Below are 72,089 nucleotides of genomic sequence, written 5' to 3'. Positions count from 1 at the left end.
GAAAGTATGATCTATGATCAAGACAAAAAAGATAAAGTAGAAGCAGAGTCAGAGATGACGCAGATTATGGAATAAGAAGACAAAGACTTTAAAATATCAATCATCAATATGTTCATGAGAGAAAGAAAAAAGAAAATTTTATGAAAGGATGGAGATAGTCAACAAAATAGGAATCTATTAAAAGACTATTAAAAATGGGACTCTTGGGAGGAGGGTATAGCTCAGTGGTAGACTGCATGCTTAGCATGCACAAGGTCCTGGGATCAATCCCCAGTATCTCCATCAAAAGTAAATAAGTGAACCTAATTACCTCCCCCCACAAAAAGATAAAAAAAAAAAAAAAAAAAGAAGAAAAATGGGACTCTAAATTTCTAGAACTGAAAAAATAAGATATTTGAATTAATTTCAATATTAGGCTGGACACATAAAAAGAACTAGTAAGCTTAAAAAGAAAAAAGTCAATAGAAAATACTCAACTGACCCACAGAGAGAAAAGAGTAAAGAGAACAAGCAATAGAGACATATGGGATAAAGCAAAAACATCTCACAAGGTTGAGGAGAGAGGAGAGAGATTAGGGTAGAAGTTTAACAAAGATAAACAACAAAATTTTTCCAAAATTTGTGGAAAACATCAACCCAGCAAACCCCAAACATTATAAATGCAAATAAAATCACGGTTAGACACCACAGAGTCAAACTGTTAGAAACTAAAAGCAAAAAGAAATTCTTAAAAGCAGCCAAAAAATACACATTACCTTTGAAGGAGCAACAATAAGACTAATGGCCGATTTTTTAAAGGAAATTACGGCAGTCAGAAAAGGAATGACATATTTGTAGAATAGAAAAAATAAAAAATGCCAACCTAGATTTGTACCAGAAAAACTGTCCTTTAAAATGGGAGGCAAAATAAAGGTATCTGTAGGCAAACAACAGCTAAGAAAATGTGCCTCTAGCAGATCAGCAATATAAGAAATATTAAAGGAATTATCTCAAGCTAAAGAAAAATTATCCCAGATGATAGCAAAGAACTGCAAAAATGAAGAATTAGTGTTCTTTAAAAAATAGCACATATATGTAAGATATAGATACACAGAGATAAATAGAAAAAGATTTTTTTTAATTATGTCTATGTGGTTTAAAATACATGTTGAAGTAAAATATGAAAAAATATGAAAAAAAGGGCAGAAGGAAGCAAATGAAGTTTAACTGTCAGGTTTTGCATTGTTTGGGAAGTGGTAAAACTATTAATTTAAGATACACTAATAAATCAAATGGGTTTACTGAAATCTCTATGATGACTAAAAAATACACAGTTACAGAGTAATGTACAACTGAAAAGTTAATCAGTAAAAATAAAATTTATAGAAGTTGACAAATCAAAAAATGCAGGAAAGGAGGAACTTTTAAAAATACAAAGAACAGACAGGATAGAAAAGAGCTAGTGAGATGACAGATTCCTACCCAATTATGCTAGTAATTACATTAAATGTAAACAGAATAAACATACCAATTAAAACACAAAAACTGTCAAATTGGATCAAATAATCATGACCCAATAATATGCTACTTTCAAAAGATATACTTTAAACATAAGCATACACATAGGTTGAAATAAAAGGAAAAAATAAACCATAGAAATACTGATGAAAAGAGCAATTACATTATAAAAATTCAAAAGCAGACTTCAGAGTAAGAAATACTGCTAGAGATAGAGAAGGACATTTTATTATGACATAATGGTTCAACTACCAATTATAATAATCCTAAATTTTATATACCTAATAAGAGCTCCAGAATACATAAAGGAAAAGTTAAAAGAACTGAAAGGAAAAATCTATGGTCATAGTTGATAATTTTAAGATTCCTCTATCATAACTAATAAAAACAAACAAACAAAAAATCATTAAAAGATTTGAACACGATTAAACAATAACATTCTTTTCTAGTACACATGAAATGTACCAATCTAACACAAACTCCTTCAGAGAATAAAAGAGAGACAGGAGACTTCCCACTAGTTTTTATGAGGCCAGCAAAAGTTGACACCAAAACCTGACAAAAAATTTACAGGAAGGAAAATTATAGGTTAATATCGCTCATGAATAGAAGTAAAAAATCCTAAATAAAATATTTAAAAATTTAATCCAATAATATAACACTTTCTGACAAAGTGGAATTTATCCTAGGAGTGTTTAAGACTAGTTTATCAGTGAAATCAGTGTAATTTACCACATTACAGAATTAAGGACACAAACCATATGATTTATCTCAGTAAAAGCAGAAAAACCATTTGACAAAATTTAACCATTAATAATTAATTTATATTTAAATTGAATATAAATATATTTAAATAAAATTTAGCAATTAATAATTTAGAGAACTAGGAACAGACGGGAAACTTCTTTAATATGATCAAGGGTACCTACAGAAACCTATAGCTAACATAATAATTAATGATGAAATATTGGACATTTTCCCCCCTAAGTTCCAGAATAGAACTATCACTATTTCTACTAAACATTGTTCTGGAAGTCTTGATCACTGCAGTAAGGAAAAACAAAAAAACAGTATAAAGACTAGAAAAGAGTAAGAAATTATTACCATTACCCTCAGGTGAAATGCTTTTAAACATAGGAAATACAAAAAAAATCTACAAACAACTAAATATTAAGAATAATTCAGCAAGGTTGCTGTTCATAAGATCAAAATACAAAAATCTATGGCATTTCTATGAATTAACATGAAATAATTATAAAATTAAATTTAAATAAACAATACCATTTACAACAGAATTTTTAAAACATTAAATGTATAACCATAAACCTAACAGAAGATGTGCAAGACATCTACATTGAACACTGCTGAATGAATTTACAGGTCCAAGTAAGTAGATAGATAATCCATATTCATAGAATGGAAGGCTGTGTATTGTAACATGCCAATTCTCTTCAAGTTGATCTTCAGCTTCAATGCAATCCCAGCCATAGTACTAACAGATTACTCTATTGTAATCTGATTCTTAAATGCATATGACAATACAAGTGATGGAGTATCATGCCCCCAAAGAACAACAAAAAAAAAAACGATTATATTGATCTCTACCTCATGTCATTCATACAGATTAATTTTAAATGTATCACAACTTCAAGTAAAAGGGAAAGCAATAAAGCTTCAAAAGTTTTGGAGTATATTTTAATGATCCTGTAACAGGCAAAGACTTCTTAAACAAGACACCAAAAAAAACACTAAATATAAAGAGAAAATTTAATAAGCAACTTAATCAATATTAAGAATTTTTATTTATTAAAAGACACAATTAAGAGAGTGAAAAGACTAACCACAGACTGGGAGAAGATATTTGCCATACATATACCCAGAGTTCCCATGTTCAGAATTACAAAGAATTCCTACAAATCCATTAGACAAAGGCAGTCCTATTAAAAAAAATATTTTTTTATTTAATATATTAAAAGGTGCTTGACATCATTACTTATCTGGGAAATATAAATTAGAAGCCAATACACACTGACCAGAATGGCCAAAATTAAAAAGACAATACCAAATTTTGACAAGAATGTAGAGCAACTGAAATCTTCCTTCACTGATGGTGGGGACAGAAAATAGCACAACCTTTTGAGGAAACAACCCAGAAATTCTACACCTAGAAAGGAGACAATATATTAATCAAAAGACTCATATGAAAATATTCATGACAGTTTTATTAACAATAGTCAAAATCTAGAAAAATTCAAATATCCATCAACAGAAAAATAATAATTCAATTCGTTCAATGAAATATCACATATTAATAGAAACAATGAATAATTGCTATACACAACAACATGGATAATATTAGACATAATGATGAGTAACAGAAGTCATTAAATTTATATAAAGTTCAAGAACAGGCAAAATTAATCCGTGATAATAAAAATCAGAATAGTGATTATCTGGGGTAGCAGGGAAAGTAGATATTGACTAGTAAAAGGCATGAAGGAAGATTCTAGCATCCTGGAAATGTTCCACATCTTGATACAGGTGGTACTTACAAGGATCTATACATATGAAAAATTCATCATGCTGTATAATTAACATTTGTACATTTTAGTTTATATACATTACCTCAAATTGTAAAACTGCTACAGTAGGTAATTCAAATGGGGCATTTGGGACAAATCTTACTGCAAAGGAAACACCAATTTTTTTAAAGACCCAAGACTAGGAGTAAACTAGCCTGGATTTTAGCTCCAACTCTATCATTCAGATGTACAACCTTAAATAAGTCATTTAACTGGGTCTTAAGTTTCCTTATGTACTAGAGTGGGTTAGTACAGATAATCCTGGAAGTTCTTTCTATATCCAAAAACCTGAGTCTTTGAGATAAGCTGTTTAATTAAAAAAATCAAATTCTCAAATTTCAAACTACAGCCTAAATGTAGCAAGACCAAATTAGCTCTTCTAATTCTAATTGAAGAAGGTTAAAATAAGACAACTACATGCTGCTGTTTATCCTGAATTCCCTAGACCTATATTTAAGTTCATCTACTTTAGCCAAGACATTCTGGTACCACCCCACCCCTTCAACAGCCAAGAAACCTGACAGCCAGATTACCTTTCCTTGCTTTTCTAAGGATTGGTTATTCATTCTTCCAGGCCCCACTCAAACACCACCTCCTTTAAAATACCATTCCTCCTACAGCCACTCAGTCAAAATTAATTGTTCCTTCCTCTGTGCACCCACAGTATGTTGCCTGTACTTCTATTATAGCTCTTATTTCATTCTATAATACAGTTACTCGCTTTCATGCTTGCAAGTGGACCCATTCCAGAGAAAGGATATACTCACTCAGCCAGTCAGATCACCCAAATCAACCCTGGAAATCAATGAATAACAGCACAGTTAAGATCACCTTCATATCTGATTCTATGTTAATGGTGGTAAAGCTAAATAACAGATACTAAATGCTGCTGTCCCCAACTCAAAGCAATAAGAGATTACAATAAACATTCAAATACTGAAATAATTCCAGTCCTTACTTCAGCCTACTCTCCAGCAGAACAATGAAATAGCCAAAGGCAGATAGCTGAAGAAAAAAGTAAATTAGACCTGTAGTGGAGAAAAAAAGTATTTATTAAAGTAATTAGCAGATAATTTTACATCAGTAAATGGACAGTTAGGGAGGAGGCAAGCAAACTACTTGGGGGTTATGTATTCAGCATCCCTTTTCTGTTAACTGACACTGCTCCTATCCACATGATTGGTACAACAAAACCTCTACCCTGTGATCACAGACTGGTCCAGGACAAAGTTCTTCCTCACACATTTTAGAAACACAACTTCGAAAATAAAGTCAGTCCTTCTCTGAATAGATAAAATGGGAAGAGCTACACAATACAGAAGCAGTTGATGGTACTATTTTTTCTATTATAACAAAAGCAGATCTGTGGTGAAGAGAAAATGAAGCTTAATTTACAGAGTGAAACAAAGATGAAAAAGAGTCCCGAGGACACTTGCAACCAAAACAAACCTGTGACAGACTGTGACTCTGATGACCCCCAATTAATCATGCTTTCAAAGTATTCCTATTCTCTTCCCACAGTGTCTGTGGGCTGGGACTGTGAGTATTTTGACCAACAGAATAATGTTGGAAGTAAGACTGTGCCAGTTTTCAGGCCCATCCCTCAACTGTCTTCACAGCTCTGTTTCCTCCCTCTCACAATACATGCTCTTGGAATACTTACTGGAACTAGTCATCACACCATGAAGCTAATGAATCACCCATGTGGAGAAACCCACATGCAGGAGGACTAAGACCCTGGACAATAGTCCTAATTGGGACTTCCAGATGACTGCTGCTATACCAGAACCCCAACCAATGTCACATAAGGCAGAACTACTGAGTTAATTCGTAGAAATGTGAGAAACATTAAATTGTAGTTCTAAGCCACTAAGTTTCATGGAGGTTTATAATGCAAATTTTAATTAACATAAAAGTTTATTTCACATGTAAGTAACTTAGAATTATACTTTCCTAACACAGACCATATCTTTGAGACCAGACTGGCAAACTATGACCCTTGGGCCAACTCTGGCCAATCTCTTTCCATAAATAAAGTTTTACTGGAACACAGTCATGCTCATTTTATTTACATATTGTCTACAGCTGCTTTTATGCTATAAGGGCAGAGCTGAGTAGCTGTGACAGAAATCATATAGCCCACAAAGCCTAAAATATTTACTATCTGACCCTTCACAGAAAGTTTGGTAAACCCTGTCAGGCAGTACTTGGCAATATAAAATAAATATTATTTTAATATATAAATGACTTAAAATGTTAACCTACTTTACATCCAACTCCTCATACTTAAAGGAGGACACTATAAATATTTAGTAGTTTTAGCCTAACACAATGCAGAGCACATCACATGGCACATTCCTGCGAAAGGCTGAATGTTTGTATCTGCTCCAAAATTCTTACCACCCCAGTGTGATGGTATTTGGAGGTGGGGCCTTTGGGAGGTGATTTGGTCATGAGGACAGCACCTTCATGAATGGGATTAGAACCCCTATAAAAGAGACCCAGAGAGTTCCCTCCTCATTTCTGCATTATAAGGAGACAGAAGACAGCCAGGAAGTAGGCCCTCACTGGACACTGAATCTGCTGGTACCTTGACCTTGAAGTTCCTAGCCTCCATAATTATGAAAAGTATCTGTTGCTTATAAGCCACCTAGTCTATGGTACTTTGTTACAGCAGCCCAATGAACTAAGACGGTACTGAACTGGACTGCACTGTCTGTTAACAAGTCAGGCTATGGTCAGACTAAATATTCGAAGCAACAGGAAAACAGAGTAATAAAATCAGATCCACAACTATCTAGCTGTTTGAAAGTTCCTACTATGGGGCTGGTAGAGTCTCTATCTCAAGCATAATCAATAATTTTTTTTAACTGATAATGCTTCACAGACCTATCTGCAGGAAAAAAAAAATCAGAAAATCCAAGTCCAGTATTGACCTAAATCAATGACTCTCAAACTTTTCCTGCCCAAAATCATCTTTGGCAATGCTTTAAATTCTATAGATTTTCTTTAGGTATCTGATATTTCATAAAGTATCTCTCCTCTTTTATACATAATATTCATTTGCCTTATGCCTCAAGTCATTATTTCTTCAACCCAAACACAACAAGGTTTAAGTCTTGGCTCACTGTCCCCGAGATTTACTGTTTTCCTCATCTATCAATTAAAAAATCTCTCTTCTAAAAAATAAAAAACAAAAACCTCTCTTCTACAAATCAACAATTATCTACATAGTTTCATTTTGCTATCACTTTACCAGCCTGTATTACTGCACCATTTGTATAACATTTAAAACTTTCCCACTTTCTTAACTATAGTACAGTACTCCATAAGTATAATATCTACATATATGTATATAGAGGGAGTTTTCTCCACAGACCTTAACAAGTCCTAGAGAATATCAGAAGCAGTTTCACATACATACTTTACTTTAAACCCATATCTCAAAAACCTCAAATTCTTGTTGTTAGTTACCACACTACAAATAGCATCTTCTGACTCTAACAACCCAAAATTAAGGCAGAAATTAAGAGTTTAGATCAAGCAGAACCCCTTATAGTACTTAGCTTTAATGATGCTCCTAAAATAAGATAAAATAAAACAGTAGAAAAACACCATGAAGTCATGATTGGGTTAGACACCTAAAAGCTGTATTGGTTGCTTTCTGTTACCATGTTTATAAAGGTAATTAGATTCAAATTTATTGAAATATATAACATTTTATGAGTATTTATTATGTGGGGAGACTCCCTAAACGTTTATATTTATTATTTCATTTATCACAACCAGCCTCTAAGGCAGGCACTGGATTATTCCCCATTTTACAGATGAGAAAATTAAAGTTTAAAGTTAAGTAACTTTAAAAACTTCACTTAACTCAGGTATAAAACCAGGTAGTCTAATCTAGAGTCCACCTACTATTCTGAGTATCTGTGTGAACCTAAACCATAATATTGTTCATTGAAGGTATATGTCATATTTTTACAATAGCTTCATTCTAAATACATAATAGCGAAATAAACAAAACATTTGGGGGGAATAATAATTTTTGCTTTCCAGATGTCTGGAAATACCATATGTCTGGTATATCACTACAATTTAAATTTTAAAAGAAAAAGGTTAATTCCTCAATACCTCTATATCACTATTATTCTTCTAAGCTTGATTGTGCAAAACAGTTATTACACTCACATATATGTAATTTTCATTCTTAATCTTAAGCATTTTGCAATTCGAACTCTGTGCAGCATGATATTGAATGAAGTAAAATAGCAGAAGTAACAGACATTATTTCCATTTATACTTGGTATGAATGTCTTTTTCTAGCAGTTTTTCCTGTTTGAAGCTAGGAAGGCATTTATTTCATTCAGATCAATAATTTTGCTGTCTGTAACAGGTTATAGATAATGTGAATACAAGCAATGAGAGAATAATAAACATGAGGTATGTTCCTGAGATTGAGATTAATAAGATTTTAGAGCTGAGAGAGATTTTAGAAAGCATCTATTCATCTTTACATTTTACAGATAATGATACCAAACGCCCACTGGAAAAACCCAAAATAGAACTTGAGCCAATGTTCTTTCCCCATATAGTAGTAACAGAATCAAGACTGGTCTTTGCTATCACAGATTTTCTGAATAAGATAATACATTCTGCCAATCTTATAATGTGAAAAAAGAAAAAAACACGAGAGGTGATAAATAAGTGGGGAAAATACATTATACACATACACACATTTTAAAGGCAAATCCAGAAACAAAGGATTCTCATAGTAGAGATAACTGTCAGAAACCACTATTTCTACAGCAAAAAGCTAAAAGAATGTAAGGGTTTTATATAGACTTCCAAAAGATCATTTGCAGGAAAAAGACCACTATCTTCCAAAGGGATGTTGAACAAAATTCTGATGTGTCTTGAAAAAGTATTCCATTCTCAAAAGATTTTGGAAACACTGAAGTTCAACAGGCTCCACAATTCTAATATTACTCACATCTTTATTATGTTAATATGCTTTAGTACACTGTGACTCTCCAAAGGGAGGGATATATTATATAGCACTTTCCAAATTTATTTGACTACATAAAAACCTCTTCATACCACATCTATTATAACATCCCCCAGAGAAGTGCTACTAGAACAAAACTAGGAAACACTGGGAGGGATGTTTTGTTAAAAAAAAATAAAGAGAGAGAGAGAGAGACTAAAGACTCATAGCTGATCATAAATTTAAAATAAAGCAACATAAAAGAGCTAATGTAAAAACTAGTAAAATCTTACCCTCTTATTATATGCATACTACTGTTCTAAAATGTCTTTAGATAACCATTCTTATGTAGTGTACAAAAAAGGGCAAGTCAGTCATTGCGAGTGCTCCTCATATATAAAGTACCATTGTTGATAATAGATGGCTCTGAGTTTAGCCCACTACCTCTCACATCTTAACTTTTTCCAGATCCAATTAGAACTACCTGCCAGAGGACCATTTTCATGGAAGAAGCACAAGAAAGAGGAAATGGAACAGATAAACTATACTCTAAGGCAGAAAAAAAAGCAAAAAGGTATCAAGACTTCAGGAATTTTCTAGCAAAAGACTTGTCTGCCCAGCACATTTTTCCCCTTCTAGTAGCATAAATTCCTCTTCTTTTGAAGGCTTCCCTATCCCCTCTCCACGTGATTCTGGTGAAGCCACCGATTTAGTGTCACAATCCCAAAACAGACATGTGATACAGAGCTGGTCAATCACAGTCCTCACTCTCCTAGTCACAATGATTGGCCCAAAGTAGACCTATGAGCCAAGCCAGGTGAAGGAGTACCCCGGAATTTTATCTACAAAATGGTCATGAGAAGGAAAACCTTCCCTCTGGACTTACTAGTTGGGAAAGGGAAAACCTGATTGTCTATTACTATAATCTCCTAACCTGCCTCTCCCTCCAGCTCTGGCTACATGAAGGAAGTCAGCCTGCAACATACTTAAAAAACAAAGCATTGAAATGGTGAATAAGAGTTCTTGATTATATTAATTCCCTGGTCACACTGCTTGAGTCTCTAAAGTCAGTTTCTCCTCTATGCTCTGTTTCTGTGTAAATGAATAAATTCCCCTTTTCACTTAAGCTAATTTTGAGCTGGGTATCTGCTGTTTGCAATTTTAAAAAGGTCCTAATACACACATATAACTCAAGAAAGAGATCTATCTCAAAAGAACTTGTAAAGATTAAAAAGACAATACCAAATGAAGGTGAGAATATTCATTACAATTAGATCACCCTTTTTGGAAAAACTGTGTAATTTCTAAGAAAGTTTTTAAACAGAAACTACTGACCTAAAAATTCTACTTATAGTAATTAATCTTCCATTTTAAAAGACTCACAAATATGCAATAATAAATATACAATGTTATCATCCACATTTATCACAGTGAAAAATTAGAATCCTCTATGTCCATCAATTGGGGACTGATTAAATAAAGTATAACCTATGATAACAGAGTCATTAAAAAGAAAGATGTATATATACGAACTAGTTGTAAAACGCCAAGAAGTATAATGTAGTGGTTAAGAGCTTATGCTCTAGGAATAGGATACATGGGTTCAAATCACAGCTTGGCCTTTTACCAGCTTGGTCTCTCACTGCAGTAATCTGAACAAATTACTTGATTTCTCTGCTATAATTTCTTCAACTGTAAAATGGTGATATTATTATCAGGATTAAATGAATTAACAGGCTTTAGGACAGGCTCTAGAAAAGTATTTCATACTTGGTAAGCTCTCAGTAAACTATGTATTACTATTTTTACTAATATGAAAAGATGTCCAAGATATGCTAAAGAGAGAGGAAGGTACAGAATATGTATGACCAAAGAACACACTCAAATATCTACCAGGCGAGACAGATACCATAAACAGGTTAAATGAGAATTGCGGTAAACTGGAGAATACATGCCCTATCTCAAGGGAACAGCTACTCTAACCAACTAGTGTCCTATAAGAAAGAGGTTGCAGTGTTGTTGAATCTTTAAAAGCTAAAAATATGGGTTTATATAAATATATATCTTTTTTAATGTTAGAAACATACTTTTTTGTAAAAACACAGTATGGGCCTAATGAAATATGTGTACTGGTCAGTTATGACCCATGATCTGTAACTCACTGCCTCAAAAAGGCACCTATAGTATATTAGAAACTAGAAGTCGGGAGAAGGCAAGTGTATAAAGTCACAACTGAAAAGCAAACACAATAGTTATGCAAAATGTTAGCTATAATTACTTAAACCTGAATGAATAAAATAATTATGTTCAGTATCTTCTATCTTAGAAAGCAGGAAATGTGTAATGGTTTAAAAACTTGTGTTAAAAATGGCTTGACGTGAAAACAGTCTTGATGTTAAACTGTCTATGTCAAAAATAAAATATAGAGGCATGTTACTCCTTGAAATGCAACATAAATGAAGCATGATTTGACTAAATAGTGTGTTCAAGTTAAGACGGACACACAATAAAGACTGTCTTACTACTGTATCCCTTAGTTTAGCACAGAGCTTGGCACATAGTATATACTGAATGTTGAAACATTATTTCCTTTGTTCTTCCTATTAACTGTATAAAGTAAGCATAATTACCCTTATCCAGAGCTAAGGAAACAGGTAAAATGTATAATATATAAAATATATAATTTTTCATTTTTTAAGATGACATTTTAAAAAATTTCTTTAACACTACTCTAAAATAATCCTCATCATAGATTAGGCCTATCAACTAAGTATACAAATCAATTATATTAGAAAATATATAAGAAAATACATATAAGAAAAATATAAAGAATTTATACAATACACATTAAACTTGACAGTATAAAATGTTTCCAATACACATTATTGATATAATCCTGTTATCAGTAATAAATATACAAAAAAATACTAAGCTCCACTCATCTATACTGACCTGTCTTCATTTAGTAATAATAGTGAAGTTCTAGTTTATCTTAATGTTTCTGGGTAGTTACTTCCTAAACTACTATATAAATGTCACACCATCCAATTTTTTTTAAAACATCTTCTATCCAAATAGTTCATTAATAAGTGCAATGACAAAAGGGCACAGAAGTTAAAAACACGATCATCTGTTTCAAGAACTTAAAAATTACTGTGAATAAGATGTTTATACATGAAGCTATTAGCAAACCGTGCCAAAGTAACATATGAAGAGGAAAAGTAAAGCTTAAACAATACAGGTTTGAATTGTGTGGGCCCACTCACACCAGGATTTTTTTCAATAAGTACTATAATACTACACAGTCCAAGGTTGGTTAAATCCATGTATAAGGAACCTTGGATGGGGAGAGTCATGGCTATGAGGGGCAACTAAAAAGTCAAATGTGGGTTTTGGACTTGGGGCGGGGTGCGGAGGTCAGCATCCCTAATCCTCAACTCAGGTGTTCAAGAGTCAACTATATACTCTTAAGTTAGACATACGGTAAACATTTTCACATACGTTATTTCAGTCACTTAATACAACTCTGAGGAGTAAGTATTGCTATACTCATTTTGGAGCAGGAAATTAAAATTCAGAAGGGTTAAATGACTTCCCAGAATAAAGGGATTTCAGGGTCTGAAATCCAAGTCTGTTTGACTCCAAAGTCCTTTTCTTTTTTTTTTTTTTTACCCCCATTAAACTACATCTTGCAGATTCCCACATGTACACGATTACAGGGTATAGCAAAATCTATAAACACTGTAAGAAAACAAAGATAAACATCATCGTAGAGAATAATTCCTAGAAAAGGTTTGCTTGAGGAAGTGAGATTTGAGCTGAGTCTGGAATTCAGTCTGAAACTACTGCTGGCAAAAAGAGGGTCAATACTACAAAAATTTCTAAATAAAAAAAAAATCCAAATATTTTTCCTTCAGTTTAAAATGACTGGACCTAATAGCTCTTTTCTTCCATCTCTTATTCTCCTGCATTTTTAATGTATAATCTTCCCCTCCCCTATAATGATTCCCATTATTAAGACAAAAATTAAGCCTGATATCTCATATTTCTCTTTCCAGCTATCAAGATGCTAGCTTCCTTCATGTTAGTGGTGAGAAAAGCTGAAAGAGAGAGACAGAGTGTTAAATAATATTGCTGAAAGTTACAGAACTTTACTGGCCAGACTACTACTAGAAAATACTTCTTCTAGTGTTCTTCCTGTAACCCAGTGTTTTTTTTTTTTTTTTTTCCACCAAAGTACCAATAACAGAAAAGAATGCTGAGGTCTGGGGTTACATAATGGGGTCACTTGAAATTTCTTTGAAGTTTGATTTAATCTTAAAAGCTCATTTGAAATTCTACATTCGGTGCCTAATTTATTCATGCTTATTTTAATATTAAAGTACTTTAAATGATATACTCTCAAGTAAAATTGATAGTTAAGTATTATGTTTGTTCCCACAGCTTAGATTCTAAGGCTTAGTATCCTTAGAGTATCCCTTGACACAGTGTCATGTAACCAAATTCAAAAAGCAGGGCATGAATTGTATAATGCCCCTTTCATCACATCTCATTTCCTTGCTACTTTATTTTTCAAATTAGGACATTTTTAAAAAGCATAGTAAATTTAATTCCACACTTTCAAAATACATTATTGGCAAAACTACTGTAAAACTTGTTGGAGTTGTTTCTTTTATTTACAATATTTTCAAGAAGTTCTACTTACTTTGTTGAAACTAAACACATCTTCACTTATAACTCATTAAACAACGTGAATAGAATTTCTACATGACAATACTTCATTGGACGTTTGCTTTGGGGAGAGGTCGCTCAAAAATTAAGTAAGATGCATGCCGTTTGTATTATCAACAGATCCAATTACTTCTAAGCAGATTAAACAGTCTTGGTATTTATCTTCTCTGGACAGATATGAAGGAAGAAATCCCTTGTAGTTTCATTACTTTCTTTTTAGGACTTTTTTTTATTTTTTATTTTTTAACATTCCAAATTTCAAATACTTTTAGTTCTTCAATCCTGTTTACAGGTGCAAAGTACAGATTTTTATCTATTTTACTCACTGTTTCAAAAAAGCACCGTATTCACTCACCTTAACCAGGAATTTGTCATCATTTAAGAGTGAAAACAGACTCATTCATCATTCCTCCCCAATAACATATTGTTGATTCTCCACCACACACTTCAGTTAAAGTCAAATAGTCATGTGTCTTTAATGTAATTAAAATTCTTGATGTGTAACAATATGTACTACTAATTTATAAAATCTTTGGCCAGTGGTCATAGTATTAAATATATTCATCAAAAGGTAATGTAATCATTTCCTACTTTAATCTCTAATACATTGCTTCCCACCAAAAATTTGTAAGAAAGACCTGGTTTGAAAAATATTTGGTTTGTTTTTAATATAGATCAATACTGGCATATTTTCAGTACACACAATTCCATTTCGCAGAATATAGGCTTTGTTAGGAACAATGATTTGCCTACTTAATGACAACATTTATTTTCAAAACAGATACATTTATATATCTTTATCAATAAATGGGCTTTTCAGAAAATAATATTGACACTCATAATGTTCAAGAATAAGCTTGCGGAATGAAATAAAATTATTGAACAATACCAGAGTCATACAATTATCATCTTCTTGGCTTAGAATTTTTTTTAAATATTTTGAGTGGCTTTATTTATGACTAAAATTCTCCCTACATGTAACTAATATTTTTGGTTTCTAGTTCACAATTAGTCTTTTGTCTAATCTCTGTTATCTAGTTTTACACATGTCTAACATCTATTACTAATTACAAATCTACAACTCAGTACAATAAAATGTATATTACTAGAGCAAAAACATGATTTTAAAATGCCCTTTCCTGAAACTTTGCATCTTTTCCTCACCTATGTCACTGCTAATGAAAATTTAGGAAACGGATTATCATCTTTAGCTAAGTGCTTTGGTATACCAAACACTAGCAGTGGCTAGCTAATATGATATTAAATAGCCAGTGGAACATGATCTATTTCATTCTATATTATATACATATATATTTACTATTTTCCTAATGTTTCCATGGAGCTTTTATAGTGGCAGAATGAGTGTGCTCCCTTGATAAACAGCTCCTTTAGAAATAGATAAAAGTATTTGAAAAGTGACACATTTGAAATTTAGTGAGACCGCTATGTAATTGTTAAGACTGACTGTAAGTATAATTACTACTGAAGTTGTAAAAACTAAAAATTCCTACATCTGTCCCACATCTCGCTTCTAGTTTCAAAGCAGCAAATACTTGTTTATTTGCCATCACGTTGTCTTTCATTTGTTATAAATAGCAATAGAAGCAAAGATCATTAGAAACAGATATATTAAAAACCAAATCTTAAGTCACCAAAGACCATATAACTTTCATTTCTAACAAATCAACATAAAATATTTACTAATATACACTTTTTAGAAATGGACAATAATCTTCAACATAAAATGTTTCCATGTTAATGTTCCCACTTTCCTTATAAACAATTACTAACATAATTAAAATATCCAGTTTACATTATCATTATGATTATTATTCTGAATTTCAAGTTCTAAATGATTCAAGATAGTCCTACAAAAAAGAAATGCCCTTGCTAAATATTTTCCCACCATTATTTTTGCAAAATTCTAACCGTTAATTCATGTGATGAAAAGTTTCAATAGACTGTGAACATTTGCCAAATTAACAACTGAAACGAAGATTACAAAAACATCTAGAAGATGAGAAGTTTCAAAGTAGTATAAATATTATCTTTCAACAGATAATCAAAATTGTCACAAAAAAGTCAATTAAAGACTTTAGAAATGACAACACAATTCACAAAAATAATCACACTGTAAAATATGTGCAAAGGTACATAATATTTTCCACTAACCTCTGTAAAATAGATTTAGACAAAACACTTAAAATCACTATTATGAGGCATGGAGAAAATATTTTATAAAAAAAAGCCCTCTACCCTTAAGAGCCACACATTATAACTCACAAAATCTCAGCTTTAAGTATGGCCTCTGAATTCAGTTTTCTTAAGTATGAAATCATAGTACTTAAGTTCAGTATATAATAATTTTACATAGTAAAAGTACAGTACTTGGAAGTTCTACAAGAAAAAACTGTGCAACATAGCTTCATTTTTGTAGGTTTCTTTATGTGTGCAAAATTACATGGCACGTTAAGACCATAGATACTAAGCTGTTTGTAGTAAAATCCACTATTCGCAAACTGAGGGCTGGTAAGCTTTCCTTTGATTTTTCTCCATATTTACAGGCTCCATAACAGTACACAATACTTATATCAACAACAATAGTTATTTCTGACTTCAAATATTCATTTTATCACCAAATCCTATTGCCCTCCATTACCACTTCTCCCAAATCTACAATTTTTGTTCCTTCAGCTGCATGCTTACTCCTAACCCTAGACTTTTCCCCTTAAACTATTGTACTTCATTCTCATGAGATAGTTTCTGTAGATTATCCTTAATTCCACTGCCAAAGTTAACTTCTCTCCCTGTCTCTCACAGGCATTCTGCCTGTGCCATCTACCTATCCTACCTGGGCATCCCAGGGCATTTACATTACATTTTTGTTCTGCTCAATAGCATCATCCTCACCAACAAACTCATTTCTAAGGTTGCTACTGATTTTCAACTCCCCCTAAAAAATGCCAGTTTTGCCTTACCTCTGGTAAATGTACCAAATTCTCCCTTCACATTTCCTAATTCATCTTAATATGGAATACCTTTTACATTTAGCTCTCAATCACACGAGTAATTTATTTAGATAATTTTAGTACGAAAATTACACACACTGTTTCTTTAGTTGCTTGTATATGTTATCCCAATAGGACTGCAGAGATACAGATAAAGCATTCTGTACAACAGCCATTTACAGTGTCACTTGACCCATGTACGATGATTCACTAAACAAAACTATTAGAGAAAGCTTAAATAAACAAATAGAGTTTTTTAATCTCTATGGTTTAACTTCAAACATCTATGACCTTTGATTTTCATAGACAACGAACATATCTTAGTTTCTATTAAGCTTCACTCTCACTACTCTATTAATGTTCAAAACATGGCTAGAATTTAAAGTGCAAGATGAGGGTTGATATAGGGTATACACTTTTACACCCCGCAATTAGATTCTATGAAAATCAGCAATGTCAACTCCAAGACTTCTGAAATACAACTGAAGGCTTCAGCACCATAAGAAGAGAACAATGTATCTTCTAATTTGGGGCGGGGGAGGAGGGAATCCCTTCCCTGCGACTGATTTAGAGTAGTTTACTGCAGGTGCTTTCAATTAGGAAAATTCAGTAAATCACTATTAACATCTGTAAAAAAAAAAAATACCAGAGAAAGGCAACCCGTTTATTTAAAAGAGAGGAAGAGGTGCCAATGATAGCTCCTTTCCATAAAACTCAACAGCCAAATTAAGCTTTGCATCCTGTATCTATTATCAGAGATTTTTTTTCTACCTAAATAAAAAGCAAGTCTCATTCAATTTAGTCCCTTCTCGAGCACTGTCTCAACCTGTAAGAATTTGACAAGGGGGAAAAAATCGTGTGTGTGTGTGTGTGTGTGTGTGTGTGTGTGTGTGTGTGTGTCGGGGGGGGGTGTGGAGGATTCCCGTCTACATTGCTTCCTTTCCCGAAATCACATCAGTAAGTCTTGGGTTTTCTTCACTCCCAACTAAGCCCTCAGGTTTCAAATATAGTTCTTTTACCCCCACCTCCCATTCAATTACATATAAACCTTGCCAACTACACAACCGCGGCAGAAACCTCTACAAATCGGCTGGCTATTCATCTCAGAAGTCGTGCCCTGCAGCAACTGCCTAGCCAAACTGAGGGATATTACCCAAATACAACGCAACGGAATCAGACATGCAGAGCACACACGGCTTCCGCGAGGGAGGGAAACGCGACCCGGGAAAAGTGAGCCCCTCAGAAGCCTGGGGACCATTGGGGGATGGGGGGAGCGGAGGAACCCGAGAGATGGACTTCTTCCTCTCAAGTAAAACGTGATGGATCCCTGGCCGCAGGCTACAGCCGGTCCTTGAAAGGAAACGAAGAGGTGGGCAGAGGGCCCTTCGCTCAGGAAAGCGGAATGCAGACACTTTCCGAAGTCCGGGTGCAAGCAGATCCCCCACCTCCCGCGGGAGACGAGGGGGGCCCCATGGGTGGCAGAGGGGATGCCCGGCTCGCGAGGGGCAGCGGGACGCGGAGCAGAGTTTCTTTCGCCTAACGAACACCCGCGTAGTGTCAGGCGGGTGCCCCGCGAAAGCACCGCGAGAGCGGCGCGGGGCCGCCCGGGTGGTGGGGAAGGGACAGAAGGGAGGGGGTGGAAATGGGATTCCCCCCTCTCTGGGACAAGCAGTAGTGGAGGAAGCGCGCGGGCCAGCGGAGAATCGCGTGCTTGAGACTGCGGAGCCGGGATCCCGCCGCCCGCACCAGCAGCAAGGAGCCCCGCAGAGCCCGCCGCACCGGCTCCTCTGTCCCCAGGGGCCAGGGACTTCGGCTGCGAAAGCACTGAGGCCTGATATCCCACAGGACCGGCCCCAGCTCCCGGGGGGCCCCGCGGGAACACCCCAACCTCCAGCAGTTCTCTTCGGTTGTAAAACGTGCCCCCATCCGTCCCCCTCCTCAGCCTTCCCTCCTCCCCAGGCCACAGAGAAGGGTAACCACAGGCGAGAAGCCTGAGGCAAGTCAGGGACAGTGGCTGCGGCGGTCCTGGACCTCGTCCCCCGGTTACCTGTGAGGACTCCGACACGGATTTGATGATCGTGGTTAGTGAGGATCATTCCCTCGGTCGCCATGTTTCCCAGCGCAGTCACCGCACTGACAGGAGCCGGGAGAAGCCGGAGCCCGGAGCGCGCAGGCCGGGAGCGCGCTCGCCTCGGAGAGCGCGAGGCGAGCGGGGAAAGGGGGGTTGGGGGGTGGCGGCCGAGCGCTCCGCGGCCTGCGTGAGGGAGAGGCCGGGCCCGGAGTGCGCGAGTCCGCGGGAGGGGGCGGAGTCGGGGCGCGCGACTCGAGTCCGGGTCGGAGGCAGCGAGGTGCGGGATGGGGACGCGGTGGCCGCTCTGGGATAGCGCGCGGAGGCGTCCAGGCTAGGCCGAAGAGACCCCCAGCCGCTCTGCGGAGCGTGAGACCCAGGACGACTAGATGGCAGGAGACTGAGGGGAAGGGAGAGAACACGCTCCGGAGGTTGCGGGGGCGGACTCGGGGACAGGGGCGGAGCTACACAGCGAGTCGTGGAACTCGTGGAGAGTGAGGGGAGGAGTAAGAGCTCGGCTGCGGAGTACTGGGAGCGGGAAGGAGCCGGCCCAGCCCGAGCTGGGCTGGGGAACGCTCCTGGGCGCGTGAGTAGCGCTGGATTGGCTGGGAGAACGCGGAGCGGGTGCGCGCGAGACACGAACGCAGCCTCTACCGAGCCCCAGACATAAGCAATCCCCTGCCGAGCCCAGCGCCTCGTCGTTTGTCAGCGGTTCTGGCCGGCTTTCTGGGCCGCGGAGCCGCTCTCCGGAGGGGACAGGGGAAAGCGCCAGGAAACCTGGAGGTGCCTTAGAAAGCTGCGTGGGTGGCAGAAGCGCGGCTACTGTGACAGCCTGCGGTGGGCGAAGGAGGAGGAACCCTGTCCTGCTCATCTTCCCGCCTGCTTCCTAAGTCGCCTTGCCGGAGGATTTCCCAGCTCCAAGCCTGTACCCACAGGAGGATGCTCACAGGCGAAGCTTAGGAGCCTGCGGCAGAGCACCCTGAGTGAAGATAGCCGACTTCTTTTCCTCCCGGTGTTCCGTGGTTTTGTAGTCTGAGCTTCATCGCTGAGGTCTCTGCTTCCAGATGAAAAGCACCAGTCTTAGAGAATGAGAAAAATGTGTTCCTCCCACCCGAACCACAATCACAAACCTGGAAATAGAACCCTGGTGGTGGCAATTTCAGTATTTCTGGGATATGAGATTACCATGAAAATAGCTTTAGTTGCCAGTTATTTTCATGTTTCTTTCGTTAAATGTGTTATTAATCACCCGTGGCTGTTTCACATCGGTTTCTTAGTTTGCTTCTATCTAGCCCTTTCATCGTCTGAATTAAAAAAATTATTTACACATGTATATTTTTTCTTCTCAGCTGTGGTAAAGCTGGGAAGCATAAAAATGAAAAAGTTTTCAAAATGTGTAATCATCAACGTTTGTAGACAATTAAAATCTCAGTTTGAAGATTATGAGTTTTATTTTTCCAACTAGGACGTGAACTTATCCTTTAATTGAAGATTCACATTGTTATGTATTTCATTTTAAATAATGAGAGTACAAAGGAAATGATGGATGGAATGGAGATGGGATTAAATGAATTAGTAAATTATCTTGTGAGTATGTGTATTGCTAGTATTTTCGACGGTGGATTTAAAATTGAAGCCAGATCATGAACCCACTTCCTATAGTAAACTGTCACCATACAGCCTGGGAGACAATGGTTTCTTAACTAGTTTCAAATAAGAGATATATACGTGAAAGTATGTCCAAGGGAAGAGTTTCCTTTATCTCAAAAGATGAAGAGCAAGTAGTTGGTTACATTATTACTTTTCTAACCTGTCTTTAGTCTCTCCAGCACCCTCAAATTAGAAATGATTAAAAAATATCTTGAATTTTTAGAGATTTAAATTCTAAACCTGCCCACTAACAGGTTCTGTAACCTTAAACAAGTTTAGGGCTTTTTCTTCATCCTTTAACTAACATGGAAGACAAGCACCCTTTCAATTTGGAATATTCTGTAATTATTCATGGAAAGAAACTGGCACTTTTATTTCACAAATAACAGAAAACAAGGGGCTTTCTGTATCTCTAAAAGTAATAATGATGAAATTCAGCAAAATTTAATTGGGAAGGGTGAATATAAATTGAGCCTTCAAAAGCATATGGAGGTTTGTTTGCTAAAACTACTGAAATTGCTGGAAAAAATCAATTTTAATAGACGTGAACTGGACAATTGTAACACTTGTCTTTCAGCAGTTTTCAAGTGTACTCATCTCTGCTGAATTTAGGAAGCTGTAACAAAATTTATACCAAAAAAGCCCAGTGACCTTGCTATCTAGTGTGACCTTTTACTGCTGATTATGAATGAATATTGCAGAATGTACATGCTTCTTAACCCCTGTTACTATTTGACATTTCTTCAGAATTCATCCTGGAATCAAGTGTTACAGCAAAGCAAAGTTCTGGAAAGTAGAGAGTAGAATTTCCAAACATTGATAAATGTCTCAGGAACATATTGGGGGAGGTGGGAGAAAGTGAAAAAGTTGAGAGTTTGTATATAAAGAATTAGAAGTGCCCAGGAATTTATCCTCTCCATTCCTAAGATTTTTAATCATGAAATTTACAAGTGTTTACATTAACTGAGAATTAACATAAAAGATAGGTAAACATTTGGCTTACATAATGACTTTCATTATGAAGATAAAACTTTATATTATCAATAGAAATGAATTACTAAATGAAGGAAGGTTGAATTTTTCCAGGAATGGAGTATTTACATTTAGCCCTCCCAGTATTTTAGTTTTCCTGTGGTTGGTCACAATTTTAATGTAAATAAGGCAAAAGCTTACCGGCTTTTCTGGGGTCAGACTCCCCTCATTAGCACTAGGGGTGACCAAGAAGGAACTATTCTTCCTCTAAGGCTTCTATTCTTGCCTCTTTCCTGATTGGCTAATGACCACAACTGAAACTCAGTAGGTTGAAAATAGGTGCAAGCAATATTTTGAATATACTTAATGCCACTGAATTATATACTTTAAAATGGTAAATCTTGTTACGTGTATTTGGCACAATATTTTTTAAAAAGCGCAAGGTGAAGCTCTGGTTGATTTTAACCTATTTTCCCCCAAGGAAGCATGAAACAGTTAAGACGAACTTTTGACTGGCTGAATTAAGCAGTGCATTCGTTCCTAGGGCTGCCATAACTAAGTACAAACTGGGTGGCTTAAAACAAAAGAAATTTATTCTCTCACAGTTCTGGAGGCCAGAAGTCTACTAAAATTAAGGTGTCAACAAAGCCATGTTCCCTCCGAAGGCTCTAGGGAGGAATTCTTTGCCTCCCTACCTTCTGTTTGCTGCCAGCAATCCTTGGATTTCCTTAGAAAATAGTTGCATCTCTTTTTTCTGTTGTCTTCACATGGCTTTCCCTGTGTGTATTTTCTTATAAGGATACCAGTCATTACATTTAGAGCCCATCTTAATCCTGTCTGACCTCACCTTAACTAATCACATCTGCAAAGACCCTATTTCCAAATAGGTCACATTCTAAGGTTCTAGGTGGATGTAAAATTTGAGGGGACACTATCCAACCCGCTACAGGCAGTGACTGATTACTGTGCATATCCATGAAAACATATCAGTTAGAAATTCAGCCTATTAGAAAAGAATATTCAAAGGTTTCTTTACAAGCTGGGATTTTAGACAACTATATTTTTAGAGAAAATACAGTTCTGTAGAATAGAGAATACTGGGGAAATTTTTAATATTTGACCCAAGTAGCCTAACGCTTTTCCCCCAGAAGTAGTTTTCCAAATTAGAATTTTCTGAAGTCTAATAAGATCAATTTATTCTTTCCTACTAATGAAATTGACATTTTGATTTTAGTTCTGGTGCCCATGTTTGTTATTTTTTAGTGAAGTGAAGCCGAGCCACCTCAATTGCTCATGGAGTTTGATGACACTTTCTTAAGAACAACTAGGACAATATTTTCCAATGTCTGCCATTTTTATTAAAATAAATTTGAACTTTTCCTTGGGCTTTTGGTATTATATTTCTGCTGCCCTGACTGCTGCTTGAATTTTGTGCCATGGTCCTTTGTATCTTTCCCACTCTTCCTCTCTTCCTCTGAGGTCCCCAACTGGAAATCCAGATGTAGGGATGCTTTTGTTTGCAAGTGACTGATCTTAGTTTAAGCCAAAAGAAATTCATTGGCTCATGCAGGTGGGAAGTTCAGATGTGTATTGGCTTCTCTAGCCTATAACTGAGATCAGTAGTTTTCTAGTCCATCTGGGAACACCTGGAAACTTCAAAACCCTTTCAGAGGTCTACAAGGTCAAAAGTATTTTCCTACTAATACTAAGCCATTATTTGTCTTTTTACTTTCATTTTCTCATTATGTATGGTAGAATTTTCCAGAAGCTTCATAATGTGTAGTGATACCATCACTCTTATAGCTAATGGACTGTGTGTATATTTTTATATTTTAAAATTTTTAATATAATAAATATCAATAGGTATAACCTACTTAAACAAAAGCTCTTTGGAGCCCTCAATAATTTTTAAGAGTGTAAAGGTATCCTTGGGAACCACAGGTTTAGGTGAAGTCCCCGTGCCAAAGCACTAAGGCAAAGGGAGCAGCATTTTCTAAGTGGATAGCCCTCGGTCCTGTACTCACCCAGAGGATCAGGATCAATTGCACCCCTACCGAATGGACTAAGATCAAGTGAGGATGGATCTGGGTACCACTTGTAAGGCTAGTGCCTGGATAGTTAATACTTAATTTCAGCTCTTACAGACTCCTATCTCTTTCCACCATTACTATAAACTTTATTTTTTCCTGAGAGTGCTAAATTAGACGTTTGATACCACCCACATTATTTCATGTTAATATTCAGAAGATAAAGAAGCTCTTCTTGGTGTGTGCTGACAATTTACAAATATCCAAGGTCACCACTTATTTATATGGCTCCTAATCTTATAAAGGAAACAAGGGACAAAAAAGTGATTTCTAAAGAAAGCACTGATTTTCCTCCCTTAATTCAAAGAAAGGGTAGATGAAAATAGAAAAGGACAGTATTTGCTGGAAGAAGAAGGAACTATTAGATAAGGAAACAGAGAATGAGATTTGTTAAATGGAAATATAACATTAATTGAATGCCCAGAAGCTATCTGATTTCTTGAAAGGGCTCTGTCTACAAGGTCTTTAATATACCAAGTCAAGAAAAGATAGTCCCAAACTTAGTCACTGACATGGATTGAGTTTAAGTGGACTTTTTAAAAAATCAAAAACATCATGCTATTCTTAAATTATTATTAATTGGTTTCCATTATTCTAATAATATTCCATTATATTTAATTGGTAGTAATCAAAGACCAGCTACCCTAGAAAAATATTTTTGTTTCTACAAAAGAAACAAAAAATTATTTTGTTAACTTAAGTAAACTCATTTTCTTCTAGGTTGAGTAATAATTGGAAGAAATACGGTTAATAGGAGTGTTTATCTGGCATTTTAGCTTAAAATGAACCTTAAATAAAGGTTTGAAATGTTAGGAAGAATAAATGAATTTGTGAAGGAAGCAGAGATGATGGATTTTTCAGTCATCCTGAAAAATCTCACTTTACCATGTAATAATTACATTTTATATTTATCTGCCAATGAATCTCCTGCTGTGGGATTGATTGGGTACAGAGCAAGTATCCTTTTCCAACACAGACCTTGTTCCTGTCCCATTTCCTAATATTTGGTGACTAAATACAGAACATATGAAGCAATAGGGATTTTGAATTGCTAGCAATGCAGGCTCCTCCCAAGGTACCAGAGGGACAGTTAGAAACTTGCCTTGGCATGTAACAGCTTGCAGAAGCTTCTGCCTATAAAAGGAGACACCACTGAAGGTGGCAATAATTCACACAAACAATAATAAAGCTAGATTTTTCTGCCTGGAACTAAAAGCATAAGGCAAAATGTTGCCTACTGTCACTTGCCCCCTTTGATGGTTCCAATTTTAGACTAAAGATGAAAGTAGCAGACTGTTGTTTTGGCCTTATTTCATTTAGAAATATGACAAACATTACTAATCACTTTGTGGTCATTGCAAAAAGGCAACTTTAGGGGAGGGGGAATGTTAGTAAATATTCCCTGAGTAGCTAGAATGTCAAGGTAAAATAAATGACATAAGCCACAAAAAATAGCACTACCCAAGATTATGGTTATTAAACGTATTGCTGATGGGATAGAGTTTTCCTTAATTGAACTTAAAATTGAAAACCATCTCCCAGGTATATCCCAAGAGTATCAAGGGTTTTAGTCTCAGAGAAACATAATTGGAATATTACGAGTAAAAATAAAACCTTAATATAATGATGTTTCAGTTCCACCAGTACTTTCTGATTACTAATTCAGTTTCTCTAATAATCTGGTTCTGTGATGGGAATGCCCTAAATATAGACATATTCCAACCACATTGGAAGGGATAGCCCTTTCTGTAATTTAAATTAATATTGGGTTTATCAGTGATTCTCTTGGGAGTTTGGGTTGCTTAAATGAGTCTCTGATTTGTTGGGTAAGTTGATCAAATAAAGTTTTACCCACAAAGCTGAGATCCATATCCTGGATTTATCAAAATGTACACACCCATGTAGGTAGCCAGCCAATCCAATTGATCACTTTGCACTGCCATGCAGGTAAAAGTCAGAGTCCACTATGAAGTCTGAAAAACAAAGTAGGATAAAAGGCTACAATATTTCTGCTTTGTGTTTTGAAGAAGTTGAAAGATTTGGAGCATTTGATGGAAAAGTGATGAGCCTAACGGTAATGAACATATAATTTCAACACTTTAGAGGTGGCAAACGATTCATTTGTTTAAGGAGTTATACATCTCTACCAACAAGTAAACTAGTTTATTTCATGCCTTGGTTAACAACAACAACAACAACAACAACAAAACAGAGAAAATAGTTCAGAAACTCATCTAAGCCCATTGAAATGATAAAAAGAAACAAACAAACAAAAAAAAAACCCATGATTTTTAAAACTTTTGAATGTTGCTCTTTTAATCCAACCTTAAAATTGAGAATCTAAGGCCCTGAGAGCAAATGACTTATTCAAGGTAGTCAATGGTACAGTCAGATTTTTTTGTTCCTGACTTTTGTTCTCATTGGTCTGTCTAATCCAATCAACTTGGAAAATCTTTCCACACCTGCCAAAGTACAGAGAGCTGTAATACGTACAGAGGTGGCTTTCTTGAAAGAGAATGTGAATTACACACTCAGCTAACTCAGTTGGTAGAACATGAAACTAATCATCTCAGGGCTGCATTTTTGTAATCAAGAGGGAAAACATATAAGTTAAATTGGAATAGGAACTGGCAGGAATAATACCTAGGCTCTGGTAACCAGCTTAACTGTTAACAGCCCCAAATTAACTGTCGGCCTTTGGACACCATTTTAACATATCTGACCTCCAGTGTCCTCTTACTTATTTAAAGTCCCGTCTAATGTCCAAATTCTATGATTTTGTGTAAACATTTCCAGTCCAAAAGTACATTTTTAAAAAGCCATCTTTAAAGTCACCTTTAAAATGTTAAATTGACCTTGATAGAAGGAAGATTTTTAATTGGCTGGTTTACTCATAACCACATACAAATCAACTTTCCTCAGACTGACATGAGGTAGAAAATTAATGACAACTTAAGTAAAGAAAAGACCTGAAGATCTCAGGAAACACAATATGATCCAGTGGTATCATACTGACAGAAGACAGGATGTCAAGAGGCCTGGGACTTTGGAAATAACTTTCTATGACCTTATGCAATATCTGAGCTTCTGTCAGATCTCAGGTACTGTGTTAGGTGGTCAAAATTAAAAGATGAATGAAATATAGTCCTGGACCTCAAAAAGCTTACAATTTGGTAAAGGAGGTAGATAAGTCAGGCAAACAAATAATTGCAATATAGTTTGTTATGTGCTATGATAGAGTTAAGAGAGGCTAGAACAGTGATTCTCAAACCTGACTGCACATAAGAATTTCCCAGGGAGCGTTTGAAAAAAATACAGTTGCTGGGGGAGAGTATAGCTCAATGGTAGAATGTGTACTTAGCACGCACAAGGTCCTGGGTTCAATCCCCAGTACCTATGTTAAATAAATAATAAATAAACATAATTATCTCCCCTCCCACCAAAAAATGCAGATGCTTTTGCCTGCTCCCAGAGATCATAATTTAAATGATCTGGAAAGGGGGTCAGTGAATTGGAGTTTTTAAAAGCTCCCAAGGACATTCTCATACACAAGTAGGATTGAGAATTACTAGGATAGAAGGGCACCAGACTCGGCCCTTAGGACAAGTAGGCAACGGTCAAGCAGACAAGAAGAGAAGACTCTTTCAGGCAGAGGAACAGCTTTGTGCAAAGACACGGAGATAACAGAACTCGTGGTGCCTCGGGGGAACTGCAAACAGTTCTGTACAGTTCAGTGTCGAGGTATGAGGGAAGGGGGTTACAGTGGAAGATGACACTGGAGTGTCTGTGGGAGGGGGATCATTATATGGTTTGTGAAGGAGTTTGTACTTTATACTAAAGTCAATGGGAAACCAGTAGGGAAATGACATGATCTCGTTTATCTTTTAGAAAAGATAACTTCGGTAGCACTGTGGAAGATGGATTAGAGGGACTGGAAGCAGGGAAACCAATTAAGAGACTGGTAATCCAGGCAGGAAAGAGAACTGAAGTAGAACAGTGGTGCTGGAAAGGTAGAAGATACTCAAAGAAATTGATAACCAGGAGGCAGTATCAGCAGGGCAGATGCATGTGATCCGTGAGAGAGTAAGAGGAGTCTATGGAGTATTATTTCCTTGTTTTGCACCTACTTTTGCTCATTTGCCAGTGGAGGATCTGCCCAGAATTAAACACTTCAGAAGTGGCGAGGAGCAGCTTCTTATTATGGACTTAACAACATACAATGTGGTTGGAATCAGTCACTTCAAAATCAAAAGCTCTCAAAATAATCAGAGGCTGTTTATAATCCGTTAGCTGACTAAATTCCTGACATGCTTAAGGCCAAGCACCTCACTAGCATTTCCACCCAGTTTGGAGGGTGGGAGAGAGTGAAAACAGCACTGTAACAAAGGTTTGAGAGGTTTTAATTAACACAAATGGCTGTGCCTAGTCTAAATCTGTCCAAAGCAAATGGAGTGAAAGCCTTCTAATCCTTCAGTGCTTCATCTGGCATTGACCTCAGAAAAAAGAGCCTCCCTCTTCCATCATCAAACTGACTTCCTTGAGCTCCTTGTTGTTCTGTGTAGGTCTTTGATCCCAGAATTCTCTAAGACAGGAAAAAGCAGAAAAAATGACAGCTAAAACATCATGTGTCCTGGCATTCACTTTGCAAAGCCTCTAAAAAATATTAAATTAGAACATGCATTAAAACAGGCATTCCAAAAATTTACACCAGCTATCTATTCACGCCTTGAAAACAATTTTGAGAAGGAAAGTAGTTCTCACCACATTAGATGCATCTTTGTCAGTAGTTGCTCTGCACATAGCTGTAATGCCCATAGTACCTGATGGGAAATATTAGGAAAACGAGAGCTTTCTTTAAGTGAAAAAAAACCCTAGTATTATTTTGGGTTGCAAAACTATTAACAGTCACTGCATTATCATATCATTGTATCAATATATCAGTTGTAGGACTGACTGGTATTAGCACTGATGTGGATTTTCTAATTTTTGTTTTAGAAAATAACTTCATCAAACAATATTTTTAAAGTTAAAGTGGTGACTCTTTTCTTTTGTTGAGAGCTTATGTCCCACGGCTGGGGGTGGGGTGGGGATTCATTTGAGGATTACATCAAGTAAAAACAATTTTATTTGCTAGCCTACAAGATGTGCTTCTAATACAACTTTCAAACGTAGAAATGAGATGATAAATCACACACATGTACACACATCATCACATAACCCAGATACATATTCCACAAAAATGGCCAACCTTGAACAACGGAGAGCAAACAAAATGTAAAGGAGGGGATGCTGACAACAAAGAAGAGGCAGAGAGAATGACAGGCACAGAGAGGGAGAAATGAGGCAATAAAAAGGGAGAAATGGGAGAATTTTAGGGTGCCCTGTGGTGAGTCTGTCCTAGGTTAGGGTTCCCAGACTAAAATATAGGACACCCACTTAAATTTGCATTTCAATAACACGAAATAATTTTTAATGTAAGTATGTCCCATACAATACTTGGGACATATTTATACTAAAAGGTTACTGTTTATCTGCAGTTCAAACTGCACTGGGCATCTTCTTTCCATTAGCTAAATATGACAACCCTATCCTAGACATCTTGCTGCTCTCCTGAGCGTGTGATGCAAAGAAAGTTAGGAATCTATTGTCACTCATAGAAATAATCATAGTATTTATAAAGGTACAGTTTACCTTTTTTTTTCAATGTTTATATTTAGGAAAGAAGACTTTTCTTCTCCCTTGGACTTCTGTAGGTTTTACAGGAAATGAAAGAGTAACCTAGTTTAGAAATTAACTTCCTAACCTACTAATACCATGAACCTAATGCTGACATTCAAAAGGTTCAAGTTGCTGCAAAGCTTTAAAAAAGCCTGTATTTAAGAGCAATACTATTTATCAAGGACCCAGATTTGAGCTAGCTGTGGGTTTCCGCCCCTGCCTTTCAGCATTTTAGTTTAACACTACTATTTTCCTTTCAGCAGCACCTGCTGGTGTGTGTTTCAGCCATCAGGAAGAGGAATACTAAAGTGAAGTAAAGGTTAAAGCCGGAAAGAATGACTTGCTTTCAGAACAGAGAGGGAGTTATAGAATAAATAAGGCCTCAAGAGTATTCATTTCCCACTGCACTTGGCTTTCATCTGAATTTATAAGTGGAACAACATATCCACATGCAACCTTCAGCTTCTTCTCAAAAGAGCTCAAGGAAATGCTTAGAGTAGGGGGTGGGGGCTTGGGGGGAGGGGAGGGGAGGAGAGAAAAACAAGGCTGTCAGAATCAAGAGTCTTATCACCATTTCTATTATTATGGAAGATAAACTTCTTCTTTAAGCACCAGCAGGTGTGATGGGAAACTCAGCTGAATTTAAAGATTGCTTCATGCCTGTGCTCTCTAAGATAGGTAAGTGACTGCCAAAGGCCAAGAACTGCTCTCTTGATGCTGCAGAAGCCAGGAAAGGCTGCCGTACACTCGGGGTCAAATTGTTAATTTTACACTGGTCTGGAAGTAAATCCCTTCAAATGTGATCCATCTCTGGAAAGACCGAAAGGAAAGACTTCACCCTGGGTATAAAATATTTTTCTCTTCTATAAGCCTAGGTGATGCAGTATGCTAAGCAGATGTGACTGACAACGATAAAGCTACAACCTGGGCATCAAGGAAACTTGCAAGTAGAAAATGCTTGAAGTGTAACAAAGTCAGTATTAACACAGGATTGTATTTTGCCAACCAAATAGATCACACCACTGCAACGCAGCCAACCAGCACACAGGACAACTGATGTGGGAGGAGGAATTTTTGGCCAAGACAAGCGGGAAAAACCCTCCCTCTATTTGGAAATGCTTACAACAGAAGGGCCTATACCCTGATTTGCTGGGAGGTGTGTCCAGAATTACATTCTTTCCTTTCTTTAAGACAGGTTTGTGGAATCCAATTCTTTTGAAACTAGAGGAAAAGGAACACTATCCAGGAACACCATTAAGTACTTAAACTTCAAAAAAACAAAAGAAAAACCTCAATTTCTGTGCAATTGCCTGATTTTTTAATTCTTTGTCCTAATCGCCTGATTTATATGTGGTAGGAAAAAAAATATTAGATAGGGATTGTGGAAGAAGTGGGCAATGGCTGTTTTTGGAATGGAGAACACTGTAGTTCACCAAGTAGAATAATCGGTATGTATTTTGCAGCAGAATACTGAATTTAATATGGTATAATCAAGGCTGCCAGTAATACACCTCAGTGTCAAGAAGCATGGCAGAAAATATCATTTTTTTTTCTTTTTTCATTTGATATATAAATGTAGCACATTTTGTCCTAAGGGAAATAGAAGACCAATGGCTCCCCACGTTTTCCTCAATTACCACTATTTATGGACTGGAGGCCTGGATGTGATTGGTGCCACCTACTGGGCTAAATGAAGAATTACAAATCTGTCAACCCCTTTTAAAACTAGTGTTTCTTTTATTACTGAAAAAATTAATGTTGGGGGTATGATTCTTTATTGGGAGGATTATACATTAAGTGATGAGTTTGGATTCAAATAATAGTCTTTAGAGGTGTGAGAGTCATGATAAGTCACATACTGAAACACTGTCACTTTGCAGCATATTCTAGGAGATGAGCTTTGGCTATGGAGTCAGAAGCCTGGCTTCCTTGAGCTAGTTTCTTGATCTGTAATACCAGCCCCATAGAGTCATTGTGAGGGTTACGCAAAGCCATGTGTTTTCAACATGGTCTATAATATGTCACTGTTGTTTTGGATAAAGAAAAAAACTGAAATTAAATGACTGGCCCAGTTTATCTAACTGGTTAGCCTCAGAGTTAAGGCCTGCAACTCGTATATCTGACTCAAAATCCGGTGCTTTTCCCATTAAACTATTATTTCCCAAAATGTGATGGTGAGTGATTTTAGGTGGCAACTGTAATAAATTTACAAGGTGCTGGAGCACAGTATTCAATACTGTAAATCACAGTGAGAAAATTATTCCCCTTTTGATTCTTTCAAATTGATGCCTTGATGGCATGAAGGAGAAGAGTTTCAGTTTGGTGTTGGTTTTCTTTAACACTCTATACATCTTGCTAGTCTCACTCCCTGAGAAAGATAAAACAGGCCTTAGGCTTCAGCAACTTGTTAGAATACTAAAATTTTGCTATCTGCATGTTTACTATGTTTACTTTCTATTATAGAAAGTTGCATTGGTTTTTCATTTAAAACAGCAATGTAGTTTTATTTTCAAGGAATTCATTTGCAAAATTAAAGACGTCAGTCTAAACAGAACATATTGAATAAATAATAGTCCAAGTGACACGGAAGTTGGGAAACACTGAGCAGCACACAACTGCTTCTCGTATCACTGTTGGTAATAATACCTTAACATATTTACTTTAAAAATCCATCTAAAAAGAAAACTAATACTTCTTTGGTTTTCTTTTTAATAATCAAACACTAGGCTGTAAATAGGTCAACATAACCAAAATTCAGGACTTAGATTTCAGATCCACTTGGGCTCAGACAAAACCAAAGACTTTGTGTATATGTGTGTGAGAAAATGAAACTGGCCTACAACCAGTGCTCCATGAATGCAGTAAAACACATGTGCAATGGGTCACTCATGCCTGTGGATACACTCATTTGTAGTTAACTAAACAGTTTAGTTCCCTATCACTTAACTCTCCAGAAGCATAAGTGGAGAGAAGAGAGTGCTGATCTGTGGGCTGTCCTAATTCAAAGTTCAAAGATTCAATGTTATGCACACAAGGGCAAAAAAACTCTACTGAGGTGATCACGTTGAATGGAATCCTTCACTGTTTACTATCTTAGTTTTATTTGAACCTGGAGCTAAAAGATTTTTGGCTTCTTACTCTGTAGATCCCTCAAGTTGACTTTCAGCTAGTTTTAAATGAGATAAGACAAAGATCTGTTGTCCTCATACCTTCCCATCCTCCATCTTTTCAATGCATACCTTAACAACTTTCTACTGCTTCTGGTTGTATTCCAGGTTCTTATTGGAGAAGAAAACCTCAAGATTTCTGAAGTCCAATTCTTATCAAAACAGCAGTTAAAAGTATGAATGGAACACTGGCTGAAGGATAGGTAGTCCCTCCAGTCTTCCAGATTTTCTAAATTTTAAATATGAATCAAGTCAGACCATCAGAGTGCTTTATGTATATGGACCCAATCATCTCGAGTTGATCCATCATTTTAAAAAATTTTCAAAATGATAATTTCTTATGAGATTGTACCAAGGAACAGATAACAAACAGCCTGGGAAATTCAGATTCTGAATTCATTTTAGAAATACTACTGAGGACATTAGCTACTATGACACACATAGAGTGTCCTAACATTGTGATAAGGACTTGGAGGAGAAACCTCTCTTGTCTCAGTACTCAGGAAAAGCTATGTTTCTCCTGAGCAGTTGGTTTATCGTTATTTTGTGGACACCATAAATCCATGTTTCTTTTGGGAAATTCAGAATCAGGTTTGAAGTTTAGCTATACCAACGCTATGGTACTTTAATTACACATTTTCATATATTTACCTGGCTTCAACTTATGTTCCTTTTGCTTTGATGTATTCATCTATTTATTTAATCTCTGTGCTGTGTGTGATTTTATAAGCTGTTCAAGCCCTTATAGAATAAGATTGAGAAGATATTAGACACATACATACTGATACTGATAAAACTTTGGCATCCCTTAGCCACGATTTCTCATTTTGTGTCTCCTTTTTAAATTACAGAGTTCAGTTTCATAAATCCTTGAAAATTTAAGAACCCTTTATTCCTGCCCCTCAGAAGCCATTCCTTTATTCTACTTTTTAATAGTAAGCTATATGATTTCTTCTAGTGATGCCATACATTCTTTGGGGTGGGAAAATGCTGAAACTCCCAGAGGAATATCTGGATTGGTGAAACTCACAACCATTGTCAGATGTTTATCTCCTCAACCTTCTATTCTGAAGTCGCAGAGTCTATTCCAATAAGATTTGTAAGATCAAACCACTAATTCCTAGGAAAGAGGAGGAGGTGGGGAGAAAACTAATATTTTATCAGATGCCAACTAGGTGACAACTACATATGTGAAGCACACAATATATTTCTCAGTCTTTACAAAGGAAAATTTTGTTTCCTCCAGAGGAATTCTTATCTTGATATAAGAGCTTCAGTGTAATAATAATGATGATAGTGATAACATATAACATAGCTAACATTTAACGTATGGTGCGCCAGGCATTATGCTATCACTTTATATGTAATGAGATCTGTAATGTAAAACAAAACAAACTTCAAACTAGGTATCTATGAATACTCGACCTACCTTGGGACCCAGGAAGATTCAAAGATGCTTGCTTTGGTTCAAAATTCTGCTGTATGTACAGTGATAACTTGAGATCATTGGCCTTCTGGTAGTTCTTCAAGGCTTCAATTCTCAGCTCAATTACTTTGCCACTAAACTCATTCTACAAGAGAACATTTTCCAAAACTAGTCACATAATATTGGCTTCTCTAAATCCACTATTATCTGAATAATTTTTACTCAGAAGTTTAAAAATGATCCCATCATGCTGAGTCTTTAAAAGTTGGGCAGAAGTATTTGTGATTTTTCCCCCATTTCAAATAGAACAAAATCAAGATCATAGGGAAAAAATGCTATTTAAGTTACTCAAGGTGAAGCTGAGATAGGGCTCTCCAGCCAGCTTCCCACAAAAGATTTATTTGAGCATGACAATTAGTAATACAGATGAAGGAATCGGGTTTAATATTAGGAAACTAAAAGCCTTTATTTTGCATGAATGAAATTTTATCCCATGTCCAGTCTTGGAAGACTTAGTACCTGAAAGATGTTGGCTTGTTCCTGATACTTGACCCATTCCATTTTCCTCTGTTGCTTTTCCTGGTGGAAGAAAGAGCCTCTGGTGACAAAGTAAATTGAGATCAGAAATCAGTTTTCTCAGTATGCTGCAAAGGCTTTATATCAAAATTACATTGTCATAGATTCACTAATATATTGGTTTCAACTGCACAGTCCTCTTAATTGGCACCACCTGTACAACCCACTCTCCAAAAGCTAAAAGCTAAATGAATAGGATCATTTTCTATCAGTGAGTTGGTTGTGGGAAGATTAGATACAAGCATAATATCTCTAAATAAATGTTCAAAAACAAATTAACAAGTGTTTTGACATCACATAGCTATTTTGAAGTTGTCATTATTGGTACAGCTTTTCCCACTTTGACCTAGCTAACATGATTTACCAGAAATTTGCAGTGTCTGACTCAAATATAATATCCCAAGGGAACCAGATCACCTATAAAATTTTGTGTCAGGTTAGGAGCACACCATAGTTTAGGCAAATTACTGCTACATCAAAGATTTCTCATCTATCAGCTCTAAGAGTCACTACTGTTCAGAAAGATCATACTACCTTCCTTATTTCCTTCACTTTCTCTGCACACAACATCTCCAGTTCATTCTTGGTCTTCCTAGATGATGAGGGGGTTTTAGGAGCCTGTGATGAAGAAGAGAGCTAAAGGAATAGGAGGTCCCAGGAAAGAAACACAGTGTCTCAGCAAACAGTAAATCAAATACAACCTTAAGGCCCCACATTCTACCTGTCTACCCAAATTAGCCCTGGTTGTCAACAGGCAGTTTCTATCTGTGTGGCATCAACAACTTTGAAATTCTAAGTACCATGCAGTCTACTTGCCTTTCCATCCTGCATGTCTGCTTTGTTCTTCATCTGCAGTACTTTTTGTTGCTCACTGAGTTCTTCTGTGTTGAATGTCTGTAGAGAGACATTTGGCAAAGCTTTAAATTAGCGGGAATTTGGAGGGAAGTGGAAAGCCAATGTGGGTCAAGGCTTTTGGTTCCTGCCAGTCAGCGACCTCTCAGGGCCTGACATGAAAAGTGTACCACCAAAGGGGGTTCAGAATGGAGTGAGCCCTTCCACTTGGTCTCTTGAGTGTGTCTTATAATAATAAAAACTATTAACTGAACCTTTATTATATGCCAATCTCTACTGTAAGCTACTCACTACATTACTTACTTATACTACTACATTATAAACACTCATTTAATCCTCACAGGACTATTTTTATTTCCATTTTATGGATAAGAAAACTGAGACTTGGAGGGGTTAACTCATTTGTTTGGGGTCACTCAGGTAGGAAATCACAGAGCTGGAATCCAAATCAGATCTCTTGAACTCTGAAGCCTGTATTCTTAACCACTGGTCATAATGATCTTGCCTCTCCATTTCTCATTGTCTTAAAACATGGGTAGAGAAAGTCAATCACAAGCTAGGGTATATAGACGTCCCTTCTACTAAGTCTTTCTGGAGCTTTGGATTAGCTGGATTTTGACAGAGGAATGGTGCTGGCATATTTCCTATCACAAGGACTCAAGAACTCAGGAACTAAAACTTTTCACAATTCGTAGAACTAATTTGTAGCTGCCACTGAGGGCTAAGAGTACAAGATTCAGGGCTTGATAGTATCCGAATTATTTGTGGAAAGGTGAGATGAAAAAACAGTCAGAGATCACACCCATACCTGTTATTTAACAAGACAAGCTGGTATTCCAATTTCATAGTCCGTGAAAAAGCACTCAGATCCCAAAGGCACAGTCTGCAAAGGAATTTCTACCCCTGCCTGGTTTCTCAGCAAAATCCCCTACTATTTTTATCTTAAACAATGCAGTGATTGTTGTAAAATCATAGGGCAATTAGAAATGAGTAATCATTCATTTGTTCATTCAACTTAACATTTATTGATTTGTTTACTATGTGCCAAGCATTGTGCTACACGCTAGGGATTCCAAGATGTGTAAAGCAATGAAGATACTGGAGAAGCATGTATTCCAGAGCAGGGTGGGGAGACAAGAAATAAGTAAAATAATAATAACAACTATAAAATCAAAATAATAATGTGTTTATATTATTTTAAAAAGTGCTACAGAGGACATGAACAAAGTTATGTAATAGAAAGTAGGAGGAGGGTGGAGGATGCCCTATTTAAGTGGAGTGAATAAGGAGGCCTCCTTGAGGAGGTGATATTTAAGTAGAGACCTGAAGGATGAGGACAAGCCAACTATAAGAAACTAGCATTACAGCCCAGGGATAAAGCAAGAGCAAAAGCCTTGAGACAGGAAAGGTCTTGGCATGTTTGAGAAACCACAAGGAGGCCAGTGTGGAAGGGGAGGACTTCTATAAGAGGGGACTAGAGAGGTAGGCAAGAACCAGATTATGCCGCAGTAAGGAATGGCTGTAAAGGGTTTTTCATAAGAAGAGTGACATGATTTGATTGTTTTAAATAAGATCACTTAGATTGGAATGAGGCATGGGTGGAAGCAGAGACATGATAAAATGAGGACATGGACCAAAAAAAAAGGAAAGTTCTTTGCATTGTGGTCTGTAAGACAAATACTTTCAAAAGATCCTTAGAGGCACACCTTGTTCCATAGCATCTCCATTTCGTTCCGAAGCATCTTGTTTTTCCTTTCCTGTCGAAGGGGAAGAAAACCAAACAAACAGAAATACGTGTTTGTCTAGTCAGTAAAGTTGGAAGAAATTACTAAGTATTGAGGGGAATGGAGGCACGGACACAGTAAACCACAGAAGAAGGCAATAAATGGGCCTAACCCCAAATCCAGGAACATGAGAGATGAGTTTGATGATGATGATAAAAAAATAATAATTTTGAATAATAACTTTAATTATGGTGACCACGGTATGATATCAATAGTAATGAGTGCCTCACACTTGCAACACTCAAGACTGTCTGGTCTTATGGCAGTTTCTCTGGAGCTTGGACTACTAATTTCTAATTTTTAAGATCCTTTACATAGTTGGTTTTAAAAAATCTTATAAGAATCTCTCAGAGCAAACTATTTCCTTTCTTTTACTTTGGTATTTTCTATTGCTTTTGAAATGTGAAGGGTTAATATGCTTGTATTAATTAACTTTTAGATGAAACTTTTTTTTAAGTCAGAGAAACAGAATTTTGCTAGCTAGTTCTAATTCTTCCCAACATTTCACCTGACTCCCTTTGGATCATCCCGTACTTTCTAGACCAAGGACGTACGAGTGTTGGAGCATCTGCTGCTGGAGATGATAGCATTCTGCCTTCCCTTCCACATCTGATGCCAACAGTGGAGTTGAGCCCTGTTCAGAGGGTCCTTCTCTGAAATGCCCACCAACCTCTTACCAGATTCTGCTTCATCTCTTCTGCTTCCTTAATGAGCTCAGTGACTGAAGAGTCATCATTCCCCTTCCCTGCCATGATCTGCCTCATGATCTGCAGACTAGAAGGAAGAGAGAGACATCATAAAAAATAATACTTCCTAAAGAGTAATACCAATATTTCACAACCAGTCAGAAGCTACTCTACTATCGGAGGGAGATGGGGGCTGAAATCACAGGAGTTACGGAAATCCTTCTAGACATAGAGGCCTCTATAGGACAAATTCATTCCTGGTTGACAGTTGCCTTAGGTATGTGCCCTATAATGAATTCTGGGCTCTATAATGCTCAAAACTTGTCTCCAGCAGCTAGTGAGACTCCTCTCCACCCCTTCAGGAGAATGTTTTGGTGTATGACTTTTGGGGTAGGAAGGGGAATTTTTCGCCTCTGTGAAAACGGAGGTTGAAGAACCTGTTGTCTTCAATAAATCTCAGAATTATTCTTTCCCCCCATGTCTGTCCAACTCCCTGACTTTGCTTCTCCACATAAAAACATTTGAGTTAGTTGGGGAAATCACTTATATCTTTATGGTAGCCTCTAGAGACTCAAGCCATCAAGAAGTTTCTAACAAAATCTGAATCAACATCCAGTCTTTGACTTGAAGAGAGGATATTCTTTAAAGGTATTAATTAACTTTTGTTTATGCTCTTTGTAGTTTTCCCTCTCCAATTATAAGCAGAGAAGCCATCCTTTGTGTTCTCTTGCCTTGAGAGGTCTGAATTTCTGGGTTGTAAACTGCTGACCACAACTTTCTTCCTGGTTTTTGCTCTCCAAAACTCTGAGCTCCCTGAGATGCTTATGGTTAGGGTAGAGAATGAAGGTAGGCACATTATGGTGAGACTTCCTGAGACTAGAAAGGAAACAGAGAGTTGGCTGATTCCAAGAAGAGTGAGCGCCCCAGAGAAGAGTTAAGACCTCAACTGCCCAGTTTACTTAGTAAGGCCAGACCCTAACCCAGACTTCTAGGCTCAGAAAAGATTACCATTTTACTGCTTGGCATGGGAAGAGCAGAGTTATCTGTTCTAAAGTGATTCCACAAACATGAATGAGGACCTATCAGTGTGACCATGATAGGCTGAGGACACTAAAGGCCCTTATCTGTGTCTTGGGAAGAAGAGAAATAACTGTAGCTCTGTGAGATGAGGGCTGAATCATATTTAATCCTACTGAAAGAAAATAAAGGATTCCTTCCCACTCTGATTATGTGATTATAATTTTTTAACCTACTAGAGTTGAGTATCTAAATCTTTTTAAAAGTGTCAATAATCATTGTTAATCCTATGGATTAAAATTCTCCTGCCTTTCTCCCTCTAAGACATCTGAGTAGGGAAATTTTACCTTCTTTGTTTTTCCTCCAAGTTAGACATCAACTTCTGGAATAACAGGCTGTTCCTGTCTTCTAGAGGTTTGAACAGCTCCAGCAGCTCCTGCTTCCTTAGCTTTAAGTCCTCACTTAATTCCTTCAAATAGTTGCCTTCGATTTTAGAACTTCTGTGGGAAGAGACACCATACCTGCCTTTAGCCTGGACTAATAATAGAGACCCTCTTTTCCCTCCTGAATAGTTACCACTTGGCAACCTTCTGTCAAACACTCACCTTATTTTTGAGGAGAAGTAAGATCCTGGCGAGTTTGAAGCACTTGTCATCTTGAAGGAAAACTTCTACTCTAAGAATAAAAAGGTCCTCCTGAAAATATGTGCCGTCTTGTTCCATTCAGTTAAGTCATCATTTTTATGCTGCTGTTCTTGAAACTCCTGTTGCATTGGACTGATTTTAGCTACAGTTTGAGGTCACAATGGCCCTAAGACCACAGAATTAACAGGTCTTTTAAGTAAGACCATCATGAAAGACAGCTTGTTAACTGAAAATACTATTAACTACATCTGATCAGTTCTTGCCTTAGCTTTAGCCAATGCCAAAAGTTTTACTCTGAAGTCTTTGAACAGGATAAAATCACAACACATCTACTATGGAATTCCTATTGTGAAGAAAATAATGGCATGTCAAAAATAACTCATCAACACCATCTTCCATGGCAATTGACTTCCATGGAATGCCTACAGTCTATAAGGCACAGCACTAGATTTTCTGAGTGAGGAAAAGGTAGAGACAAAGCATCTATCTTCTGCGGGTCTTAGGAGGAGGAGGGGATACCTCTAGGATACATTTTTGAAAAATAGAGATCAAACTGGCAAACGCAAGGTACAGATATAATACTGAATAATATAATACAGGAGCCAATTGTCATTATTTCCCTGTCTTTAAGACTTGATATATCACAATGGCATGGTAGAATTATATTGGACATGCAACAAGAGGATATAATTTGTAAAAGATCCACACTGTCAGTATGCCATTCCACAACCAAGTTCTTTCTTGAGAGGCTGTAATTCTAGACTTACCTCCAGAATCTAATTCTGCCTCTATTTCCCTCTCCCTGTTAAGAATCACATTTCTCCTAGACCCTAAGATCTCCTGTCTTCATCTGGATCACTTAGTGATCAGAAGCTAGCCCAAAGAGTTATGCATTTGTTTCTTTATGCCCTTTAAACACAGTTTTAGTGCAGTATCTTTATTGACATTCTCAAATGTGCATTAAGTCTTGTCAATTTCAAATATTAACTGAGCATTTTCAGGCATTCTCTAGGGGCATTCCCCAAAATAACTTAATCCCTTTGTCTTTTGGGAAACCTTAAAGGCAGAGTATTGTAGTGAAAATAACATAATATTTAGTCGGATCTTGGTTTGAATCTCAGCTTCACTGTGAGCAGTGAGCTGACTGTGAGCAAGTTACTAAATTCTCTAAGTCTCAGTTCCACTTTTGTAAAAATGAGAATGGTAAATTAAAAGGTTTGTCGTGAGAATGAAATGTAATATTATATGACATTCCTGGCTCATGTCAAATATTTACAATTTAGTGAATTTTTGAATGGTTTGGGTTTAGTGATTAATGTCCTAAGTTAGCATTCAAATACAAAACAAGCTGATTTAAATGAAACTAATGAAGCTTAAGCTTCAGAGCCTTTCATTTTCACAGCCCTCTTCCACAAGCCCTGTACCTCATTTTGTATTCATAATTTTGTATTCTTTTTTTGGAAAGAGAGAACTCCTCCAATTATACATACTGTAAGGGTCCCATAAAACCTGGATCTGCCCCTGATAAACATCTCTCCTAAGGATCTTCTACATAAAAACCTCTCTTTGGGCAGTCTCTACAAATACTTTTTCTAAAGCATATATGTGTTACTTGTGTAAGTTTTGTATGATAGTGTAGTATGACATTAAATTAGAACAGCCATGTCAGGTAAGGCATAACATAATTCACATTGGTTGCACTATGAGTTCCCTTGAGAAGTTTAGACTGAATGAGGGTGAGCAAACTCCACATAGCTGAAAGAAGGAACAAAGGCAACCAATTATTAGTAGTAGCATTTAAGACTGCAGATGTGGCAGGTGGTAGCAAATAGTAGAGGACAAAAATGGCATTGATCACTAAAGCATGACCTCTTTAAATTTCATCTTGTGACATTTGGTTGGCAGAATTATGTTAGAATTTTAAAACATTTAATGTGCAGGCAGCATCCCAGCTCACCTTCCTTTCTGTCCTTGGTGGGGAATGACTGAAAGTAGAACACTTGCTATTCTGATGTGCTCTTTTCTGTAGCCAATCAGCACCCTTAACATCCTAACATTCTGATGCCTGTTTCTTCAACTTGGAATACAACCTCCAAGAAGAATATTTGCCTTATGATAATGTACACAGACTGTAAGAGCTTAAAACAAACAAACAAACAAAAAACAATATTGAAAGGAGGGTAGTGGACATAATACATTATCTCTGGGACAGAGGCAGGGAAGGTGAAGCTACAGATGACCACCAGAAATGGAAAGGAGGGAAGGTGATCATGAATTTTTCCTGAAGTAGATGTTTAGGTCAGCTGTTGACTGAGGAAGCATGGTAGGAAACTTTGGAAGAGGAATGACTTGAGGTTTGGAAGAGCACCTGAGGAGTGGGAAAGGAAGCCAACCAGGCAAGAGCAAAAGGATTGCCAAGTGGAGCTAAGGGTCAAGGTGAATTTGGGACTTGAGGATTTGGTATGGCATGAATCGGCAGTCGTATAATTTCTCCAGCAGTGCTTGGCAAACTAGAAGCAATAGTAGAGAGAACAGATGGTTGTTTGACTCTGTGCTCTGACTTGGCAGAATAAATAAGCAGGAGTTCAAGGGAGGAAAGGGGCTGAGAGTGCTGGTGAGAGTGTCCAGCAAAAGGCTGATCATTTCATACAGGGCATGCAGAGACGAAAACGAAGAGGGCAGCTAGAAGGGAAATCAGGAAAGGGTTGAAGTTAAGGAGTCTAGGGTGGAAGAACAGCAGATTATGGTCAGTGAACAGACTTATGAAACAACCTGTGAAACCTCATCGCTGCTTAGATGAATTCTAGCAGCAATTCATATTTTTTTTTCTGCAGTAAACTTTCTGTTGCTTCCTGTCACTGAATAATATTCACTTCGCACAATATTCACTGAAATCCATGTGGTACCTCAAAATAGGCCTTATAACAAGCTATTCACAATGACCTCATCCAACATTTGATTTTAGTATCTGTTAAGAAAAAGTGTGATTACTATAATTAGAGTACTCAGAGCAACAGCATTTTCTTGTTAGTTTTACCAGTAGAAAATTAGATTAGTCTAATTAAGCCAGGTCTCCAAGAGTAGAGGCAATTATTTTCATATTACAGCAAAAAAAAAAAAAAAAAAAAAAGAGTTTCCTATCCTCCTCTCCCTCAGCTTTGATTGTGGCGACAAAATTACAGAATTCCTCAGGGAAGAAACATGAGGACCTTCTGGCCCTTTCTGACCCGGAGCTAGTTCAACCCTTGAGGAGATGATAACTCCATTAACTAAAATAAGGAGAGAAGTGCTGGTAAAATCAGAACAGCAAAAAGTTGTAGGCTCTTAAACATCACCCACGTCTCCCTGTGTTGTTCGTTATGGCCGTTTTGTGGTCTACTTCACCCTAATCCACACCATAGCTAGGATGTCCCCGGCTAGGCTGCTTCTACATTTGGAGTGAATCCAGGTAGTTAAGAAGATAGAGATTAAATTTCAAAACTCTTGACTTCTGTGTTATTGTTGAGGTCTTTTAAAAAGTAATGTATTCTCTCAATGTGTCCAGATACTTTAATACAATGGTCTTCAAACTGAGGTATGTGAACCTTCACAAAGACTTTTCAAGAAATGTGGAAACAAGGGTAGTTTTCAGAGACTCTTGCTGGATCCTTGGTTTCCACAAGTGCCATTTTACTAAAGTGGATCTGCCTGGAAATGCCCCTTGGTTTCTTTTCCTATCTCCCCTTTCCTAATCACAATTTTACACTTGTGAAAATGGAATAACTTGCAACCATCTGAAATTCAGTGACTTATCTTACTTCAGTGATTTACTTTGGGGTTGTGTATAAACCTCTAGGGCATTGAACTAACCACAATTCAAAATTTTGGTGTTGGGGTTAAAGAAAGTGAATGATTGTTAATGACTAGATTACAGATTCTTTTGCAGGTCATGCGGTTTCCAATTCTTTGCTTTCAACAAAATTGAAAAATGACCTAATCAAGTTGTCAGCTTAAATTTATTAAATATAAATTTTGATGATAAATTGCTAAATGGGTTTTGGCTTATAATTCAGAAGGAGTTCAAGGATCTGAGTGACACTAGTATAACAAAACACCTTCCATTCCTATTATTTGTGTAAACGATTTTTTTTTAGTGAGTATTGTATGAAAAGCAAAAAATATGAATAAAATTGATGTTGAAACCTATCTTATCCTAGCCATAAACAATATTCACCTATGAATACATGAATTAAATAGGGGGAAAAAACCACCTACCCATCAAATTAATAGAAGCATTTCCAAAATAATTTGTTATAATTAAAAATTATTTATGAAAACATATTTTCTTGTCAATGTGTACTACTAATAATTATAATGCTAATGCAATTCTGAAGAAAGTTTTACACTTAGAAACTTAAGGTCATAGGAAGTAAAAAAAAAAGATTTCAATATACACACATATTTTGCAGAGAAGAATGATATGATATGGTGATTAAAAAAAAGACTCAAAGCATAAAATATGTTGCATTTGAATAAAATCCTATGGGAGAAATGGGGCAGAAATTCGAGTTCAAGGAGAAAAAATAGAAAGTGTACAAATTTTGACTGCTAAAGAAGAGTTTGTGCATGTATTTAGATTTATTTGAAATGGGTTTTTAAGATTAATTATATACATTTTAAAGTGATATAAAAGGTTTATTTGAAAACATCAGTATTATGATACATCAGAAATTGTATTTTTTAAATACTTAAAACTTTCAGATGTCAACTTAAAAACATGTGAAATAATATTTAATTTTCTAGTTTTTCAAAATTCCTTAAGAATAGACAAGCAAAAAAAAAAAAAAAAAACAAAAACGAGTCTAAAGACCATTGCTCTAGGGCAGTGGTTCTTGGCTCTGATGTATTTAAGAATCCCCTGGGAGACTTGTAAAGACTGCAGATTTCCAGACTCATCCTCTAGAGATTCCTACTCTGTAGATCTGGAGAAAGTACAGTTTTAGCAAGCACTCCCTGGTGATTTTGATATGTGATGTGTGTCCTGGCCTTTGAGAAATTCCACTTGTATGCTTCTTCTCAGATCACAATGCATCAGCAGAAAGCTGCTTATTTGAATCATTTTTTTCTGGGCCATCTGTAGCACTGCCTCCTCTGAGTCATATTTCGTGTCACACCTTCACCTTTCACTTGGGATGCCTTGAGAAATTTTTATGAAGGCTTCCTGCATTTGTAAAAAAGATTATCCAAGACATCATTCTATCACCAGCTCTCCCTGGCCACTGCAGCTTCCGCAGGTGACCACACAGCATAAACTCCTTTCAGAATTAGGTAAAGAAAGTGTTACTTCTTCAGGGAAACATGGATATCTGTTGTTTTGTTTTTCTTTTCTTCTGGCTTACTAGGAATCTCAGGGATAATTTTGTGACTTTGGATATTTGGGTTATAATTCCTGCTTATGGCCGTCTAACCTAATTAATATTTTTCTTGGTTCTGATTTTTTAATAACTTTTTCCCTTTTCATTATTTTAATAAATCACTTCGGATCATTTCTAGAGAAGTGTAAATAAGTAAACAAATAGCAAAAAATTATTCTTTTTGTATATATTTTAACTATATATGGATTCAATAGATTGGAACCAAAGCATTTTCTAGTTTTACTCATCTATGTGTGTGTGTTTGTGTGTGTACATCTGTAAAGGAAGTTTGCTTTGCTTGCAGAAGTAGAGAATGGATTGATGGAATTTACTGTTATATTTTGGGTGTACTTAGTGTAAGGCATATTGGGGTTTCAGGTGTACACTAAGTAAATGGGGAAGGAGGACAAACTAGATGGACTTGGGTGGCCAGCTGGGTGCCCAGGCCTCAATTCCAATGGGAAATTGTGGTACATAGTAAATAGAAAAATTAGAATCTCACATATGGAGCAATCTAACCAGTCAATAAAGAGATACAAGGTCCACGGAATTCACCTTAAAGGAGGTCCAGATCCCACAGGCAAGTGGCTATGAAGGTGCTACTATTCCTCCAGATATACCTTAAATTTTCTGAGAGTCCTTGAAAATAGTGTTTGGTAGAGGGTAGAAGGTAGCTGGCAGAGTATGGATACTAAGTGTAAACTCAGAGCTCATTGCATGGTGGGGATAGGGGTTTCTGTGCAGGGATAGGGGCAGCAGAGGTCTAGTCAACAGTAAATGTGGAGATGGGAGCCATCACCCAGCTCCAGCTGAAAATGCAGACCCAATCCTGCCAATTCTTAATGACTTTCAAGAGAAAATGGAAATCTGAATTCTTATGTCACCTCTTGATTTTTAAATGTTGCTTGAACCAAACAACATATTTATGAGGTTCATTTGGCCTGCAGAGTGCCATTTTGAATTCTCAATTCAAGATAAATCCATTTTTTCTGTACTTTCTAAGTTTTTCCTTTTTTTTTTTTTCTTTTTTTGTGTGTGTGTGTGTGTTTTTTTACCTCTTGCATTAAAGTCATCACTTTTAAAGACGGTATTTAGGTCCAGGTAATTCAAGCAGTGTTTTGCTTAAATTATATGTAATGCCAATTTGATCTCATTTCCTAATTTGATATATTTAGATTCAGTATGTCAGAGAGTGAATGACAAACATTTCAAAATAAAATGAAAACCAAAATTCCAAAACAACAGATGTTTTTTGACATTTATTGTCAGGCATTATGGGGGACACAAAAAAATATTACATAGATACAATTTAATATTTATAAAGGGTTAGGGGTATAATAATGCATTTCAAATTAAACAGTAATATTGCATAGCCAGAATCAGAATCAATAGTCTAAAGTGAGCAGAGAATTCTCTGATTCTGGTTTGGCTATTCATATAGGCTCATATGCCACCTCAGCTGAAAAAAACTGAACAATCTAAAGTATCCTTCTACTGTAATTTAAAAAATTTAATAGTAACCATGTATAATTTTTGGCACTACAAAATAAAAATAAATATTGAATTATGTACCCTTGTTACCTACACTACTTCAGGGATCAAATACTAAAAATAAGAGATACTATCATATTAAGACTTTCTTCTGCAGTGCAGCAATTTTTGTTTTTCATTTGCTCTTGTAAATAAATAATTAGAAGATTATAAATGATAATTAGGAAATATAAGGAAGCAAAGTCTGAGCAGGGATTGTATTTTTTTAAAGGCTGTGCAGAAAGAGAAAGAAAAATACCATATGATATCACTTATATGTGGAATCTAAAAAAAGAGACAAGTGAATTTATTTGCAAAACAGAAACAGACTTACAGACATAGAAGACAAACCTGTGGTTACCAGAGGGGAGGGGGGTGGAAGGGGATAAATTGGGAGTTCAAAATTTACAGATGCTGATGTGTACAGAATGGATAAACAAGTTCATGCTGTATAGTGCAGGGAACTATATTCGATATCTTGTAGTAACTTACAGTGAAAAAGAATATGAAAACAAAAATATGTATGTTCATGTATGAGTAAAGTATTGTGCTGTACACTAGAAATTGACACAACATTGTAAACTGAGTGTACTTCAATAAAAATATACATACAAACTGAAAAGAAAATAAAGGCTGTGACAAAATTGAGACTCTTCTAGCTTTATAAGCTGCTATTTTCCACGCACAAAAAAATTTTATTCAGAGACTTGTTTAATACAGCAAATCAGAATCCCTTTCCCATTTCAGTTTGGGTGCATTGTAGCAAACTTCCTAAAATGAGACATCAAATAAAACATTATTTCTGAACTACAGAATTGCTTTAAATAAATGAAGTGTTATTGCTTGGGTGCAAGTATTATAAACTTATCTGTAAACCAAGCAGCACTTACTAAAAATTAAATGAAGCACATGAAGTAGTAACATACTGTGATAGTAAAAGTCCAAAAATAGATTTTTTAATTCATTAAGGTCTATTTACTCCTGTGTCCAAATGGTCACAAAGCTTAATTTAAGAGGTTCACATTAATTAAATAAAAGTTCTTTGGAAGTTAAATTATGACATGGATTGGCATTTAAAAAATAATACTGCCCTGGGAGCATGAAAAATTTAAAAAGATTAAGTATATTAAAGGCTCTTCTGGGAAGTCCTCTATAAAGCCACCCATGAGCATGTGATCATGTTGAAAGACAGACACATTTGTTTGTCTTGCCCATTGAACAGATTCAAATTGAATTGAAATTGATAGTTGAAAGTATCAGCATTTTTCAGCTTAAAGCTGATAGCTCTAAATCACCTACGGTGGGAGTATTTACACTATGGAACTAGGCCAATGATACATATCAGGGCTTTTTTTCCCCAGAAAGCCGGTTGTTAAACATTTACCAGCAGCACACCACTGGGTGACTTACCTTCCTCCTACAGGTAGTTAATAATAACTACTATGCTGTCTATCATCTTTTAAAGTGCATTTTTTTAATAGCAAATGGCTAATGAATTATATTAAGACATTTTAAAGTTGTGGAATTATAGAACTGGTAGGGATTTTCATAAATTTAAGTAGAGCAAAATTAAATTTGGAGTTTAAAACTAACCTAACATTCATAACTAGTTAATGGCAGAATCAAGTCTACCCTTTGACTCTTTATTCCCATCTTTGTGATCTTTCCAGTAAAACACAGTGCCATTTTATTATTTATACAATAACATCAACAATAATAATAATTCTTTGCTTGTGAACATCTAGCATCAGAAATATTAAGCTAGTGAGATATTCAATTTCTCTATACACAGACCAACCTAGTTTTGATAATGCATATAATAAGTCATGTTTAATTATATATTCTAAATTTTAGTCTATTCAGCAAAGACGCAGACTTTGAAGAAGGCTGACATATGGAAACTATTAGCGTGAGATTAAAAGCTGCCAACAACCTTCAATCATCGTTACTCACAGTGAGTCTTGAAGAGTAACAGGCTGATCGTTGTATGGCCCAAGTGCATTGAGGGGACTCTCACAGAGAGGGAGCTGCTGCCGACATCCATTCTCCAGAGACTGAAGTATTGTCAGTTGAAATCTGAGCTCTTCTGCTCAACTGAAGATAGGCAGACAATCTTGAAAAATAGAAACTGCATTGTGGGAAGAAATGAATTCTCAAAGCATCTGAATTGGACTCTGGGACAATGTAATGCTGGATTCTGACAACTTAGGTTTGAAATAACTGACCAAATTAGCCAGTGGAGATTAGATATTGAAAACACTCAGTACTGGTTAGAGTACTCGTGGGGGCCTCAGAGTGCTTGCAAGAGTGACAATTGGTGCACTTCTGGAAAGTGATTAGACAGTACACAGCATATCAATAACTTTAAAAATAAAGACGTTGCAAAATTTGGTAAGTGTTAACTATGCGGGAGTTCATTATACTGATCCCTCTCCTTTGGGGTACAGTTGGATATTTTTATAAACTTTTAAGAAATGTTTATTTCTATATAATTATGTATTATATTACATTTTATATAATTTATATATGCTATAATTTTATTTTTTAATTTTTTTGGCTCAGGAATTTTAATTTTTAGTGATCTATTTAAAGGGAATATCAGAGATGCAAAAATCAGTGAACATTTATTATAAAGTCATGAAAAATTATAAATAATTTAAATTTCTAACCAGGAGAATGGTAAATAAATTATGATATATCCATACAATACAATTCCATGAGTCATAGAAATCTTATTTTGAAAGATGTCTGATAAAAAGAAAAAATACTCAAAACACAATATGAAATAAAAAAGAATACGGAACAGCATAGTCTATATGTATGTGTATATATGTGTGTGTGACTGAAGAGACACTAAAATCAAGGTGTTCTCAGTGAGTATTTTTTCCTCTATTTTTCTGGAATTTCCAAAATTTCTCTGATGGGCATGCAGAAACCTTTAAAATTAAAAACTTTCTTCTTGTTATAAAATCAATATATTCTATTTTAAAAACAGAAAGCATGATAAAAGGAAGAAAACATTTATATTTAGAAAAACAATATAAAATTAAAAAACAGAATAAACAAAAATCCTTCCAGTCACTTGGAGATAATTCTGACAAAAAAGGGTACCCCTTTCAATCACAATTGAAGTCTAGAAGAGAAAATTATGCACTCAAAGTCCACCACATGAGTAGGGGACAGAGCAGATGGACTGGTAATGCCATCAGGGAAGTATGGAAGAAGAGAGATAGCCTCATGGGTTGCATGTTGGGTAGCGTTTTGGAGAAGTTGAGAATTGAGAGTGAATGGTTTGGGGAGCAGCTGCCATCTGCGTGAGGCTATAGAAAGGGACAGCAATGGAGGAAGGATTTAAAAGATTCTTGCTCTGCATTCAGAATGCACTCTCCACTACGGCGTGCGTGTTTTTCCACTCAAGAAGTAAAGGGTGAAGAGAGTGCAGTATCGTACCAACAATTACTTGGTGACTTCCCAGCTGTGTGTGTCTAAATATGAGAACAAGTTGAGAGTGAGCCAAGGGAGGCCCAACACAATTAATTGAGTTAATATCAGTTAATTAATTGAGTTATAATATCATCCCCAAACTTAAGAACTTGCTTGTCCCAGATATGCAATTACATGGCTCTAGAAACCTGACCAACTTTTTTCTCATGTGACTTAAAAAAGCCCTATTCTAGATCAGTAATTGTCAGGTTTTTTTTTTCTTTTGGCAACAAACAGGACAGATGATGTTCCCATTTGGAACATATTCCTGTGGTGCACCCAGGGTTAAGAGAAATTTCTCTAAATCTTCTCTTCAAATTAAGAAAGCAGTTCTAGTGAGCATAATGTTATTATTAAGAAATCCTTGACTGTACTTTGATCTATATTTGAAAATGGTGATTAATTCACAAATGTTGGCTGTCTTTAATAGGCTCATCCCTTGGGCATGGAACTAGGGTAGTCACCCCGGGCTGTGTAGGTGTTGCACCTAATTCCTCTTTTCTGAATATAATTAAAGTCACTTTCAAAATTTCTGCTTATGATAGCCCAAGAGACTTATGCAAATTGCTGACAGCACAGCCTCCTTCCAAGTAAGATTAGCGTGGGCAGGACAGTTTGAGTTGCTGGGGTCCCACACCCATCTGGGAGTGTCCTTGCTCTTTAACTTTTCTCAGAATCAAATTACAAATAATCTCACTTGAAAGAAGACTGCTTTGTTTTCCATCTTAAACAGTCCCTTTTACCTGGAAATTAAAACAACGAGTCACAGGAAGGTAAGAATGAAGGCTGATGATATTCATTCATTGACCAATTATTTAAACATTTACTATATGCAAGGCTGTTCTAGACTCTAGGATTCAGCAGTGGACAAAGACAGACAAAATTGATCCCTACTTTCATAAAGCTTTCATTCTAGTGGGTGGAGACTGACATCAGACAGGAAACAAAGTAGGAAATATTATTGGTTCATTTCTTCCTTCCTTCATTTCATTCAGTTAGCTAACACAAACCCAAAATGCTTACCACATATCCTAGGCATTCTAGGTGCCTTCACACAAATTATCTCATTTATTTTTTGCATTAACTCTGCACATAAGTATATTTTTATCTCCTTTTTATAGACACATAAATAACACAGTTCACTGTAATGGCAAAAGAGAGGAAGCAATCAATAAGTGTAACATAAGAGACGTTAAGTAAATTATAGTAATCTGTGCAATAAAACACTATGTTATGCAGCTACTTTTTAATGCAGATATTATAAAAATCCCTATGTGCTGAGATGGAAAACTGCCCAAGACACAGCATTAACTTAAAAAAAGGGAAAAATGTAGAACAGGGTTTAAAATCAGCCCATTTGTGTTTTTTTTTTTTTTTAAAGATAATCATATACCTATGTTTCTATATGGAAAGTGTATGAAAGACTACTACACAAATAATTCAATAGTGATCACTTCTGTGGAAGGGGACTGGTGATTTAGAATGAGAAGAATACTTTGTTTTAATTGTGTATTGATCCTACTGAGAGTCTGAAATGTTAACCATATATATTAATTACTTTTTTAGTTAAAACTGTTCATGTGTTTTAAAAGAAAGTAGATTGGCTTTCTGGGAGCTTCAGGGATATGACTGGCTTATTTAAGGTCATGGGAATTTAATTCCTGGGTCCTCAAATTAGAAATGAAGATAAGTATATGCCATATAAAGGAAAAAAATACTAACTTGAGTGCTTTTAGGTCGATGTGTGTGTGCCTGTGTGCATATGGAAGCGCGGGGGGGGGGGGGGCTGAACCAAAACTGAGGGGCCCCGAGGTAAATTGGATGATTTAGAATAGGTGCTAATGTTTCAGTCTTTGTATTCGTTTCAGTCTTTGTATTCGCAGTTTCTTGTACAATGCTTGGCACTAGTAGATAATTAACGTTTGTTAAAAGCATGTGAGATTACCTGAGGATATTAAAAGTGAGGATGCAATGCAGGTGATTTGCATGAAGTTAAAGTAGTTTCTGGGGTTTATAATATGGTTTGATCATCCTGGCTAGATGAAGATGTAACAGAAAATGTGGTTCAGAATATAAATTACTCAATTCTTTCTTATCCCCAGTAGAAGGCATATCCCCCCAAGTTTGCTGATTTGGAAAATCTTTATTTTTTGCAAGGACTGAATTCCCTTGCTTGCTATTTATCAGCCTTCTGCTGACAAGTCTTGTTCCTTCTCTGTTCTTATCCCCCCCCCTTTTTTTTCTTGTTAAAAGATCTATTTGTTTTCTTTTAAAAAAGCAGTTCAGTAGCCCAACTATTTCAAAATCTCATTTCATCTCATTTGTCATTTATTAATGGGCTTATTTTCTCTCCAGTGTTTCCTATCCCCCAGGTATATTTGAGGAAACTCTTTTTAAATCCCTCGGGCTATTATTACATCACTGGTTCTTTTAACTGTCTTTTTTTTTTTTTTAATCAGGCTCAGAATTTAATCACTCTGTATATTACTTCCTTCCCCCCAACCGCCCCGCTTTTCTATTTCAGGTACTTTTTTTCTCTTCTAAATCTAGTATTCTGAAAAATCCCTAGTGAGTCCAAGTGGGATGTATTTTTTGTTTAGAGAAATTTATCAGATGAATTATAATTTATTACTGCTTACCACCTCAAAGTTATTTAAGGATCGTTTGGTCTTTTTAGCTAACAATTCCTATATCTTTCATCATTAAGGTTCACAAAGATGTAGCTTGTTTTGTGGGTGTTTAATATTTTCCCCTAATTTTGACTTGCTGTTGGTTTCTTAATTCATAAAAATAAGCTTACTTCAAACCTGTTTTTAATAAACCCTTCTAAACATGTCTCATCTGTGTCCAATTCTAAGAGCCATTTTAATGTTCTTCTTTTGCATTTCAATATCCACTTGGTGCTATTAAATAGCAGACTGAGGAAAAGAAAAAAAATCCTTTGCTATTAGAAGGATAGTGGAGAGAACAGGTTCAGAGGCAAGAATCTGCTGTTAAGCTTTCTGTTTCACACTTCCTTTTTTTCACCCCAGGCTTTACCTATTCCTCTTTCCCTATCTAAAAATCAATCTTCTTCCCCTCTCTTCTTATCTAAAATTGAAAAAAAATGCATAAAAAATTTTGTAAAGTACATGAATGCCTGTGAAAAAGGGTATTATGTAAATGTTCATTATGCTGAAATTTTGCCATTACGCTGTTTGCAAAAGAATAAGGTTTAAAATAATATTATGTCCTTTCAATCTCCAGTCCAAGGAGGTTCGGTTACCAAAATACCAGGTGAATGGTTCTCATGTGGTTGGCCCATAACAAAGCTTCAAGACACTAGATTTATGCCTTTAAAAAAAATGGTGACTATTGTCATTAATATGTTCACCCTCTTGGGAGAGTTGTGACAGTGGAGGGAACTGAGGGTAGGATGTATTTCTTTTGATTATTTTGCTTAGGTAAGGGAAAAGTGAACAAAGGAATGGGTCCTGGCTGTAGTCCAAATGGTCCAAATAGTTCAGTTTACACATGAGAGGGAACAAAAATATGATGCTGCATAATGCAAATGAAATTTGTATGAATATTGAAATGGTGTATATAAGATATAAGAGTGAGAACTGCCTTCAGAACCACTAGAAGCTACAAGGCTATGCTAGACATTCCTAGATGTAAAGAGTCAGCATCCTATATTGGGCAATTTAAGGGCACAGAAAAGCCCAGTCAGACTCAAAATACCTCTTGCTTCCTGGACGTCACAGTCTGAAATCTCCACCATGATACTTACTCCATTGAGTTGTATTTGTAGTCAACTATTCTATTCAGATCCCCTGTGTAAGAGTAGGTGCTTCTGTTTAATGCAACTAGCAACTAGCTTGCTGTAAATATGCAAAGGATTAATTCCCAAATCTTCACGGAGAAGATGATTTTTGGTTGAGAGGTCTTGAAGAATGAGTACGGGCTGAGAAACTCAAGTGTCTTGTGCAGGTAACATAAATCTGTGAAGTAGACTGGATACTACACAATAGGTGTATTATAGGCCCAATGAAATGGCCAAACAAACCATATCTGGGGCTCTATGGAAACCCTAGGCCACCAGTTTGAGACCTGATCTTATACAGATGGAAGACAGATAGTGAGGCATTAGATTGAAGGGTAATATGAAAAATAAATCACCAAGACTTGCATGTTCTCTAAGAACTCTACTGGCATTGGTTAATTTATCACAGGGATTAGTGTTCTGTCACAGAGGCCAGCAGTAAGGCCAGATAAAAATCAGGGCATTGGAGATGGAGGAAACATAGTCAATATTCAATTCATGAATCACTTGGTTTATTGCATGCAATTAAGACACAACACAGGTTGGTTAAAGTAGTGAAAAGAGAAAAGAGTAACAATGGATTCCAAGCAGAAGCCTCTAACAGCCTCCATCTGCATTAGTTCTCAGCAGTGTGGAGTCAGGACCTCCAGCAAAGAGTCACTGGGCTCAGTGGTCTCATTTTAAGGAATCCACCAGTCGCATGTAATGGTTATACCCCAGGGAGTCTTGTCTCTGTCAGTCACTCCTTCTGTTCCAGTGAAGTCTTTCCTCGGACATTACCAAACAAATTCCTCATCTAAAGCAGCACTGTGATTGTTACCAGACTAAGACACTTGCAGTCCTGTACCAGATGTTTCAGAACAACTACTATGGAAGTTCACTTAGGCTACTGGGACTCCATCTTGAATTATTTAATATAGCTTCAGTCCTATGAGTTTCACACAAGATGAGTAGGAATCATAGCACAAAAGAAATCACATCATAATAACTGGTAATATTTCATAAGCAAGGATATAAGAAATGGCCCCTATTCTTTTGAAGAGATAAAACTAGTAGAACAGAATCTGGTAGCCTGGAGTGAGCAAAGGGCATCTTAAATGTTTAAGGGCTCAGAAACGTTTCCCATAAATATGTCACTATTTATGCTAACATGTTCTTCTTTAAAACGCAGGTGTCAATCAGAAAACTTTAAATCAGATTACCTTGTATAAACCTGGCTGAGGTGAACCCCAAAGAGAGAATAGAAGATGACAGAGTTGGATACAGAGGGGGAAAGTTTAGAGCGCTAGGCTTGGGTGGAAGTCAGAATTCTAGGTGGGTGTGAGTGCTCTGGCAGGCAGGCTGGAGGCAGCTGAGGAATCCTGCAGGTCTGGGGGTGGGTACTGCATAAGAGGGAGGAGGCAAGCTTTGCCTGCTGTGCAGTTTTGCCTAGGGCAGCTAATTGCTTGTGCCCAGAAAACTGCCTCTGGAAGCCTTGGGCAATATGCAGTAGGTTTTCCCTGATGCCTACTTTATCAGGTTAAGTTGAAATTTGGTAGGGAGGAGGGGAGGGGAATGATGAGCTGAAAGAACTCCTGAGCTGAAAGAAACCTTAAAGGTCACCAACTTTTTAAACAAATTAACTAAAATGACGAAAGAGGGAATTCAAGCACCCAGGAATTGTACCTTAGCCCAAATCAACCCACCACAAGTGAAAATATCTTTGGATACTAAAAGGGAAAGTGGAAGAGGGCTTCCCTTTATAATTTTTTTCTAGGATTGACTCTGGTGTGAAGAATATATAAAGTAAGGGAAAGGATCTAACATTTCTTGAGTCTCTATCGTGTGCCCGTGTTTTGTACTGGACACATTATATTTATTATCACACTTAACTTTCATAGCAATTGCGGAACAAGTTGTCAGTATCATATAATACAGGATTAACAAATCCTGAGACTGACAAATTTGCCCACAGTGGCTCAGCTGTGAAGATGCTGAGTTAGAATTTGAGTTCAGGGGTGTCTGACTAGGCTATACTGCCTTTTTCCCACAGACTTTCACTAGATGTCTACTATATGCAAGGTACTATGCAACTGCTTTAAATAAGGAGCTGTTTAGGGATCTAAACCAGAAGCTAATACTCTCCTGACTCTCAGAGTTTATAATCTAAAGAAGGACTCCTTTAATTAATTAACTGGTCATCTTAACTTTCTATGTAATGTCCCAATAAATGGGGGAGATCACTTATAGTCACATAAACTGGAAAAGATTCTCAGTGTTCATAAAACCTTTCAAAAAAAATAAGGTGAGGTGCCACACATGACCAAAACATTTTTTATTAATCCTTTATAGCTTTGCATGGCATAAAGAACAATGTTCCCAAACTGTCCTAAGATGTTAATAGGTTCAGCAAAAACAAAACAAAACCCCAAAACCTGGTGTTAGCAATATTCTCTTCAAAAGTGCATTTCAAAAATACAAGTGAGAAAAATACTAAGCACATTTCTGTTGCTCTGATTATGCAAAAGTCTGTCTTCAAGAAATGATGGGCAATTCTAAGAGCAAAGGAAGTTACATTATGTCACCTGAAGTATAATTGACTGTTGCTCAATTTGTTAGTTCATGCAGAGTCAGATTTGACCATTTTATCAACTTAATCTAAACAGTAATGTATGTTGACTTTCCCATGATGTTCAGGCTATATTACACATATTTGTGATATGGATAAACTTTTGATTATGTCTAACAGCAGTTACACTTTCTTAGAGACCATTTTTTACTGTCTATTTTAATCCAGGTGCTTATCATATTTTGTGAGTTCATGTTGATTTTTCATCACCACATTATAATGAGATCAAACCTTTTGGGGGAAATACTGATCTAGAAGTTGCTGCCAAGTTGAACTGTGCTCTGATTGCCAGTTTCCCAAAGGGTACACTGTCTCCTGATATGTTTGTCTACTTTTTGAACTTTTGGTACATCACCACATTGACCTACAGTGTCCCATGACATATATTTACAGTATTAAATGAACATAGACTGAACAGTTTCCTTCCACACTTAGTGACAAAAAACCATATTACCAGAATGTTTAAAATAATACATTTTATGTTATATGCACTTTACTACAATTTAAAAAATGCAACAGAGGTGACAATTGTATGTGAATAAGAATATAAACTCACACATTGCAAAAAATAGTATTTTTGATGTTATACATAAAACAATAAAAAGAACATGTTATTAGTGTGAGAAAAAAACATAAGTAGCAGCTAAATGTTCCCTAGAATCTAAATCAGAAATATACTCATGAGAGTATTTACATAAAATTAAGTAAAAAGCTGCACCACAATTTCTGTGAGGGAATTATTCACTGGTGTGTTCTCAGCACTTGGAATAGTGCCGGGCACCTAGTATATGTTCAACAAATATTTGTTGAATGAATGAAATGATTACTTTAGCCCTGAAGCCATTTCCTTGGTTGCCCATTTAACCTGTCTACTTTCTGGAGCAAGTAATATAATTTATACTTAATGTCTCCATGTTCCTGTTTCCCTTAAAACACAGTGTGATTATGAAACTTTTGGTAAATCTCAGTTTAAAAACAAACTAACAAGAAACACTGCTGTACGTAGCAAATATCTCTGTGTAAAAATTTTTAAAAAATATTTTGGGGAGAGTTTATTTTTAAAATCGTTTATATAACTTTAATTACAATATTCGGGTGAATCGTATGAAACTGACTTTTTTTGTAGGTCAAAAATTGGCAGTCTCATTTGGTTTAATCTTAGTTTACAAATTAGCAACTAATTTATGCCTATAGTTTTAAGTGATGGAAACAATGAAGCTTGGAGAAAATGTACTTTAATGTTCATTAAAAGGGCTCTTCTTTGCTTCCAAATGCCAGGGACTGAAAGTGATCTCGAAAATTAGAACAAATATTATAGCATCTTCATTAAAATATGTGAAGCTGACATTTTTACTATGAACTTTCATAGTTAATCATAAATCTCCTGCCAGAGACTGTGGAATGACCATCTGAATGTATTGAAAAAGATTTAATGACTTTAAATATCGATAGCTTTAACACATAGCAGTCCCTTCCATTTCTGAAGTTGAAACAAGCACTCTCAATCATTATGGTTAAAAAGGATTTCATGTATTTCATAATTAAGAATATAATAATAAAGCTAGTCTATAATTTGTTTTTTTAAAATAATACCAGTAATGATAAAAGGCAGGGAAATTAATTTTGATCATTCACTGTTCGAACAATTTCAAGCCCCTAAATAATCATACAATCATTTGAAAGGCCTAGATCAGGGCTAGGACAATGGCCCTAGAACCACAGTAGTGACCATGGGCAAAGTCCTACAGGAAACACACCAACTACTTCTATTGTCATCCATGATTCCTTTAATTACTTGTGGACACTGACACATAAGAAACCCCAGAGGAAAAACTTTCAAAAACCTAGAGGTATGCAGGAAAGAAATTAGAAAGGTACATTGCAGCAGTATTTTTTCTTTTTTTGGATCTGTCTCCTAAAGTAAAGGAAATACAAGCAAATATAAACAAATGAGACCTAATTAAACTTAAAAGTTTTTACACAGCAAGGGATCCATCAACAAAACAAAAAGATAACCTACTGAATGGGAGAAGATATTGCAAATGTTAAGACCTATGAGGGGTTAATATCCAAAATATATAAACAGCTCATACAACTTAACATTAAAAAAAACCCCTGATTGAAAAATGGGCAGAAGACTTAAATAGACATTTTTCCCAAAGAAGACATACAAATGGCTAACGGGCACATGAAAAGATGCTCTACATCACTAATCATCAGAGAAATGCAAATCAAAACCACAATGAGATATCACTTTACACCTGTCAGAATGGCTATCATCAAAAAGACCACAAATAACAAATGTTGGCAAGGATGTAGAAAAAAGAGAACACTTGTACACTGTTGATGGGAATATAAATTGGTGCAGACACTGTGGAAAATAGTATGGAGGTTTCTCAAAAAAGTAAAAATAGAACTACCATACGACCCAGCAATTCCACTCCTGGGTATATATCTGAAAAAAACAAAACAAAAAAAAAAACACTAATTCAAAAAGATACATGCACCTCAATGTTCATTGCAGCATCATTTACAGTTGCCAAGATATGGAAGCAACCTAAGTATCCATCAACAGATAAATGGATAAAGAAGATGTATTAGTATGACAAAAAGAAGCACACTCACAGATGTAGAGAACAGACTAGTGGTTACCAGTGGCTGGGGGAGCAATACAGGGGTGGGGGAGTGGGGTGGTACAAACTATTCTATGTAAGATAGGCTCAAGGATGTATTGTATGACACAGAAAATATGGCCAATATTTTATAATAAATATAAATGGAAAATAACCTTTAAAATTGTACAAAAATTTAAAAATAAATAAAAATTAAAAAAAAAAAAAAAAGAAAGATGCAGACTGCTAATTCTACCTTCTAGTTGTAACCAGTGTGTCCTCTTTCTTCTCCCAGTCTCTTCTTAGCAGGAGAAGGGTTAGGCTGGGTTTACACAAGAATAGCTGGTTATCTAGATTAGCTAGACTAGCTAGTAGACCATTCCAATTTTAGTGGGAGGAGTGAGTGGGTGATGCATTACATTTTAGTGAAAACCTTTGAGACATTTTTTGTGCTTATATTTACTTATACATTAAAAAAAAAATAGTGCCATGGAGCATATGCCATACTGTAGCCTGCTTTTTAAAAATTAAAAAATATATATTATGAACTTCATTCCTCATCATTCATTATTTTTATACAACATCCGTTTTAGAATTGCTTAAGATTCTACTGAGTGTGTGGTGCTCCACAATTTATTCAAACAGTTCTCTGCTTTTTTGTTTTTTTACTAAATTTTTTTCTGAATTCATTTCTTCACTATTATGGACAATATTGCAGCTAAATCTGAGCATAAGTTCTTAATACTTTTTAAAGAATACATTTAGCAAATTCTAGAAGTGGAATTTCCTGGTCGACAATGGGGATTTTGAATGATTTCCTGGAGAAAACATTTAGCTCCCAAGAGCAGAAATAAGAGATAAGAGGCAATAGGGCGGACCCTTTCATATTGGGGGAGCTTCTAAAGAGAGTCTAGCTCAGTTTAGAAATATGGGACATATATTTGCCATCTCATATATAGACAATTATTTCAGACTAAGGCCAGAAAGACAGATAAAGTGAGGACATCTGAAAATGATTAACAATTTTCGAGTACTTATAAAGAACCGGGCAATGCTCTAAGCATTTTCTGTCTATTATCTCACTTTATTCCTCCCATAACTCTAAGAGGTAGGTAAAGAGTGGAGGCAAGAGAAGTGAAGTAACTTTCCCAGGGTCCCATATCCAGGACACGGCAGAGCATAGAACCACTGTGCCTTGTTGCCTCCTATTCTACACACTGGGCTGCTGAAGCAGACAAGCTAGGAAAGCCCCCAAATGAAAGTGTCAATGATGCACACTACATCTTTCTAAAATCTTCTACTTTTCTTTTTTTAAAAATTTGAATCTTCGCCCAATGCCACATTCCCTCTTGGTAGTAAATACAATGACAATAACCTTAGGTATTTTACTATTTGTCACTAATCATGGATGTCATTTAAAAAATTGATTTATGTTAATTATAAGGTAGGGAATCAACTGTTGCTACAGTTTGTTTACTACATTCTGATAGTTGGCGCAAGTAAATAATTTTTTGTATAATTGTACTTGATCAGGACATTGCTGAATTCTCATCAGATACATTCTCATTGGATATATTCATTATGTTCCACTTAGCTCAGTTCCTTTTAAGTGCTAATGAGTAGTACAACCAAGTGATTAAATGAATGGGTTCTGGAGCCAGACTACCCAGTTCGAATTCCTGCTCTGCCATTTACTAGCTGTGTGACCTGGGGAAAGTTCTCTGGCTTCTCTGTGCCTTAGTTTCTTCATCTGCATCTCCAAACCTACATCTCCAGATTTGACTACTCAGAACTGTAGATTTTCAGGTGAAATTGCCTAGCAGTATCTCAATTTGGCTATCTAAAAGGATCTCAAACTTAACATCACCAAATAGAACCTGCCTTATTCCTCTTCTGCCTTGCCCTGTAAATGGCAACACCACCTACTGTTTGCTCAAACCCCAAATCTAGGAGTTTTCCTTGATTCTTCTTTTCCCCTCATTCCTGTACCTAATCTATCACTTAATCCCATCCCTTTTACCTCCAAAACACATTTCAAATCTGCCTACTTCTTCCATTTCCACCAGCACTGCCTTATCTAAGTCATTGTCATCTCATGTCTGTGCTCCTGCAATGGTTTCTTTACTGGTCTCTATTTTTCCACTCTTACGGCTCTAAATCCAATCTCCCTGTAGCCAAATGATTTTTTAAAAAGCATAAATCATACTAGTCACTTCCTTACTCCAAATTCCCTAATAGCTTCCTATCACATTTAAGATAAAAGCCAAACTCCTTAATCTGACTTTCATAGTCTTACAAAATTGATGCTCTAGGGGTTTTTGTGTTCTCCTCCAAATTCAAGTCCATTTGGAACCTCAGAATGTGACCTTATTTGGGCACAGGATTTTGCAGATGTATTTAAGTTATAATGGGGTCACGCTGGATTAGGGTGGGCCCTAAATCCAATGACTGTTGTCCTTATAAGAAGAGGAGAGGACGCTGAGACGGAGGAAGTACAGAGAAGAAGGCCATGGAAGATGAAGGCAGAGCTTGGCGTGATACAGCTACAAGACAAGGAACACCACCGACTGCTGAGAGCTAGTGGAAGGTAGGAAGAGGCAAGGGAAGAGTCTCCCCTAGAGCCTAGAGCCATTAGAGGAAGTAGGTCCTGCTGACACTGTGACTTTCGACTCTTAGCCTCCAGAACTATGAGAGAATATACTTTATGCTGTTTTAAGCCACCAAGTTTGTGATATTTTGTTATAGCAGCCTTAGGAAACAAACGCAGGAGTATTTATAACTCGCTTGCTTTAACTCCACTGGCCTCCCCTTGCTCTCTGTCCTCCGGCCACACCGTTCTCCCTCTGTCCTTGGTGTTGGAACACCATGCTGGTCCCACCTCAGGGCTTGTCACTAGCTGTTCCTCCTACTTGGGGTGTTCATGCTCTGATCTTTGCAAGGATCCTTCTTGTCATTCTGATTGAAATTTAAATGTCACCCTCAGATGCCTTCCTCAATCACCCATTCTAAAGTAGCCTCCCAAACATTATCTACCACATGACCTTATTTTAATTGTGGGCTTTGCACTTTGTATGATTTGATGTTTCTTATTCAGTTAAGTATTATGGAGTCTGTTTCTACCCCCTTACCACACACACACCCAACTCACACTCATGCATCCACTAAACCACACTGTCTAATATATTAGTCACTAGCCACATGTGGCTACTTAAATATAAATTTAAATTAATTAAAATAAAATAAAATAAAAAATATACTTTCCAAACTGCATTAGTCACACTTCACTTGATCTTAGCCAAAAGGCCGAGAAGCGATTGCATTAGTCACACTTCAAGTTCTCAATAGTCACATGTAGTTAGTGGCTGCCATATTGAACAGCAGATATATAGACCATTTACATCACTGCAGAAAATTCTACTATATAATGCCACTCTAGAATATAAGCTGCAGGAAAAGAGGAATCTTGTATCTCCAGTACTTTTTTCAAACAGGTTTTCCTTTTTTAATCAAAAAGATTTTATTGAGTTATAATTGATTTACAGTATTATGTTAGATTCAGGTGTACAACATAGTGATTCTAAATTTTTATAGATTATACTCAGTTTAACATTATTATAAAATATTGGCTATATTCCCTGTGCTGTACAATATACCCTTGTAGCTTATTTATTTTGTACATAGCAGTCTGTGCTTCTTAATCTCCTACTCTTATCTTACCTGTCTCCCTCCCACCTACCCACTGGTAATCACTAGTTTGTTCTCTGTATCTGTGAGTCTGTTTCTGTTTTGCTATATTTGTGTATTTTTTAGATTCCACATAAAAGTGATAACATACAGTATTTGTCTTTCTCTGTCCCACTTATTTTACTAAGCATAATCCAGATCTATCTATGTTGCTGTAAATGGCAAAATTTCTTTTTATGACTGAGTAGTAGTCCATTGCGCATATATATATATATATATATATATATATATATATATATATATATATATAAAACATATATTCTTTATCTACTGATCAGCTGATGGACATTTAAGTTGCTACCATAACTTGGCAATTGTAAATAATGCTGCTATACTATCTGCATATATCTTTTTGAATTAGTGATTTCACTTTCTTCAGATATATACCCAGGAGTGGAATTGCTGGATCATATGGTAGTCACACAGTTTTCCATGGTGGAGCATATTTTTATGTGCTTTTTGGCCATCTGTATGTCTTCTTTGGAAAAATGCTATTTAAGTGCTCTGCCCATTTCTTAATTGGGTTATTTGTTTTTTTGATGTTGAGTTGTATTTGCTGTTTATATATTTTGGATATTAACCCTTATAGGTCATAATATTTGCAAATATTTTCTACCATTCAGTAGATTGTCTTTGTTTTGCTGATGGTTTCCTTTGCTGTGTAAAAATGTTTAGGCTTAATTAGGTACTATTTTTACCCCCTATGTCTTAGGAGACAGATCCAAAAAAATTACTGCTACAATTTATGTCAAAGAGTGTTCTGCCTATGTATTCTTCCAGGAATTTTATGGTTTCTGGTCTTAAATTTAGGTCTTTAATCCATTCTGAGTTTATTTTTACATATTGTGTGAGGAAAATATTCTGATTTCATTCTTTTACATGTAGCTGTCCAGTTTTCCCAGCACTACTACTTGAAGAGATTGTCTTTTCCCTATTGTACATGCTTGCCTCCTTTGTCATGCATTAATCAACTACAGGTGCATGGGTTTATTTCTGGGCTCTCTGTTCTGTTCCATTGATTCATGTGTCCTTTTTGGTGCCAGCATCATATTGTCTTGATTACTATAGCTTTGCAGTATAGTCTGAGGTTAGGGGGTGTGTCACCTCCAGCTCGGTTCTTCTTTCTCAAGATTAATTTGGTGTATCCCCAGTATGTTGAATTTGCATGCATAACAGATGCCAAACAAGTATTTCTTGAATGAAGAATGAATGCACTTTCAAGAAGAACATTGCTGAACCTTGATGTGAATGAGCTTTGTAAAAGTAAATGACAACATCACTGCTAATGGAAAAGCAAATCTGGCTTTCAGGAGAAACATGACTTCCATTCTCTTAGACTTTTCCAACTAGGCAGAGTTTCTGTAAACACATCTGCATTATGTTTGTTTGTTTGTTTACTCAGTAAACTAAAAAAATAGATCTGGTCATAAAGATTTCAACAATTTCTTTTATTTTGAGTGGTGGCTTCTTTGGCTTATAAATAAAAACTTTTAGTAGGGATTTGTTGAGAAGTAGAAGGAGGACAGATGGAGGTGTGGGTTGAATATTATTTTCTGTGCAGTATAGTATTTGCTCTAGATGTCTAAAAAGACAGTGTTATCAATCTCACATCTTTAGTAATAATTTCTCTGAGCTTTGATTAATGTGGGTGTGAAATATGTCTGATGGAGCAGCATGTGTCTGAAACATTCTGAGACAAGAGGAGTCAAAAAGCATTTTTAATTTTAAAAATGAATTTTAAATAGACTAACATGGAATGATATTATTTAATATAACAGGTAAGAGACTATATCACTGCATTAGAAGAAAAAGTGTGAAAACATGTTGCTGTCATACTTGAGGACAGATATAGCCAGTCTGTTTTTAAGCCACTAAATCCTTGGCTATTAGAGTCCTATTCTGTTTTCAAATCATCCCAGTGAGGTTAAGATGAAAATGTGTGAGTGTCTGGTACCATGCCTAACATTTAAAAAAAAAAAAAATCAATGTTGGGTGTTCTACTCCATCCCATTCCTCTATTTCAATACTCAGATGTATGTCAAAGTTTTTTACAAGGAAGAACATTGTTTAGCTAATGGAAAATTATTACTGATTAGCAATGGAGAATTATTACTTCAGGAGCACCTGTAGTTGAAAAACTAGGATTGACAAGTAATGTGAAGACCAGTTCAGAGTGGGTGAACTTGAATAATATTTATTAAAATTTATCCATTTCCTATTACAAAATTGACCACAGAGTAGGGTTGGGCACTGTGGAAATGTAGTGATCATAACTTGGTCTGAAACACTGTACAGATGCTTCATGAACTATTACCTAATTAGAATATAGTATTTCCAAATCATAAACTTAATGGCTTTAGAATTGCTGATGTTTTTACATGCAACTGAAATGGAAGAAAAGCCAGGGAACTAAATAGGAGTTCTTTGCTGTAAAACAGAATAAAGAGGAATGTGTACATGTGTGCAAAAGAGAGGGGCTAGGGAAAGGGAGAGAAGACAACAAAAAATTATAAATGATGACAGTATGTCTGATTTCAGAAATCAAGAAAACAGAATATTAAAAGTGTTCAGTATGTACCAGCCAGCCTCTAGATTAGATGATCTTCTCTTAACTCTCCAATACAGAGGGACATCTCAGCATTTCTGTATGGTGTTCAGGGGCCAGGAGCCCCTGCCTGAGTGACACAGCTCCTCTAGTAGAGGTGAGGTTACATTTTTCCCACTGAGGTTCTGGTTAGAGGTAAGAAAGGAGCATGAGGGCTGCAGCACAGTGATTCTTGAAACCTTGATGAATAGTGCCATGGTTAAACTGACCTAATTTCACATCCACCAAGGTAGGAAAAAGGGAAGCCCTTTGGCCATGGACAAAAATGATGAAGAAACAAGAGTGTGCTGTTTGGGTGGCCCCCCTGCACAGTCTGCTTTTTCCAGAAAGTGAGTCTGCTCTATTAGAGTCAATATTTCTTCAGGGAAGTTGCCATATTTGCTTTTCTTTGTGTGTTTTCTGCCATGAATGGAGAAGAGGAAAAGACAGTGAGGAGAAAAGAGCCAGGGAGGAAGGGGTGGGAAAAATAAGAAAGGGAGAGAATATGGCAGTTAGGAACGTTTCTGAGGATTCCAGATAGGCCTGGAAATCAAGATTCCTCACGGCCCCGCTTCTGAAAGGGTTTTAGGTTAATATATATTTAGATAGATGTATAGATGGTATGGACGGATGGATGGATACACAGGCATGAGGTGTAACTTATAAAAGTGTTCACTCCTTAAAAATCCAGTGTCAGCCTCTCCTGAGTGCAATCAAAAGTACTCTCCTTATGTCCTGTTTGCACAATAGGTCTGGATAAAAAAGGACTGGTTTCTGGCAGAGGTGGGCGGTTGTGAGTTGGAGATATATACAGAGTGGGGAAACAGAGGAGGAAGGACAGAAGGTGAATGCCTCTACCAGGCATATTGTCCAGGAGTTTACTAAGATGCTCCAGGCAGTTGTAGAACTGAGCTTGTGTCTTGAACTGGCCCCATGGCAACTCTTATAGACTTGAAGATAACACCCACTTTATCTCTACTTTTCTTCTTCCTGTTCACTGCTCCTCCCTCCCTCTTTCCAAGCTCTCTTCCGCCAGCATGCAGAGAGGACAGTTGCTGTGGCAGCTTTCATTCTGATTCTTTGACCTCCAACTTCTCGTTCCAGGAAAAGCTTTGAGGACCCCGTAGGACTCACGACCCTATTTCACCTCAGCCAGGTGCTCACCGTGCTTGGATATTGAAGGAAGAAAAGCATTAATGGCATTATTTTGCTGACTTTGTTTTAACTCAACCCTGAATCAAAAGGTAGATAGGAAGGCAGTGAGGAAATATAAGTTGGGCAAATAAACAACTGTTCTCTTGTTGAGAAAATCTTTGCACGACAAATCTCAAATTGGACGAAGTAGGATTAACACTTTACATTGTATGAGCCATCTGTTACTGCAGGTTCAGTAAATCAAATAGCAGATCTAAAATCTCTCAGTGATGTTATTCTACAAATGATAAGAACAAAATCTGTGATTTGGGTGCTGCCGAAATCGGAAATATGGGATCAGAAAAAGCCAATCTCCTCATGGTCTAGTTTTTGCACCCGAAAATCTAGTCAATCTAACATTACCCGATCAATCTCCCTTAAATTTCATCCTATCTCTATTTCAAGTTTTCTTTCTTTCTACCCACTTTCTCCAAAACTGACATTCCTGCATCATTCAAATTAGGCTCTCAAAGCCTACCTCAAGTTTCCCATTATCCGCCTATGAGACCTCTGTTTCAGCAGAAGCATATGCCCATAAATCTACCCAGTCAGCTTGTTCTGCTCCTTGCCTCTTTGAGTTTGATCTCTTTCCTCTCAAATGTGCTGTTTTCTATACAACTTCACCTGATCCCAAACTATTTCTTGGCTCAGTTCAAATCCTCTAACTTCAATGCAGCTTTCCCTAACTTCAATGCAATATATCCCTGAATGTAGTATAATTGGTATCTCTCTCTTCCAACCTCCTACAGCTCTTAACAGACTGCACAGTCTAGCGTTTGATTATATACATTTGCTCACTCTTAAATAATATAGCATGAGAAAGAGCCTATGGTCGAAAGAGCATAATAGTGTCTGGTATTAAATATTCATTAATTCATTTATTTCCTTCTTCATTATTGTTGCATATTGTTTCCTTCCCAACAAGGCTGGCAACTAATTAAGAAAATGATTATTTTATTTCCTTTTTCCCCACAGGGCCTGGCATCTTGGAGAGCACTCAGTAGATAATCAATAGATACTTACTGACTGAATGATTGATCGACTAATGCACTTTGCATTTGGATTCCAAGTACAGAAGCCCTTAAGGATGTGCTGGTTTTCCTCCAAATGATCTAAAATTGACCTCTACTGTGTGATGGAAAGTTCACTGCTCTTTTGCAGATGAGAAAGTTGAAATACAGAGAGAATTTAAATACTCTCAAAGTCAAACAGGACATTAGTGACAGCTACAAGCTAGAATTAGAGGCCAGGCATTGAATTTGGAGTCACTGAAATGTGTTTTTTCCCTGACATGAGTAGCTTTTGTCCACCAGTTCCTCTCTGATATATAAGCTATAGCACATTGCAATATGACTCTGCTTCTCTTTCTTTTTTGTCTTCTTTTATTTATTTTTGAGTGACTCTTAGAGGTAAAAGTGTATCTAATTATCTATCATGGTGGTTGCTTAAATATTTTTTAAAACTGAGGTATAAGTGACACATAACATTAATTTTAGGTGTACACCATAATGATTCACGATTTGCGTATACCGTTAAATGATCACCATAGGAAGTCTAGTTAACATTTGTCACTATACATTGGTAGATTGTTTTTTTCTTTGTCTTGTGATGAGGGCTTTTAAGATCTCATGTGGTGGTTGCTGTTTGTTTCTTTGTTGGCCTTTTAAGATCAGGAATTGTGCTATATGTGCCTTTACTTACATTTTTGATGTCTAGCACAGTACCTGATTCTTAACAGATGCTAAATAAATCCTCATTGAATGGATGATATTCTCAGAAAAGTGATCTTTTCAGAGTACTGAACAACTATTTTACCTAACTCTCCTTTGTAGCATTGAGGGCATTAAAATTATAGCCTTATTTCATTCATAGCAATCTATTCTTAATGTTGAATTATAGTTCCTTTGCCTAGTTACTGTTCTTTAGGGATTACACAAGAAATTGAACTACCATAGCATTGCCCTTGGTTTGATTCCTAACCTGTAGGCTAACCTAGGCTTTAATTTCTAATCCACAAGTAAGAGTATAACAGTTACATATTTACGAAAAGAATATAATTTCTCCCAACTGAAATAAGAGGTAATTTAAGGAAACAGAATTACTGGCCCCAAGTAGCCCCATTGACTCATCTGAGCCATATGGATTTCATAACTGATGATTAGGTTCTCCTAATCAGTTGAACAAACATCCATTTAAGGGACAAATTGATTAGCTCCTTGTGTAATTAGCAGAACATTAAGTACCATCACTTTGAGTTGAAAAAATTGTTTGGATTAACAGCAAATATGAACAATTTAATATTAAGACATTAAATGTTGCAATCTCAAATCATTATTAATCTGTTTTTTCAAGATGTTGAGGAGGTGTTTGCAGCTAGCTCAGTTACCAATGTTTGGAATTCCCAAAGCATTTCATTTTTCTGGCTGGCATTGAATTTAATGTTCCATTTCCACAGAGAATAAAAGTATCATATACTAATATATAAATAATAACCGACACTAGCATGTGATCAAACTCTCAATTTGTACTAATTCTCTACTTATTGAAATGGCAAACAGCACAGTTCTGAGACATAAAGCAGGGAAAATAATTAAATATTAAACTTTTACAAATCATTTCAAAAATAATTGGTTGAAGAATGGGAGATAGACCGCCAAGAATGTCAAAATGGGGAGAATGGTTATTAAAGATGTCAGGATCTATAAAGGATATGATTCATGAGCAAATAGAAATCACAGAATTGAACAATGTGGAAATGTGAAAGAGTAGATGTGAACAAGGCGTTAGAAAATTAAAGATGTGAAGGGCTCTGCCTGCTAAAGTGAGGTCCAAGAAGAGCTTCCAGTAGGGAAGAACAACTGGGAAATAGATCTGACAATCCACAGGGGGTCAGCAAAGTTGTTTAAAGATATGCTATGTCAGTAGTCATAAAAAAATTGTGCTAAGTTACACAAAGACGTAATTAAAGCTAAACATTCAGAATGTAAAAGCTGCATCATCCTGAGACATATGGTAATTGATTCTGACTGTACCTTGGGCTCTGAGGACCTAATTAGTCTTTTCAAGAAAGTGTGCTGATGTCAGTCAATTCTGGAGTTAGTGCTGAGCCAGACAGGTTAATGGAGACACTGGAATATTTGAAATTGATGAGGCCTGAGGCACGTTTCGGACACTATTTGCAAAAGTTTAGGAACTTAGTGAACACTCAGGAAATTCAGTTTAGGCCTGCTTCTGAAGGTCTACATGTGCTGAATGTTTGTCTTTTAAACTCATCTCAAATTACAGTCCCAGTAAAGATTAGCTTAAAAGAGGACCATTTTGTAGGCTGCAATCAACTGGACACCAAACAACTAATCTAAAATGGTTATATTTTAACATTATTATTTCCTATTTACTAAGGGATGTTTGGCTGCAAATGTAAATGTTACCTGAATTGTAGCACAGACCATGTGATTGCTGAGAAACAGTCAAATAAAACAAGTTACTCTACACCAACTTCTCAAATAGTGTTTGTAAATGCTTGGTTAGCAAGCTGAAAATACAGATTCCCAGGATCATCCTCAGTAATTCTAATTCAGTAAGTTTGAGGTGGGACCTGGGAATTTGCAATTTTAACAAATACTGATAGAAGATCCATGGACTATCCTTTGAGAATCACACACAAACTGAGAGTTCCTTGAGGGTAAGGACTGTTATTTATTTCTTTATAAAAGTTTCAGGACTTAATGTAAGTTTTAGTTGATGATAGTTAATGATTTGTTGAGTCAATAGATAGGTGATTACCTTTCACTCTGGCTTATTTCACTTAATATCAAAGTATTTTCAGGTTCCACAACGTGTGCCTAGAGTTTCTAGTCTCAAATTCTTCATCCTTTACAACAGAATCATGTCTTATAATTGGGATTTCTGTACATTTACTCATTCAACTTTCAGAAAATATTTATTGAGCTCACTGGTATACCAGAGACTGTTCTAAACACTTGGGATACATCAGTGAAATAGACAAAGCTCTCTCCCTCATGGAGCTCGCATTCTGGAAATTCGCATGTATCCTACTTTTCACTCCAAGTTTTTAAAATTATTTTATGGGAATATAATTATGTGTTATAAGTTCTTCACACCAAAGAGTTTGTTATAGAGTCTTGAATTAAGGAACAAAATTCACTTTGGCAACTTTCAAAGCGCACTGAGGAGAAGAGAGATTGGCTTAAAGCACCAGGGAGTTTTATTTTTGCCCATAAATATTTATGTGTGTAAAGGGGTATGTGGTTAATTATAAGCGACAGGAGGAGAATGACAGATGCTTAGATCCTCTGTCCCCACGGAGAGACAGGCCTTGCTTGTTGGAGTGTAGTGGCACATCGTGTGGTCTGTGTACTGAATCACTGATTTAAATATTGCAGCAGCTGGAGTGCAAAGTATGTCAGCAAATACTACAGGAGGAGGAGCATGTGTGTCTTGAATACAAAGTAAGAGTAGAGTAGGTTTGCACAGTCACTTGAGCAAGGCTGTGGGTGGCCCTTTTCTTTGTATATTTCAGTTTTAGAGAAGAGCTGGAGAAGGTCAAGTGGACAGTCCAGGGACACAGGCAGATAAATGAGTAGAGGGCCTGGTGTTTCCTATATCCTAAATTTCTATTCCCTGAATAGAGAGCTAGAGAGAAATTCCCAGCCTTCCAGGGCAAATCTATTCAGAGAATTCATCTCCATAATGATAAGCCAAACAAGCACAGCCCCTACTTCAGTGCTCATGGGGAAAATGAGAAGGAGAAACTAGTTTTCTTTAGCAACTTTCATTTTATTACCTCTACTTTTGGTCTAATATGAAGTTCAAAATCTTTTTCTCAACTTCCCTTTAATAAATTACATCAATAAGGGTTTGCACAGACCACATCTGATCTCATTTACTGTTATTTCCCCTAATTTACAGATTAGAAATCTGAGGTGAAGAAAGTTCAAATGATGTTACACAAAGATACAGTCATTTAGTAAGTAGTAGAAGGAAGACTAAATCCAGGTTCTCTGGTGACAAAATTTGTTTCCACCAGCATGCTGCCTCTTACTCTTACTCCTTTTTTGTAGTTGTTGTTATCTCTTTTCCTTTTATAATTCCCCAAGTTATAAATGACAGGAAAGCTGGGGGAGTGAGTTATTGTGGGTGGGAGGTGAAGAAAATGGTTAACGCTGATGGGTAGAACTTTTCTACTTACAGATAAAGTGTTGAAAAAGGAGTAGGAAAAAATAAAGAGCAGCTTTAGAAGGAGTATGAATTCAAACAGCAAACGAATAGATACATCTCATACTTGAAACAACAGCTAAAAATGTTAACTCCTTTTCTCAATATTCTGGATCTCTATGCTACCACCTGTCCTGAAGATTTCACATTATCTGGTGAACTTCTTGGGGAGATCACCTGATGAAAAGCATCCTCCAAAAGTTCCATGATCTCACACCAAGAGACACTGCAATCTCAACCCGAAAATGTCAGTGATGGTCATCAGAAATTATGGCCCAGGGTCATTTAACACAATTGTTCCTCGTGAGACTGAGTCACAGCTCACCATCCATGTTGATGTCAGTGAGTTTGGTAATGCTCATGTGGGAACATCAGGGAACAGTTCACTGGATTCCATTCTGCCTCATGCCTCATCAGCCAGATGGTTGGCTGTATCAAAGCCAGTAATGCTG

The 72,089-nt window shown here is 36.4% G+C and overlaps 2 protein-coding genes and 1 pseudogene across 10 annotated transcripts in view; all 3 read right to left on the bottom strand.

Moving 5' to 3' along the window:
* GPHN (gephyrin) overlaps positions 1-19,433 on the bottom strand; it is a 430,038-nt gene extending 410,605 nt beyond the window's left edge. For 5 of the 9 annotated variants that reach the window (XM_064486047.1, XM_064486048.1, XM_064486046.1 and 2 more), the window contains exon 1: positions 18,853-19,432. In XM_064486047.1, the coding sequence (XP_064342117.1) occupies positions 18,853-18,916 (64 nt within the window). In that variant the 5' untranslated portion in view covers positions 18,917-19,432. Of the gene's footprint in view, positions 1-18,852 lie in introns of all 9 variants that reach the window. The other 4 variants (XM_010976627.3, XM_064486049.1, XM_010976632.3 and 1 more) reach the window with 4 other exon arrangements.
* Positions 19,434-27,965: 8,532 nt separating this feature from the next.
* CCDC196 (coiled-coil domain containing 196) lies at positions 27,966-41,437 on the bottom strand. The gene is made up of 11 exons (XM_010976635.3): positions 41,410-41,437; positions 39,414-39,475; positions 39,156-39,308; positions 37,783-37,879; positions 37,028-37,078; positions 35,286-35,363; positions 35,004-35,087; positions 34,413-34,472; positions 33,897-34,038; positions 28,344-28,402; positions 27,966-28,164 (listed from the first exon to the last, which is right to left on the bottom strand). The coding sequence occupies exons 2-11, from the start codon at positions 39,461-39,463 to the stop codon at positions 28,045-28,047; spliced, it is 894 nt and encodes a 297-aa protein (XP_010974937.1). The 5' UTR covers positions 39,464-39,475; positions 41,410-41,437; the 3' UTR covers positions 27,966-28,044.
* A 20,628-nt stretch (positions 41,438-62,065) lies between these two features.
* On the bottom strand, positions 62,066-62,195 carry LOC116153765 (U2 spliceosomal RNA; annotated as a pseudogene).
* Positions 62,196-72,089: the final 9,894 nt, after the last annotated feature.

Source organism: Camelus dromedarius, chromosome 5, assembly GCF_036321535.1.
Source record: "Camelus dromedarius isolate mCamDro1 chromosome 5, mCamDro1.pat, whole genome shotgun sequence".
NCBI classification, from domain to species: Eukaryota; Metazoa; Chordata; class Mammalia; order Artiodactyla; family Camelidae; genus Camelus; species Camelus dromedarius.
The sequence above is the reverse complement of the archived record's forward strand: the minus strand, read 5'-3'. Positions and strand labels throughout refer to the sequence as shown.

Coding starts and splice junctions, on each gene's coding strand:
- CCDC196 (XM_010976635.3), bottom strand. CDS start 39,463: ATGACAAGTGCTTCAAACTCGCCAGGATCTTACTTCTCCTCAAAAATA. Junction 35,364..37,027: donor TGGAGATGCTATGGAACAAG/GTGTGCCTCTAA, acceptor GTCTCTCTACAG/ACATTCAACACAGAAGAACT. Junction 34,473..35,003: donor AAGTGAAGGAAATAAGGAAG/GTAGTATGATCT, acceptor TTCTTCCACCAG/GAAAAGCAACAGAGGAAAAT.